This window comes from Phyllostomus hastatus, unplaced genomic scaffold (genome assembly GCF_019186645.2).
Source record: "Phyllostomus hastatus isolate PE091 unplaced genomic scaffold, TTU_PhHast_1.1 phas_contig_40, whole genome shotgun sequence".
NCBI classification, from domain to species: domain Eukaryota; kingdom Metazoa; phylum Chordata; class Mammalia; order Chiroptera; family Phyllostomidae; genus Phyllostomus; species Phyllostomus hastatus.
In genome coordinates, this window is record NW_025333872.1 from 90430473 (window position 1) to 90502561 (window position 72089).

Sequence of the window (72089 nt, forward strand, 5' to 3'; positions counted from 1 at the left end):
CCCCAGCTCTCCCCACCTCCCTCCCCTGTTTCCACCCCCTCTTGTTATTGTCCATGTCCTTTATAATAGTTCCTGTAAACCCTTCAATTCTAATTGGTCAGTTTAGAACTTTACTGTCCAATACAGTAGCTACTAGCTACATGTAGCTATTGAGCATTTGAAATGTGCCTAATCTGAATTAATACATGATTTAAGTATAAAATGCATACTGGCTTTTACAGATAGTCTGCCCAAAAGGATGAGATATTTTTTAATTATTTTTATATTAATTGCATGTTGAAGCAAGAATCTTTTGGATAGAAGTGCTCCTTTCTCTGCTATAATGTGGCTGCTAAAATCTTTAAATGGCAAACACAGCTTACAGTAGGTTTCTATTGGCAGTGTTAGGTTATGGCATTGACATTTGCTGTAAGTATTCATACATTGCTTTAAGTCTGCCGTTTTGTTGTTTGTTTTCTATTTGTTCCTCTTTTATTATATTTCTGCTTAGTAGTTTTCATAATCCTCAAGCTGTTGCTCCTTAGGTGGGGGGTATATTACCAGGATTTTCAGTTGTAATTAGCAGAAGGGATGGGCTGCATTGAACTTACATCCCCATCACAGCACGCGAACCCTCATGGTTACAATTTAAGAAGAGAATATTGCTAGTTTTAAGACTTATTTTAATATATCGAGTTAGCCTTTTTAATATAGCACTCTGCTGTCCTTGTGTAGTGGCTGAATACTGATTTCTCTCCTGCCCCCTTTACCCGCCACCCCCCCTGCAAATATGTCACTGTAACAATGAATCTGACATTTTTTAGAAAAAGGGCTTTTTGCAGATGTACAAATTTAGGATGTGGAGACAAGATCATCCTGGATTATCTGGGCAGGCCCTAAATACAAGGACACGTGTCTGTTTAAAAGGGGAGACGACACAAAAACACAGAGAAGGTGGGTGAAGATGGAACCAGATTGGAGTGATGTATCCATACACCACGCGATACCAAAAATTGCTGGCAGCTCTCAGAAGCCAGTAGAAAGGTATGCAATAGATCCTCCCTCAGAGGTTTCACAGGGAACCAATCCAGCTGACACCTTGACTTTGGACTTCTGGCCCCTACCACTGAGAGAACACTTAGCTCTGTTGTATTAAGACACAGAGTCAATGGCGATTTGTTGCTACAGCCTGAGGAAACTTTTATACCTTACTCACTTTTTCTCATTTGATCTATCGCGGCCTGGGATAGGCTTGCCAGGTCATATTGAAATGTGAAAACTGCTCTTCCCTACTCAGATGTGTGATGCAGGACCCGTCAGGCAACGGAGCAACTCTGTGTTCCTGACAGTCAGTGCCTGTGTTTTGTTGCTTTGCTTGCTGATAAGAGGTGACTATGTGCGAGGAAGGCACAGTACTTACTGTCAGAACGCAACATATTAAAAGAACAAGGGGAAAACAAGATCTTCAAAATATTTTTGAAGCTGATAGCGATGAAAGTGACTTTCTACTGATGTTTGGGACATGACATTTTATTGTGTTTTTTTAATGTTCTTAAATACTACTTAAAGTACTTAATATATCTAAATTCTGCAATCCACTTTTCTCTAACAAGTTGGTTGGTTGGGGAAAATGTGGATTCAGTGGTGGCCTACATTTAACCAGGTTGAGATGCCTAAATGCCCCTGATATAGAATAAGGGGGCCCTTCCCTGAGGCAGTGAGAAATAACATTTACAGGGGGAGCAGCAGCAGCCTTGCAAAGCTGTGGTGGCTGTCCTCTGGTGGGCGACTGGAAGTGATGGTGACACATGGGCTTGTTGATTTCACTGGGGACAGTGGAGTAGCAGAGGCTGTGTCTCCTCCTAATCACCAAAGACAAGGTGGGCACCCTTCCCCTAATGGATGATAGATTTGAAATACCAGCCTATTTTGCCCTGAAGCGACCTTCCCTGGGGTCACCTTGATCCCGGTAACCTTAGGATTGAAATAAACTGACAGCCCAAATCCAAATAACAGAACAAAAGATCCCCAAGTCTGGTTTCCTAGAAGCCAATTACCACCCTCAGAGCCTCTTGAGAAGGTCAGGGTGTTTTGAGAAAAAAATGTCGCACCATCGGTACACGATTACACTTTCAGTCTTCCCTCACATCATTTGCTGGAGTGACACTACTGGGAAAAAGAAACTATTCTGGCTTTTCAGGAATCTGTGGGCATTGGCTCTAAATTGATGCTCATGTCTACAGATTCAAAGTGGGATTTTGTTCCACCCATCAGTGGGACGGCTTACGGCGGTCCGACGACAAATAAGGCTTTGTCCCAGGTTTGAATCACGTGGTCCCACCTGTGGTTAGTTCTCCATTTTTGGAATGCATAACTGGGGGAGACATACACAGCAGCTGAAAGAACCCTGGCCCCCTCCACCCTGAAACCGCAGTAAAGACCCCAAACCCGTCTCCTGTCACTGTGCTCTCATGTCTTCCTTAGACCCGCCAGGGATGCTTGCCTTGCTGTCCCTAGGGAACCTCGTTATGTAAGTAATAAAACCTTCACACCTTCCGTCTTGACGCTTGAACTGCATTGTGAGTGAGGGCCCATCCCGTTTCTGAGACAGAAGACATTTTTACATTAAATTCTCTCTGTTAAAATAACTCGTCGGTTTCTTCCTTTTGACTGGACCCAAACTGATATAAAAAGTAAATTAAAGACTTCCATGCTAACATGTTTCTATTTATTTTTGACAATCTCTTTGACCTATTACTATAGAGATCCGTAATGTATTCTTCAGGCGCAGAAAGAGGCAACTTTTAGAGTCTTTGCTTTTTTCAGGGGTTTAACAGCCACAGGGTCATTTGGAATTAAATGTATGTATTTATTTTTTCAACCACTTTTAGGTTTCTAGGTTTATTATTCTGCTCGAATAGATAGCAAGTTGCTTCTACCTTTTTATAAACGTGGCTGACATTCATAATTTTAAATTATTAGTGCTATACTCACATTAAATAAAACCTATTGAATTAAAAGTGGGCATTTTAATGTTTAGTTGGTTCTTTTAAAAATAGAGCTAGTAACTGAAATATTTTATCTTGAATTTAGAGAGGAAAACCTATTTTGTAGCACTAATGAAGGTTAAAAGTTTGTCTTTTAGGAAAGTTAAAACATACTTGAAAAACATACTTGAAAAATACATCTTCAGGCTAAGAATTCAAATGTAAAAGAAAACTAATTTTGATAGGATAACTTAATTTAATGTTCGTGAATCTTGCTATGTAATTGTTGAAGTTAGAAAAAGGTTATAGAGAGGCAAGGACACACAAAAAACTGTCTTCTGGTCTTTCATGTCGAGGTTTTTATAACAGTGACCTTATTTTAAGCTACCTATAAATCTGACAATGTCTACACTGGGTGGTAATCAAAATATACATAGCACACCTAATGCAAGTCCCTAAAATGAAAAGTGCTTTTGCAATCACAGTAGAGTGTTACAGGCTAACTATGAGCAGTCTCTAATGCGTCAGCTGCAGCCACGGGCATGGCAGAGACAGGGAGCTGTGTATTGCCATCTTCTGGTGGGTTTCACCAGCGCCTTGCAGTCCTTCATCAGATGGGAGCCGGTTTCACAATAGGCTCTTAATGGGGCTGACTTTTCTAAAGTAATGCCTTTAGCAGTACAGATGTACGTGTTTATTAAATTAGCAATGTAAATCATGACAAATAAAATTACCTGATTTTACACATAAAGGTCTGGACTTGTGATTGTTTTGTTTATCTTTGCATCCCCAGTACACAACACTATTTTCGGCACAATGTGGGCATTCAGTATACACATGTTGAGTGATGATAATCGGGTTTCTTACTGTCTTTTTTATGGTCTTGACTTTATTTTTCCGGATCGAATAGAAACTGATTCCTGAGTCTGAAGCTTCTGGGCTGTGTCACAACTTGCTAAGTTCTTCCTTCACCTTATTTCTTGTTCCCTCCGCCGTATCCCTAGGACACCTGGGTGTGGCAAAGCTCCAGTCTTCTGTAAACATGGTGATTTGCTTCCTCTTCCACACATCCTACCTCTTCCCACGTCCAATTAATTTCAGACAAGTGATGTTTTCCCCATGGATACCCAGAAAATGCCTAAGATCCCTCCTAGCTCTGAAATTGTATCTTTTGACTCCTTTATTCTCTATGATGGGAGGTTCGGCCACAGTGACAGGGAATGTGTCATTTTTCACATGGGCTCCCCTGGGAACTGGCCCATGTGTCTTTGCTGGGCGGCCTCTTTCTGATTACTAATCTAGGAGATTTCAAATTTTGGTTGTCAGAGCCCAACCCTTACCGTAAACATTACGTACTGACTCTGGAGGGGTTAAATATCATCTCGTCTCCCCCGTGCATTTTTTTGTATCACAAGGCAGCGGCCCACCACCTCAGAGTGGCTCGCCTAGGTTGTAAAGCCCACCAGGAGTAGATGGCTGTTAGCAGGTTGCTATCTTTGTGCCCTTGACTCTTTGGGACATAGACACCGCTCTTGCACAGGAAAATGAATGCAATGGAAAAGCTGTCTGTCTCCTCACAGTCTCGTCGTGAGACATGATTTTTCCTTTCCAGTTTGATTATGTCACTGTGCTTCATGCTTCTTTCTGCTGTATTTCCAGAAGAGTGCAGATGAAGAGGAACTTCATCTGAGATAAGTTTTTTTTTCCTATCCTCACCTCCTGTATTTTCTCCTTTCTTCTTTTATCAGCTTTCCCTTTCCCCTTCGTACCAGTTTTACTCATTATCCTCTTCCTGCCTCCCTGGTGCTGCTGCGGGTGCACCTTTTCCTGTCCTGACTTGCTCACTTCCTTCCAGTCCAGTGATCGCGATGGTCCCAGACATTTTTGGTGTGAGGCTTCTGACATGAACTGAGGCCTTACAAGATACTTTTTCTAGCAAATAAAGACTCATACTTTGCCCTGGCTGGCGTAGCTCGGTGGATTGAGCTCAGGCTGCGAACCAAAGTGTTGCAGGTTCGATTCCCAGTCAGGGCACATGCCTGGATTGCAGGCCATGACCCCCAGCAACTGCACATTGATGTTTCTCTCTCTCTATCTCCCTCCCTTCCCTCTCTAAAAATCAATAAATAAAATCTTTTTTAAAAAAGACTCATACTTTATTTAAAAGGATGATTTTACATATGACCATTACTGGCTTTACTCTCTTCCCGATCGTTAAGTAGGAAAAACAATAACTACCATTCCTGAACACCTATCATGTGTCAGGCACTCCAGGAAGTGCCTTCCATATATTATTTCTAATATTTATAAACGTCTGAGGTAAGTGTTCTGTTATCTTTTTTTGCAAATAAAAGGACAAAGGCTGAGGAACTAAAAGTGATACGTCTAAGGTCACTCCACAGAGAGGAGCCCTACCATGACCTGAGGCAAATTGCATGTTTCTCATAAGACAATGCAACCTTTTAATGGTAATAGATGCATATTTCTCCTATCCTGTCACTTCTTCGTGAAATATGAATAATCCCCAAGACATTTGAAAATAATCAAGATTTCCATGGATGCTTTTCCAGACCCTGCGGGCAGAGGACAGCGCCACTCAGCAAAGCCCCTGGGGTGACGGTAGTCCACACCCGCAGTGCCCTGTGTGGCTGCATTTAGCTCAAGCACATCATATGTGGCTGGTGTGACTGATACACTGAATTTCTAATGTAATTTAACCTTCTTTTAAGATTTATTTATTTATTTATTGTTAGAGAGGGAAGGGAAGGAGAGAGAGAGAGAGAGAGAAACATCAATGTGCGGTTGCTGGGGGCCATGGCCTGCAACCCAGGCATGTGCCCTGACTGGGAATTGAACCTGCGATGCTTTGGTTCGCAGCCTGCGCTCAATCCACTGAGCTACGCCAGCCAGGGCTTTAATTTAATCTTACTTAATATAAATGTAATTTGAAACAACCAAATGTGGCTACCATATAGGATACTGAGGCTATGCAATATATAAGTTTGGGGGGGTGGGTTTGTTTCCTATTGTCCCAGCTTTATGCCATCACTTGCTCACTTTTAGGTCTTCTGTTCTTTCTGGCTCCTTTAAAATCACTGTGAGAAGGGCAAAAGTGCAATGATTGCACCTTTGATTGTAACCATGGTAGTGGGGTTAGTGGAAATTACTTTTAATTGTTAATTTCTAAGAAAGATGTCATGATATGGCAACATATTCTGGCTCTTCCTTTGCTGTCTTGTCAAAGAATGCAAAACACTTAACACTTACCCTCTAATTGAGACTTAATTAGCTTCAATGTGTAATGTAAAGGTTTCACAGTTTTTTCACTCCTTAGCATCTTTCCTTGCTCTCTGCTTGCTTTGTGCTCATGCATTTAGTGTTCAAGGTGCAAAGAGACTGAAGTTACAACTTCTACACCCCGGAGTATAATTCCTGTTAATAACTCATGTACCTAAATATTTAATGCATAGCAGGTGAACTGTTATTCATGCATATATTTTAAAAAGGTGTTCTTCCCCAAACATATTTGTTTAACAAACTAAAACAGAATGAAATCTGTCTGAAATAAATAAGAAACTTAAAATTATGTAACAATATAATATGGACCCACATAATTCATATCTACTTTGGTTTAAAAATATTTATGATTTGAGTTTTTTAATATGATAAAACATATCACCATTTTACCAAAAATTATTTTCTAAAGGTTCCTTTAATTATAAACTCATTTTTTTAAATTAAAATGAACTTATCATTATCTTTTGAGGAGTAGGTCTATTGCCTATATATGGTACATCTAAAATTATTTTGATAAGAGCCAATTCATGTTACAATAATAAACATACCAGAGCTGTTTCAAGAAAAAGTTTGTCCTTTCGAGTGTACAACACAATCGCAGTTACCAGATGAAAGCGTCAGGGCACTGGGAACTTTGGATGGATGGGCACATGTTTACCCACTAACTGTGATAAAAATAATCAGTCCCAGTAGAATACAATTCCACTGATTATACATAGATTTTCAAGGACATTTTTCTACTGTCTCCTCCCTTGGAATTCTTCTCTTAGGGTGTGAACCAAGTAAGAGGAAATGAGTCTTTAATAAAACTTAAAAAAAAACAACTACACCAGTGCTACCTTGCTGTGTATTTTCAAAATGTTAATGACCTGTAGAAAATAGGAAAAGAGGCCAATAGAAAAAAAATCAGAAGAAAAGAAAATTAGCTAATTAGAACATCATACTTCTCTCAGGTAATAACACTATTTTAAAACCTAGCACTTGATTTATAACCAAAAAGTACATTTGGTAGAGGGTACTACTGAGATTATTTTGTATTTGGACAATTTATTTGAGCTGGTCAGCCATGAGTTGACACGGGTCACATTTATTTCTCTTGAGACAAGAGGTAAGAATGGATATTTTCCCACTAATGGAAGAATACAAGCTATCTCTCTTTTCTATGGTTGAACTACATTTCTTCAAGACAAAATTATTTTAAATTATTCAATATTATAAAATCCTGCCACTGTTACAATGGAAGAAAAAAGAAATTATGTTCAAGATTTATATTCACTGAAAAATATTTTCTACCATTGTTCTTCCATTGTTTGTTTCTACTAGTCAGTTAATGTTCAGCTATTTTATCTAAATATAATTTCTGCTAAAATATGGATTTAGATATTTATTAAATCCATTTTAGTCCTTACTGAAGTCCACTACCACTATTTTATCTTAACTTTATTATCTTCTCAGATTAGTAGCCTGACATTTGGAAAAAAAAAGGAATCCCATATAAATTCACTGTAATTAGGAAATAATCACCATAAAATTAGCTAAAATGATAGCTGGCATAGCTCTCAAGAGATTTTCTAATCCAACTCATTTTGTTAGACATTAACAATAGGGTTTTTAAAGTGAGGCACTATTTACAGTTACCATCAACCGACCTCCGCATGTGCTTTACATGAGTCTTCTCACTAAATCACTTCTCAATTCTGTAGGATGAGTGTTATCATCACCTCTTTTACACATGGAGACACCAGAGTTTAGAGAGGGAATGATAGAGACAAGTGTGAAAGGAATGATAGCAAATCAACGGGCAAACACCATAGTAAAATGCCTGCAACATAGGACAAATGCAATTGCAAATGCAATTTTAATCTGTCATGTTGGAAATGATGACATAGTTAAAAATGAAGCTCTCGTGCTTTCTCAAAGGAGTGTGATTCTGCACAATCCTGTTGGCATTGGACAGCTGATTACCATGTAAAATAAGCTTTTAAGGAAAGCGGAGTGTAGATATACTGGCTGTAGGTTGAATTGTTGGCTCTAATGTTACAGGCTAGAAAAATGCTCATTGTGGCTAAGTGACTTGGCCAAAGTCACAAAGTGACTCTTTTCTTGCCAGAATGTTGACTAGAAAGTCTAGACCAAGGCCTTGAGTCTGGGGGAAATTATGGAAAGGGAAAAGAAAAGGGAATGTTTACCTCCCTCACTCTGTAGAGGACACTCTTCAATGCTGCAAATATTTGAGAGGTGGAATGAGCTTCCTGATTCTATTTTCAACAACTTCCTTGTTGCTGAGGCTGACGACAACAGAAAGAATTTGCCCAGGTGACCTGGCCCGGAGTTCCAGTGGGAGTTGAGACCCTGCGGCGTTTTGTGGCCAAATGAAACCTGACCCTGGGCAGGAGGGGCCGCGCCTCACAGAGGTGCTGCCTCGAGAAGAAACGCCTAACTCACAGAGTTCTGCAATCACCTCCACACCTTCCCTCCCTCCTACCTCCAGTCCTTAGCCTTCCTCTCCATTTCACTCTCTCCTCCTGTGGATGAAAAGGGGGTTCTGCATAAAGTGGCCCCACGGATGGTCTGATCATCAGTTCTGCAAGGGGCAGGTCATGCTGGGCAGTCACACTCCAGGCATATAACTTTTTCATTAGAAGTTGTATTTTTGCTTTAAACAAGCCCTTTCCCTTGTCTTTGTGCATCTAGCTTAATACAGGTTTAAAATGTCAGAAGTAATATCCCTGGAATGTGGTACCACGCTCAGGACAGCACCTAATCTTAACTATTTTGTAATCCAATCCTCAACTTCTTTTCTCCCACCTCCACTTGATCTTCCTAAAGCTCCTTCCTTCACTTCAAATGCATAAAACTGCAAGACTGTCTTTCTCTGAAGAATTTGAGATCATTTTCTGGCAATTGTTATCAATTTTGGCTGAAAAAATTCTTATAAAAATAATTTACAGGTTTGCACCTTTCTGACATTGACACTCCTTAGATTTGTTAAAACATATTAAAAAACATTAAAATCTGTTACAATCAGCAACATAAATGGTTTATTATGAAATAAAAACCAGTAGCATAGTAAAGAAACCCTATGGCATAGAACTCTTTGACTTTCTCTTTACTTCTTTCTTTCTGGTTAAGAATAAAGATCGTTAGATCAGAAAGAAAGAATTGAAGTTCTTAGTGACCAGACAGATTATAAATTAATATGTAGTCATTCTAGGTGAGTAATAACTTTTGGTATGGGCAATTTGAACTTTAGCATAATGAGAATTGAATATCAATTAATTAAATGTAGGTTTATTTTAAAAATCGTGGAGAATAGGAAAGTTTTATTGTTAAAGGGAATGAAATTGGTACCTGAAATTTAAGATAAATTTTGCCATAAATCCTAAAAGGTGTTAGAATGAGTTTTGAGTGAATGACTTGGGGGGTACTTGAGAATGAACACTGACCATTGTAGGAGCCTGCATTCTTGCAATAACAGCAAGTCATGTCACACTAAATTATTATTAAACTATGTCCAGGCTGCAGGACCTTTATTATAAACTGTGATCATATTAACCAGAGTGAACTATTCTTATGGGTGGGATAAAATTAGTGACACACCATTGACTCTTCAGCAGCACGGAATCCTTCAGACCCCACTGAACCCCGCCGGGCTGGTTCTCAATGTAATAGGCATAAATAGATGTGAGTGTGCTGTTCCTGTAAAAATGCTGGTAGGCAGTCCAGGATGTACCGTGCCTCTAACTGCCAGGTACCCAGGCCCTTTCCCTGGGTTCCATCATCCCTCCTCCTACTCCTCCCCCTCCTCCTCCTTCTTTTTTTAAAGGTACAATTGACATATAACATGATGTTAGTTTTATGTGTGTGATATAGTAACTTGGTATTTGTATATATTATGCAATGACAACCACAGTAAGTCTAGCTAACATGCATTACTCTACATAGTTACAAATTTCTCTTTCTTGTAATGAGAACATTTTAGGTCTACTCTTAGTAACTTTCAAATATGCAATGCAGTATTATTAACTATAGTCATTATGTTGTACATTACATCCCTGTGATTTATTTATTTTATTACTGGAGAGCTGTGCATTTCGATACACATCACCAGTTTTGTCTACTTGTACACCCTGCTTCTGGTGACCCACCAATCTGTTCTCTATAAGCTTGGTTTTCTTCCCTTCTTTTCTTTTCTCCTTCTCCTCCTCCTCTTCCTTCTTCTATTCCTCCTCCTCCACTTCTTCCTCCTCCACTTCCTCCCTTCCCTCCTCCTCCTCCTTCTTCTTCTTCTTCTAGATTCCACATACAACTGAAATTATATGATATTTGTCTTTCTTATTTTATTTAGCATAACACTGTCCATTTGTGGCAGATGGAAAGATTTTATTCTTTTTTGGTTCTACCATTCTTGACTGTGGCTTTCATCTCCTGGTCCAAGGTAGTTGCTCCAGCAACTTCCATATCACCTGCTTTGCAGCAAGAAGAACAGGGAAAGTGGGGGGTGGGGGGAAGAGCACTTATCCCTAACTTTAAAGGCAAGGTAAGGAACTGGCCATTCTCACTTCCATTCATGTGTAATTTGGTCAGCACTTAATTGCCTGCACACATCTGGTTACATAGGGCACTGAAACTTCTAGGCTTCAGCCAGGCTATGTCAAGCTAAACATTGTTTTTCTGAGGAAAAAGAGAGAATATTTATTGAAGCAACAACAAACAATTAGACATTATTTAACTAGTGAGTCACATTTTCTCTTTGAAGATAATTACACAAGCTACACATTAAAATCTATTTCTAAAAATTTAAAATATAAAACAAAATAAATGTTCTCCTTAACATTCTATGCTATATTCATTTCCTTATACAAACTTAACCATTGCCAACATTTGATTCTTCCATGCATTTTCATGTAAATTACATGTAAATTATGCATATCTAGCTCTTTTGTTAACCAAATTAAAAATATTATTATTCTTGTTTTGAAGCTTATTTCTTCATCTAATTACATCTCTTAGAATTGTCCTATTTAATTTCACACAGTTTTATCTACATCTAATAAGTGACTACATGGCATTTCATAATGTGGAATTATTTAACTGATCTTGTTACAAGCTTTTAGACTGTTCACAACTCTTTTTGTTAACACAAAAAATTTTTCCACAAAAATGTTACATTTTACGATCACAACCCATGCTGCAGCGGATGGTAGACATATTTCTATGAAATGAATCTTTAAAGAGAAGCTTCTTTATACATTCTTGTACATTCCATGAGAATTTTAGAATCAGCTAATCAAGTGCAATAAATCCTGTTAATATGATCTCTTAAAGTAGATTTTATAAATCAGTCTTTGGTATGCATAGAATATATTTTAAAAAAATGGAATCTCTTTATACTATGTGATCTTTCTATTCCAAGATTTTATAATTTTCTTAATATAGGTATTATATAATTCTTATAAAGTGTATCCTTAAGTATTTTATAGTTTTCTCATTAAGATGACTTAATAAATGTATATTTTGTTACACTTTCTATTGGCTATTTATGCTTTATCAGAAAACCACTGATTTTTAGCATGTTGGCATTTTATTCAGTAACATTACTGCTCTTATTTCTCCTTGGAGTTTAAGAGTTAAACCTCTCAGCTGACATCTGCCATTGGAAAGCCATGATCCTTCTCTTGGTTTTTAGACATGAGCTAGTCTTAGACCCAGAGTCTATCAAGCAAAGCAGAGTTCAGGTCCGCTCGAAGAGGCAGCCTGTGATGCCATGGTAAGTGTGTACAGAAGCAACTCCCTTCTTCCTCCCACCAAGAAACCTATGGCCTTCCATAGGGCCATAGAAGGGAAGAGAAGAAATATTGCGTCTTGTATGGTGCAAATCAGGAATTCATTTTTTTTCTCCCATGTGGGTATTCAGTTGAGTAACAGCATGGTTTTCTGAACAGACCTCCTTTCTCCACAGAGTGGCAACTGTTGCCTGTCACATATCAAGGTCCCATTTGTCCTGGAGCTATCTCTGGATTTTCTATCCTGCGTCATTGGTCTGCTCATCTACCCCCGAGTCAAAAATACACTGCACTGAATACTGCAACGTTCTAAAAAGTCAGGGTATCTCTAGGTCCCCTAAGGTAGGTTTTCTTCTTAAGCGTCTTAGCTATTTTTGGCCCTTTGATCTTCATATGGATTTTAGAGTCCACTAGCCGAACTTCTTAAAGAATCATGTTAGAATATCTTTGTGAATTAAAAAATGTGTATGTTGAAGAGAATGGACATCTTTTCAGCACTGAATGTTCCCATTAATGAAAATATTATTTATGATACTGCTGCATTTTAAGTTTCCTCTCATGTCCTTCAATAAAATTATCATTTTCCACAAGAATCTTATAGGCTTCTGTTATATTTTTCTTATTTGCTGTACTTTGTTGCCATTAATGACTTCTTTCTTTTGTACATTGCATATTGTTTGTGACAATGTAGGCGATTCTACCACCCACAACCAATTATAATTTCACTTTTATCTCTCCAGTGTTTTTATATGGTATTTATTATTTGTCTTTCTCATTGTGCTAGCAAGGCTCTGCAGTCTGATGCTGAATAGACATGCTGAGAGTGGTTGAATGTTTTCTTGTTAAAGGGATTTTTAAAGAAATTAAAAAGGTAATATTTTAACATTTCTTCAATGATTATGATGTTTGACGAGTTGATAAATTTGTTTTTAATTTATAGTCTATTTCAGGTTAAGGGAGTTTTGTTCTTTTCTCCATCTATACATTAATATCTTTATTTCTTTTCTGAATAATTAAAGCACTTGAATCAGCTCATTTTGTACTTTTTACTCATAAGCTTTATTTTCTTATAACCTTTAGTTTTGTCTTGACTTTTTTATCCCAATTAGATTTTATTATTTTATTCATAATATAAACATTTAGATGGATTAATTTTTACCCAGAATTTTCTTTTAGAATAATTTTCCTTTTTTCTGATCTTTATTCTTTAATAATTAACTTACAATAATAAAATAACTCAATTTTTGTTTTTCTCAAAATGTCTCTATTTCACTTTTTTGTGTGTATGTGTGTTTCATTTTTATCTTTGAAAGACAGGTGCACTGTAGACTTGATTGTCTATTTTTTAATTTTTTCTTTCAGTACTTCAAAGATATTATTCGATTGTCTTCTGGTTTCAACTGTTACCATTACAGGAAAGCTTTTAGAGGAATTGAGTTCCCTTTGAAATAATCTGTTTCTGTGGGTCAGAAGTTTGGCTGCAGGATGGTTTAACTAATCTCTCTGCTCCAAGTCTCCTGAGACTGAAATCAACATGTCAGCAGAACTGCATCCTTTACTGGAGATTCTGGGGAAGGATCTGCCTCCAAGCTCATCCGAGCTGTTGCCTGAATTCAGTTCCTGGTGGCTGTGGGACTGAGATTCCTTGTTATCTGTCTGCTGAGGACCTCCCTTGGCCCCTAGTCATGGCACCTACATTCGAAACCAACAAGAGCTTACTAAATCCTCCTTAGGCTAAGATCTCTCTGACATCTTCTGGCTGCCTCTTACCTTTCTCCCACCACATGAAGTCCAGTGCTCTGACCTTGTGCCTCTACCTCTTCTCACTGTCCATCTCACAGTGATCTCCCTGCACTCTGATCATCACTTACCATAGCCTCACTCAGACATTCAAACATGCATTTACTCAGAAAACCACTGCTCCCACTCCAGGACATCGCCTTTATCTCCACTTCAATTTGCAAAATCTTAAACCCTAGCAGTAAGTTTGTCACACACATAACCTGACTTCTGTTTTGGGTCTTTCTTTGTTTGTCATCCTACCAAAGGGAATGAGTTTAAGGAGAAAGTAAAAGACCACTATTTACACCATGTAAATACAAAGAAAAAAAGCATAAATATGTTCAAATGTGTTTACATTTTAATTTATTCTCCAGGTTACTTTTTAAAAAATTGGATATTTTCAGGTAGATTTAAAATTTTAATTTTTGGAGGTAATTCTTACATGTGCTGATAGTACTCTCAGTTTAACTAAATTACTTGGATCAATTTAATATGAGGAAGACAAAACCCATGATAGTTTTAAAAGATAAAACTAAAAAATAAAGTTTCTGACATTTTTCTTTTGTATTGTTTGACTCTGGATCAAATAATAAATAATAACTCACACTTTTAAAATGTTGAATGGCTATAAATCAGTAGTAAATTTTTTACTAACCTGATGTACAATATCTAAAATACTTCCATCTTCAGAACCCTTGGAATTATTTTATTTTCTCATTGAGTAAATATTATTAAGAGCCTAATAGTTTATTTATTAGCTATATGTTATTAAAGAAGAACTACATTGGCCACAGGAGACACAGATATGAGCAATATCAGTAGAGTTCCTGTCTTACTAGAACTTAACTCTTTGTGGAAGAGACAAAAAAAGCCAAAATACGTATAGCATAAAGTCAGGGAGTGGTAAGCGCTCTGAAGATAATGATGATGCAGGGTCAGAGGAGGGAGTGGCTAGGTGATAACACTTCAGACAAGGCAGTTATTGAATGCCTGGCGAGGACCGGAGACCTGGATGAAGAGGGGAGTAAGTCCTATGACTATGAGGGAGGAACAAACCTCCAAATGTATTTCATGACCCCCGGAGCATCCAGATCTAAAGACCCAACTTGTGAAATAGTGAAGAGCAGAAAGGCAGACCTAACATTTCTGTAAAGATAAAAACTGGCTTCCTGTTTGGCATAGCAAGCTGTGGGACTCAAAAATCACCTAGACATAAACAGTCTTTGACATGGATCGCTGCCCAAAAACAGGATGCATCCTTACCAAACCAAATTATATACAGAGATGAGAATTAATGTTATCAATGAGCTATTAACAGAAGGGAAAACTATTCCTACATTATCAATTGATAGAAAACATGTTTTCCTCAGAGGTTTGAATGGGTTTTGACCAGCTGCAAAAATGGAAATTTATTGGGAGAAAATCAGGGTAATTAAACGTGAAACAATAAAAGGAAGTCTCGGCCTGTATGCCAGTCCTGAGGTGGAATGAACTCTGTTTCTGCACAGAGGTAGTTTTGACAAAGCCAGACTCATCCATTCTGTCCACCTGGTTTATTGTTCTAGGGCAAATGAACTCTGTATAAATTTTTATAAAAATGTATCCACTTATAAAATTACTATTTATTGAAATTGGTAGTCTATAATACAACCAAATGTGGATTTAAAAAATGCATATAGTAACTGAAGAATCCTACTGTTTCTCAGAGAATTTAAAAGTATTTCAATATAATTTTATCCAGACTATATACTTTTTTAGAAATAAGATAATGGTCTTTTGGTTTTCTACTTTTATAAATTTTGTTCAGAAATATAGAAAACTAAATGTACCTATTAAAATGTGAGCCCTAGACTGCCAGCCAAGATGGAGACATAGGTAGATATACTGTGCTTCCTTGCATAACCCAAATAAGGACAATAACAAATTTAAAAACAAAAAATAACCAGAACTGACAGGAAATCAAACTGTATGGAAGTCCAACAACCAAGGAGTTAAAGAAGAAACATTCATTCAGACATGTAGGAGGGGCGGAGATGGGTACCTGGGGTAGAGAGGACTCATAGCAACGTAGCAGCTGGCAGAGCAGGTGGTCCCACATTTGCATGCAGATAAACTGGGAAAAACAACTGGGGAGGAAGACAGACCACACAACCCAGGGCTCCAGCACAGGGAAATAAAGCCTCAAAGCCTCTGACTGAAAAAACCTGTGGGGGTTGAGGCAGCGGAAGAAACTCTCAGCCTCATAGGAGAGTTCATTAGAGACATCCACAGGGTCCTAGAACATACACAAGCCCACCCACCCAGGAATCAGAACCAGAAGGGCCCAGTTTACTTGTGGGTAGTGGAGGAAGTGACTGAAAACTGGCTGAGAGCTGAGCAAGTGGCACTTTTCCCTCTCATACCCCTTCCCACACACAGCACCACAAGGCAGTGATATGGGGTGCCCCACCCTGGTGAATATCTAAGACTCTGCCCCTTACCATGTAATAGGTGCACCAAGACATATATATATATATATATATATATATATATGTATATATATATATATAGCCCAAATGAAAGAACAGATCAAAGCTCCAGAAAAATCATAACTAAGTGATGAAGAGACAGCCAACCTATCAGATGCACAGTTCAAAATACTGGTAATTGGGATGCTCACAGGAATGGCTGAGTATGGTCACAAAATAGAGGAAAAAATGAAGGCTGTGAAAAATGAAATACAGGAAAATGTATAGGGAACCCACAGCGAAGGAAAGGAAACCAGGACTCAAATCAACGGTTTGGACCAGAAGAAAGAAAGAAACATTCAACCAGAACAGGATGAAGGAATAAGAATTCAAAAATATGAGGAGAGGCTTAGGAACCTCTGGGACAACTTTAAATGTTTCAGCATCTGAATCATAGGGGTGCCAGGAGGAGAAGAAGAAGAACAAGAAATTGAAAACTTATTTGAAAACATAATGAAGCAGAACTTTCCCAATCTGGCAAAAGAAATACACTTCCAGGAAGTCCAGAAAGCTCAGAAAGTCCCAAAGAAGTTGGACCCAAGGAAGCACACACCAAGGCACACAAGGCATATCTTGGGTAATTCCATTACCCAAGATGAAAGAGAAGGAGATAATCTTAAAAGCAGCAAGGGAAATGGAGACAGTTACCTACAAAAGAGTGCCCATAAGACTGTCAGCTGATTTCTCAAAAGAGACCTTGCAGGAAAGAAGGGGCTGGAAAGAGGTATTCTGAGTCATGAAAGGCAAGGACCTACATCCCAGATTGCTGTATCCAACAAAGCTTTCATTTACAATGGAAGGGCAGATAAAGTGCTTCCCAGATAAGGTCAAGTTAAAAGAGTTCATCATCACCAAGACCTTATTATATGAAATATTAAAGGGATTTATCTAAGAAAAGAAAGATAAAAATATGAACAGAAAAATGACAAACAGCTATTAACAACTGAAACTAAAAAAACAAAAACAAAAACAAACTAAGCAAACAACTAGAACAGGAATAGATTCACAGAAATGGAGATCACATGGAGGATTATCAGTGGAGTACTGGGGGAGAATGGGGGAAAGACACAAGGAATAAGAAGCATAAATGGTAGGTAGAAAATAGACAGGGGGAGGTTAAGAATAGTATGGGAAATGGAGAGGCCAAAGAACTTATATGTATGACCCATGGACATGAACTAAGGTGGGGGGATGATGATGGGAGGGGTGGTATAGGGCAGAGAAGAAATAAAGGGGAGAAAAAATGGGACAACTGTAATAGCATAATCAATAAAGTATACTTAAAAAAATAAAATGTGAGCCCTTATTTTGCTTTCTTTGATCATTAGTATAAAGATTTTGTTTTGTTGATTATATGGAAATAAACCTCAACAAGAATACTGTAGACATGAATCTTCATATTTTCTCCAAAAAAAAAATCTCTAAGTAGAAACTATACCTGGCTGGCCTAGCTCAGTGGATTGAGCTCGGGCTGCGAACCAAAGTGTCACAGGTTCGATTCCCAGTGAGGGTACATGCCTGCGTTGCAGGCCATGACCCCCAGCAACCACACATTGATGTTTCTCTCTCTCTCTCTCTCCCTCCCTCCCTTCCCTCCCTATAAATAAATAAATAAATAAATAAATAAATAAATAAATAAATAAATAAATAAAATCTTTTAAAAAACTATAGGCATATAAATTGGAAAACAGGAAGTAAAATTGTCATTATTTGCAGATGATATGATAGTGTACTTAGGAAACCCTATGATATCCACCAAAAAAACCTACTCAACCTAAGAAGCAAATTTGGCAAAATAGCAAGATGCAAAGTCAATATTCAGAAATTGAAGGCATTTTTGTACACCAAAATAAAATTTCAGAAACAGAAACTAGGAAAAACATCCCATTTACTATAGCAACAAGAAAAATAAAGTACCTAGGAATAAACTTACCTAGGAATAAAGTGCATAGGAAGGAGGTAAAAGACTTGTACTTAGAAAACTAAAGAACACTGAAGAAAGAAAATCAAGGAAGATAGAAATAAATGGAAACATATATTGTGTTCATGGATTGGAAGCATTAATATCATTAAAATGTCCATAATACCCAAAGCAATCTATAGACTTAACACAATCCCTACTAAAATACCAATGGTATATTTCACAGATCTAGTGAAGTATTTCACAAATACTTCAAACATTTATATGGAACAAAAAATGACCCTGAATAGCCTCAGCAATCTTGAGAAAGAACAAAGCAGGAGGGATCACAATACCTAGTATCAAACTATACTAAAAGGCTACAAGGCCACTGTAATTAAAACAGTCTGGTACTGGCATAAGAAGAGACACATAGACCAATGAAACAGAATAGAGAGCCCAGAAATATACCCATGTCTCTATGGTCTATTAATATTTGAAAAAGGGGGCAGGGGCACAAAATGGAGTAAAAATAGCCTCTTCAATAAATGGTATTGGAAGATCAGGCTATGTACATGAAAAAAATGAAACTTGACCACCAACGTACACCATACACAAAAATAAACTCAAGGTGGGTAAAGGACTGAAATATAAGTCATGATACCATAAAAGGTCTAGAGGAAAACATAGGTAGTAAAATTTCAGATATCCCATGCAGCAATATTTTCACTGATATACCTTCTAGGGCAAGAGAGCTAAAAGAAAGAATAAACAAATGTGATTACAAGTTTAAAAGCTTCTGCAGGGCTAAAGAAAGTGTCAAAATGAGAAAGGATCCGACCTTATGGGAAAACATTTTTGCCAATGATACTTTGGACAAGGGCTTGATATCCAAAATATATAAAGAACTTATACACTGAACACCAGGAAGACAAACAATCCAGTTAAAAAATGGGCAAAGGACCTGAACAGACACTTCTCCAAGCAGGACATACAGAGGGCCCAGAGACATAGGAGAGGATGCTCAGCATCATTAGCCAACAGAGATGCAAATTAAAACCACAATGAGATACCACTTCACACCGGTCAGAATGGCCATCATAAACAAATCAACAAACAAGTGCTGGTGAGGTTATGGAGAAAAGGGAACCCTAGTGCACTGTTGGTGGGAATACAGACTAGTGCAGCCCCTATGGAAAACAGTATGGAATTTCCTCAGGAAACTAAAACTGGATCTGCCTTGTGACCCAGCAATACCACTGCTGGGATTGTACCCTAAGAACCCTGAAACACAAATTCTGAAGAACCTATTCACCCCAGTGTTCATAGCAGCACAATTTACAATAGCCAAGTGCTAGAAACAGCTTAAGTCTCCATCAGTAAATGACTGGATCAAAAAACTGTGGTACATTTACACAATGGAATACTACACAGCAGAAATAAAGAAGAACTCTTACCTTTTGCAACAGCATGGATGGAACTGGAGAATATCATGCTAAGTGAAATAAATGAGATGGTGAGAGACAAATACCATATGGTCTCACTTATAAGAGGAACGTAATGAAAAAACAAACAAGCGAGCAAAATAGAACCAGAGGCATGGGAACAAAGAACGGACTGACATTGACCAGAGGGGAGGAGGATGGGGATAAAGGGGAAAGCAGGGGAAGGGACTAGTCAAGGAACATGCATGAATGACCCATGACACGCACAACAGGGTGGGATTGACTGTGGGAGCGGGGGGTGGGCTGGGCAGAGGAGGACAAAGGGGCAAAAACTGGGACAACTGTAATAGAACAATAATAAAATATTTTTTAATAAAACAAACTCCAAAAGTTTTATTCTCCTTTCAGTGTCTATATTTTAATTTCCAGTACTTTTACAGTTAGTGTAAAGCTATAAAAATTGAGGAAATAAGCAGAAATGACCTAGTTTTGATAGAATGGGGAGTGTGAAAATGAGTATGAGAAAAACTTTATTCTTTTGGATATTCGTACAGCCACTCAGAAATGTATGACTTCACAAAGATGATTACTGCTTCACACTAAGTCCTGTCTAATGAGCATTCGGGTGAATGCAGGTTCTGCAAGTGTTGGTGCTGGAGTTCACCAAAGCTGGAGGGAACAGGTCACCGAACGCAGTTCAGGGCAGTGGTTAAGTATAACTTGGCACTGTGACTCCACCTCCCAGGGCGCGGAGGGTCTAGACTAAACTAAGAAAGCTGGTAGACAAAGACTTGGAACCCAGCTAACCCACATGTCCTACAGCCCTACCTTCCACACCCTTTTGTCCTACCAAAGGGGTCCCCAGTGGGAACTGTAATAACTCCCCTTTTTTGTTGTTTTTCTACCTTATTACCTGCTCTCTACTTGGTAGAATTATTTCCATACTTTCATACATGATACTGAAGTCTTCACTTCTCCCAGACCTTTCCATGAGGGAAATGTGATTGCGACCGTCCATCACTGTACTCCTCGCTGTAGCGTTTACAGTTCTGTTGCACTTGAGTGTTTGCATGTATGTTTCTCCCACCTGTTTTTCAAAAGTTACCTTCACTATAGAACCTGTTTTCCATATTTAAATACAAATTTTAATTAAGATATATAAATTGCCTGTTAGATAAATACTTGTGAAATAAAAAAATTTTATACCAATTAGGACATATTAAGAATTTCAACAAGTAACTGAGATGTACAAAAAAAGATATTAAGAATTAATTGTACTTGAACAGAATATGGATTTTTGAAATTGTTTCCCTCCATAACTTACTATTTAAGCATACTTTTTAAATGTTGGAAAGCAGTCTCATTCTATGGAAATTTAACCCAAAGGGCTGTAGCTGAGAGTTTGAAACTGTGCTATACATGTCTGTAGGAGATGGGGAAAGGACTAGAAAAACAGTCTCTTATCCCAAAAGCATTTTGGAGGTGGCCAAGAGGTCGGCATTTAGTGTGTCAGCTGAGGAAATGACGAGAAGGAAATTGTTTTGTGTCTCGGGAACCATGTGGAATTCCAAGATAAGAAAAACAGTTGCTAATTTGAGTATAAAAGCAGGAAACATGATACACTTGTTTCCTTTTATGCAAACACAGTATACGAGGGGTTGTGTGAAAATTATTTTTCTCTCGCTGAACCACAAAGACATAGAATCCTGGTGCTTCTTTTGGACACTCTGGCTTTTCTTTCCTTCTGGTTTTCTTTTCTTTCTTCTATTTCTTGTGGATATTATGGCTAATAACACAACAAGTTCAGAGAGTCTATGGCCAGAAAACTTTTGGGGTAAGCTATTTTCTTTACCTGTTTTTAATTGAAAATTAGAGTGCAAAAAAATATACTGCATTAGCCAAGACATTTTGTTTACTGTGAACTGATTGTTTTGATCGATTGATTATAATAGTGGGCATAAAAGTGGGCTATGAGGACCCTTCACCTCAGAAGAATCTATGCAACGGGTATAAATTTGGCTGGTTTTACAAAATATAATTAGAAAGTAATAAGAATAAAGAGGAACAGGGCAGCTGTAACTGCTCTTTGGAAGATGATAATGTGGATTTTGTTAGAAAAGGAAGTTGTATTCGTCTTAAAGTTAGGGATTATGTACTTTATTTAATGAAACCAAGAATTTTTGTAGAGGTTATTTTAACATACATTGTCAATGTTATGCTTTTTAATTCCCAAAGCAAATCTAAATAATAAATCTGTACTTAAGGTGTGCGATAACACAGATAAAGTAAGGAAATTAAAGGGGAAAACTGAAGTAGAATATCACACATAACATTACAAAGGAAGCTTATCACAAGACAAAAAGGCACAACCGAAAGGACTTTGTGTGTTCAGACACGGCTAATGGCAAATAGCAGCAGCAGCAGGGAGGTCAAAATGACCCACCATTCAAGGTTAGATGTACAGGGGAGGACTAAAATGTAAAAATTGACATGTACTCTGGGGTTCAGGGAAACTTTTAAAATAAAGGGGGTAAGCGGAGTTCCATCCAGGAAAAAAAAATTTTTGAAGGAGAAAATGGAGTTTATGGAGAGATCAATGACTTATTCGTCCAGAACAACTCTTTAACCATCTCAGAGGATTATTTCAGAGTCTCTGGTGCCGCTCGAGAGGACCGTGCTGGGAACACGGAGGTGGCGGGTGAGCAGAGCTGGCTGGCTGTCCCCAGCAGCCTCACCTAGCTGTCCACCCTCACAGAAACTGGCACGCAGGGAATTAACTCCTTCTTTTTCCTGTCAACCATTTATGATGGCTTCAAGTTTGAAAAGGAGAGACAATAGGGAACATCCTAAATAATGTATATAATCAAATTAGAAAGAAGAAAATAAATTACATTTGCATATCTTAAAAAGTGGCCTGGTAACTCTAGGTAGACACCAATAGAAAGTAAGCCTTTGGACTGGAGACAACTGATTATACATATTTGTCACCATACGACTGGGCATCCTCGTTTACAGAAAAAGTGCATGTGGGAAGCCTGGGCTGAAAAACAGCTAGAGGGTGTTTTTACACTAAAGTCTTCATTACACATTCATTACTTATTTAAGTAGCTGTATAAATGTATTTAAAAGTAAAGTAACTCTTACTGCAAAAGTTAATTATAAAAAAGCCAAATCTGCTTTTTCCCCACCGTTAAAAGTTAAATGACAGGTTCACTTGAGGAAAAGAAATAATTATTCACTGACTAAAACATGGATGATAATCATAAAATAAACTTTTATCTATAAGAGCAAATTTTTAATTAGAGCCTATTGGCCCATCCTAAAAATGACAGATTTTCTTTCAAAATATAAAAATTTGTGCTTGAGAAGGAAGTCAAACTTACTGTTCCAAAGATAGTTCCTAGTCTTTCTTTGTCTTATGTGAGTACAATGGAAAATAGATTAAAAATTATGAAAACCAGGAAGTGTTATAGTGATAAGCATTAACAAAACTAGGGCAAACACATTGAGCAGATATAATGTTTTTCAGGGAAATATAGAAAAGATCACATTTTTCTGAAGTAAAAAAATATTAAGTCTAAGATGCAAAGATGTAAATGTGAATATGTAATATATAAACATTTCCTAAAACATAAATGTCTATCTTTTTTATTTTCTTTCTTAGGTATACTTAAATGATATCTATTGTGATCCCAGACTCCACATATAACTTTGAAAATTTCATAAAACACTGTGTAAGACATTGTCTATGACTTCCAAAATCAGCTGGCTGCCTCACACTTTGAACTTAGAGAAGTAAACAAAGACTGGCTTAGAAAAACAAAACTTGTGCATTAATCACATCAGTTCCCCAGACTTAACACACTTAAGCTGCATAAAAAGTTGTTTCACAAATATAATTTTCCTGGTTTACTTTACTGAATGCTGAAAAATACAATAACAATAGCAGCTGATTACCAGGCATGACAGCTTGCATTTTCATAGTAATCACCCCCAAATCCTACTAAATGTTGTGTAAATGTGAAAGTAATTAGTGAGAGGGTGGGCAGCAAAATCAGCCTGAGAGTGACAACACAACGGAAGACCCCACCTTGCATTTCTCACTTTTGGTTAAAACTCTTGTTGTAAACATTCCCATGTTTACATGGGGAAGGGGAACGAAGTTTGCAGCACTCTGCCGTAAAGTAGAGAGGTAGCCTTAATCTTGGTTATCCCCTTGGTACTTAGCATCTTGAAGAAGATGTACTCTTGGTTGTACTTCCTGCCTTACCACATGGCTTTTCTCTTTTAGCTGGCATCCTGTGTATTTGGGTAGCATCATTGGTTCAGAAGCTTGCATTTATTCACCTTAATTAACCCTCTCCCGAACTGCAATGGCTGTCCTCAAGAAGATTACCTCTTGGAGTAGATTGTATGTCCATGACATATGCAAATAAATGCTTTTATTGTTTGGAATAATACAAGATAATATATAGTAAAATTGCAATGATTGATAATAGTTATGTTTTAAAAAAAGTGGCAGAAACGATCCCTAAATCTTTCTTAGAAGGAAAGAGACTTCACCTGTTCCTAGAAGGTTAGATAAGATTCAGATAGGGAGATGATTCCAGGAAGTCCTTTTCGGTCATTCATTTTTCCGTCATTCTCTCATCAACTCATTCATTCATGTATTTATCCGTCCAGTGCATTAGTTTACCCAAATGCACTGACTTGTCACTCAACATATGACAGGCAATGCATTACACGTTAGGACAGAAATAGGCATAGCTGAATAATTTAAGGGAGTTCAGGAGCAAGGTTTTCAAACACACACAAGTGTGTGTTAGCAAACAAACAAAAGTAACTACACACGAGTCACATCTGCAGAGAAGTGAATGACTTGAAGCAGATTTGTGGCAAGTTTTGAGGTCAGGGTCAAAGTCTGACCTAGTTTAACATAATAATCCTCAGTGTCACGAGCTCAGGTCTCCCCATTGTCCTCATTGCTAAGGCTTTTCCCTAAGGTTGCTGTCCCACTTAGGGCAGGTGTTCATGGGCCCAACCCAGAGTGTGGAGTGTCCCCCAGAGTCCATCTTCCCGGGCAGCCCTGAACCACCACTTTTGTGTGCCCCGTCTGGTGAGATCACACACAACTCTACCGATGTTCTGCCTCTCTTTAAATTCGCCCCATCAGAGGGGAGGGGGTTTACAGAGCTGGGTGAAAAAATAGGACCTTATAGACATAGATAGTAGTATGGTGATTACCAGAGGGAAAGGGGGGTGGGAGGAGGTGGAAGAGGGTGCAGTGGAGATACACGGTGATGGAAGGAGACTTGACTTGGGCTGGTGAGCACACAATACAATATACAGATGATGTGTTATAGAATGGTACACCTGTAACCTATATACTTTTATTAACCAATGTCACCCAATTAAATTCGATTATGAATTAATTAATTAATTAAATGATCTCCAATTTTGGTAGGTCTCTCAAGACTTCAGATTTTGAAAAACGTTTTTAATGTGTATTTTGTAATTGTTATCAGTGGTTTGATTCAAGTTAGTTCATCATATACAGGAAGAGGTGCGCTATCCCTTTTCTATGTAACTTACCTTCTATTCTAACAATGTTGTTGAATAATCATATTCAGAATATTGCTTATGACTTTTGCCCCTGGCCAAAACTACTGACAGTCTCCCAGCCTTTCGCTCATTTGTTTTTCAAACCCACACAAGAAGACATCTCAAATGTTACTTCTTTCAGGAAGTTTGTTCTGACCATCCTAGAAATAAGTTATTTTATCTTACAAATGGAATGACACTTAGGGCCTGTGATACTCATGCATGTCATTTAGTTTTATTTAAAGAGTCTAAACTAATCGGTCTAGTTTCCATTCATCTGAAAAGGAAAAAGAAGTTCGGGAATTCCCGTAGTAAATCGGGTGGTGAGAGTGGGCCTCAATGACAGGTGGACATCTGAGCCAGAACTAAAATGAACCATTCAGAGGACTGAGGAAAGATCTTCCGGAGCAAGTTACAGCCAGTGCCAGGCTTGAAGTCGGGTGCGTGTCTTGGTGGCAAAGAGGGCCGTGCGGATGCAGTTGAATGAGGCAGAAGAACAGTGGAGATGAGCACAGAACTTAGATACAGATCACGCTGGAACTTCTGTTTATAAAAGGCCATTTTGGGAGTTTGTTTTTACTCAAGAAAAGAAGAATGATGTGATTTGACATTTTTCAAAGGTTCACTCTGGCTTCTCATACCGAGAACAGAGTGTAGCCGGGGAGAATTGGGCAAGGACAGGTGCAGGAAGACCAGATGACAGGCTATCGGGAATATGACAGGTCAGAAAGGATGGTTGCCTGGACCAGGGAGGTGGCAAAGTAGTAATAAGAAGCCTAATTCTGGATATAGAGGTATTATGAAAACAAGCCAGATAGGATTTTTGGCAGATGACACAGAAAAAGCACTTACTCTGTTGAAATTGTACTTAATTGAGTTTTCTGTGCCCTAAATATTATTCTCTCTGAAAAACTTTTGCCAGCATCGTATTGCTTGAATTGTTCACTTGAGGGCACCAAGAACAGCAGAGCCTACGTGGTTAATAGCTAGGCTTAGGATTCTTATAATTGCAAAGAACTTTGTGACTAGATCGGTGTGCTATTCTGTTGTCAAAGACAAGATCGCTTTTCAGATACTGGAACGGTTCAACTCAAGACCACTAGATGGTAGCCTCTACTAGATTTTAACACTAATGGACAGCAGTTGAAGTATTTGATTAGATTTACTAAAACCAGGTTTGATATTAGAATGTTAGAATTGGAAGATACTATAGTGACTATTATTATTAGGTCCAAACAGGTAAAATGATTTGGATAAGTTACCTAATCATTATAAACTTAATTATTCATTGAGGACTTACGGGCCAGCCCCTTGCTAGTTGTATAGAGAGACACTACAATTTAGAATAACAATATCTAATTCATATTCCACACCTTACTGATTTTAGAGTTTGTTCTTTTTGCCTTCAAAGGGATCTCTGCATTTTTTAAAGTAATTGTTTTGTCTCATTACTTGCATCACATTATAATTATACGAAGTAAAATTATGGCTCATTTTTCTTCCCCATGATTATTGAGAAATAAAAAAGTGAACTTTCCTCAAAAAAGGAATATCGAGCCAATGTATTTTTCATGTGTGTTTTCCTTTATAATAAGGTTTTTAAAAAAGCTCCCAGAATTTATTGTCAGAAACCTGCCAGAAATGAATTAAATATTTATCATTTTAAAGCTGTATTGCCGATAGATTCTTTTATTACTTTTTTTGTAGATTCTACAGTTTGGGCCACAAAAATCATTCATTATAAACAAAAAGAATCCTTATGGGAAACCACTCTGTTACAATTAGGACCCTTGCTATTTCTCTGTTATTGCTTTTCTGCATTTCACACTTGTTCTTGCAGTTTGCATTCAGGGAGCTTAGCAAGATGGATTAGCTATTTCAGCAAGTCTTAGAGAGTCTTATGTCATTACTATTACTTTCAAGTATTAAAAATTCTGCACGTATAGCAAGGACATTAGAATTAATGAAATAATTTGTAAAAGAAATGTTTGACTGACTCTGTGGGGAAGGAAACCATTTTCAGGGTACATGCACTCAACCGAGCAGCAGAAATTGGGGACATCCATAGCCAGTGCAGCGTGAATTTTGTGCATCAGTTTTATAATTTCTGTAGCTCCACCTTATTGTATTTTATATTCCTTCAAGGTTTGAATAGTTTATTACTAAGATGTATATATCATTCTAATGTACATTTAAAATTCATTATTTAATCCTTTTCAGATATATATATATATAACCATAGTCTTTAATTTATAATAAGAATACATTTTGAATCATAATGATTCCTTTCATTTCCTCCCTGTCATTTCCCAAAATTTTGGCCACAGACTCATTTAAAATAGGTTTATTGTCAAATTGCTCTTGTGGGGATATTATTCTACTTTTAGTGCCACCAAAAATAATCTTTTCACTGGCAAAACTGAAATTTGTCATTGAAGAAGATTGTAGTAGTTGAAAATATGCTTTAACAATGTTCTCATGTACTATAACAGTATTCTCATATACTGGAATCTGTATATGGCTCTTACTTTCTTATATCAGAACAATAATATATTTTGGAAATTAAAGTCACCTGACATATAAATATATCTCTCACTCCACCTATGTTGGCTTGCTTTGCTCATTTTCTCAATCACTTGAATAAGAAGACATTATTTTTCCCTGATGCTACATTTTTGAAGTTTTTGATTTTTTTAATGAAATGGAACCCGGTGCTGTTTTTCACTGCAGATAAACTGTCAGAAACACGTTGTCTGTCAGAAGACACGGTGGTAGAGAGGCTGAGAGGGTAGAGATGGACTGAAGTCACACACAGGGACGCCTTTAACCTTCAGTCACTTTTACCGGGTAACCTACTCTGTTTCCAGATCTTAGTTTTGTCTCCATTTAGTTGAAATAAAGTGCATATATTTCTTTGCTCTCACCTATTATGCCTGTGTATATCCTGCTTGATATGTTTAGGGTCCTCAATCAGACCCTGGCGGTTGCATGAGCTTATATACAAAAGCAACAACATTTATCTTACAAACTTGAAGATTTGTCTTCTTGTTTTATGTCATACATGAGTGAGAGTAATAGTTCCCTGACAAGTTGTCAATATTCAATTATTAAAATAATTTGTGTTAGTTCCCACATAAGCCTTAGACTCTTTCTTTTTTTTTTTAAGATTTTATTTACTTATTTTTAGAGAGGGAAGGGGAGGGAGAGAGAGAGAGAGAGAGAGAGAGAGAGAGAGAGAGAGAGAGAGAGAGAGAGAAACACCAATGTGCGGTTGCTGGGGGTCATGGCGTGCAACCCAGGCATGTACCCTGACTGGGAATCGAACCTGTGACACTTTGGTTCACAGCCCGAGCTCAATCCACTGAGCTACGCCCACCAGGGCTAGCCTTTGACTCTTTCAATACCGATAAAATGAGAAGTTGGAGCACAAAGCAGTTTTAAAAGTTTGTTTTAGCTGAAACCCCATATCTCGGTTCCTATATTTGAAGTTGTTAATATTCAAAATTCTCTAATGGAGGTTTTGGTTCAGGGAAATATATATATATAAAATACATAGTATTGATTTACTATAACTTTACCAAGTATTTCTACTCATAACAGACTACAAATCTGGTATCCACTCTCGCCTGTCCACACCAGGATCCTGGGGGTCATTCTAATTCCTCCTTCCCTCAGTATAGCAAAGTTTGGTGTTTTTACTGGTTGACTTTTATTTTCAGAAAGTGAAGGGGGGTAGAGGGGTTATGTGTCCCTTAACGGTTTTTAATTTTCTTTCATTTTAAATGATCCTAAAATTCCCCCTTACTCTTTCTTTTCTCCTTCATTATGTCGGTCCCATAAACCACCTCTCCCTTCCTTTCTTCGTTGTTTTTCCACAGCTTCATTGAGATATAATTCGCCCACAAAGGGCACATTTAAATGGTCTTTATTGTCGTCGAAGAGTTGTGTGACCATCCCCACAATCTAATCTGAGAACATTGTGTCCCTCGGAAAGAAACCTGTTCCCACAGCCGTCACTGCCACTCCCTCCCGTTTCACCCCCAGCCCTGGGCCATCACTCATTCACTTTCTATCCCCATTGTTTGGTCCGTCCTGGGCATTTTAGGTAAATGAAATCACACGAGATACGATCTTCTGGCAGTCTTTCCAAGACCGTCTCCTCACATTCCTGTATGAACTCAAAAGTGTCTTTCCTATAGCATGGTTTTTACAAAATTGCCTTTTCTCTCCACGAAGGCTTGCAGTGGAAGCATGGGAGATAGTTTGGTGGTATCTGTATATTTTTCATTGATCGTTTTCTAGGTAACTTGAAGCTGAATGTTCACCGTCTTCTAATTATACTGAAGGCATGGGTTTTGTACAGTTTTATTTGTTCATTTTGTTGTTCAATTTGTGTTTTTGGAAGAAATGGGAAATCTTGATTTACATTGCTGCTATCCTCTTAGAAACCCTGAATTCCTTCTTTTATAGGTTCCAAATATTTGGGGCATTGATAGTTGGAAGTGAATTTGGAATTTTACTACATTACTAATAAGGCCAATTTTAGGTTCTAGCTTAATTTATTTGCTTTTTTTTTCAGATAAAGCCTAACTTAGAGAAATTCTTATCTCAACAGACTGCATTTTAAGGCCATGACTTAATATTATTTTTGTGACACACACTTTGAAAGAACAATACTGAGTCCAACAGATTTTTCCTAAATTGTCTTATAATTTAAAAGTCATCCGTCTATTATAAAAATTATCATTTAGATTTAATATACCAATTGTCTTCGAGCATTTTTATATTTGTAAAGATAATTGTGAAAGCAAGACATAACAAATATAGTTTTTCTGTAAGATATACATATAATAGTAAAAGGTGGAAAGATACTAAATATATCCTAAAATTAAAGAGCAATAATTATTCCTTATATGTTCATTCATATTGGTTTATTTTATTATTTCTGAATTACAGATTTTCTATACACTGTCATAGAATGCAACAATAAACTGGAAAAAACCTTGGCAATCATGAAATCTAAGTCCATCAAAAATAATGAAATCCATGAGTCTAAACAAATGTCCTGAAAATCATACAACATGTTAGGGAAAGAGCTGAATTTGGAACCCGGTCTCAGCCAGCTTTTGCTGTGTAACAATCCATCCCAAAATTCAGTGGCCAAAAATAATCATTTACTTGACTCATAATTCTGTGGGCTGGCAATCTGGACCCAGGTGAGCTTAATGCATGTTCCGCTGGTCTTTTTTTCATGTATCACACTCAGATGTTGGGTTGACTAGAATCTGAGTTATCTGAACAACGTCATCAGTCTGTTTGGAGTTTGGCAAACTCTTGGTCAGGGCTGTAGAGGTAACTGGGCCACGTGTCTCCATCAAACAGCAGGCCCAGCTGGATGAGTTCATATGTTGGCAACTGCAGGGTTCCTAAGAGCAGGAAGGGTGGAAGCTTACACAGATTCCTTTCCATTGAGTCTTTGTGGTCAAAGCAAGTCATGAAGCCAGATGAGATTCAATGGGTGGGGAAACAGACTCTACCTCTTCATGAAAAGACTTCAAGCGTTTGAAAGTCTCCTTCTTTTGTTTTCCCCATCTCACAACCCCATTTAGTTAGTTTCCAGTCCATGGGTTTCTCAATACAGAACCGTTAGATAGGCAATTAGATACTATAACTTACACCTCTACTTAAGGTAACTAATTTTGGTTAATGAAATGTAGGCGTCTCTATCCAAAAGACCATACTTGAAATGGAGCTTGAAGACTGAGTTTTCCCGACAGAAATGTAAGAGTTGTATCCAGAGATAAAGAAAAAAATACATGGAAAAGCACAGAGTTTAAAAGAGAGAATGGGAGGCTTTTGGTTAGTGAGAAAGTCAACATGTCTTGAAGGTTTGACCACAGGGTAGAGAGTGGAGAAATGTGGTGAGCGCCAAGGCTGGAGAGGTCTTTTCATACCCAGGGTGTCTTTTCATTCAAAGCGGGGGCTCTGTTACCCAGGTTCATTCGAGAATATGTTTTTAGTTCCCACAAAGAGGCAATAAGGTAGAATTTCTATTTTTGGTAAGGTTTTCTGTCCTCCATTTCCCACCAGAGCAGGAAATCTGAACTAATACCAGTTCTATGAATTGAAGGGTACTGCTGTGTAGTAGAGATTCTATGGAAATTCAGGAGACAGGAATATTATTATCAAACCAGGACATGATGGCAGCACGAACTAGAACTTGGGGACCAAGAAAGAGCCCAGCAGTCTGCATAGGTCCTGTCACCAGTGAGCCATAGATGTAAGTGATGGTCCAGAATTTTAGGAAATATAATATAAATCAGTCCGCCCACAGGTGCTCCTAGCCCAACACTTCCTGTCTCAGAAGGAACACAGGAAGTGAGACACCATGAGGCCTGCAGGTGGGAGGCAAGAGTGGGTTGGTGAGAGCAGAGGAAAAGGCAAAATAAATATGATTCCAGATTTCTTTACCAATTTTTGGCACTTTACTACTTTAGCTCAAATGGAAAAAATCTTTGCAACCCTACGAATTTTTTATGAGCTAAAGACTGCCTTTGAAAGAAAAATGAGACTATTTCTATTACGTATTTTTAAAGATAATAAAATAACATCAGCAACATGGAATGCTATACCTAAAATGTTATTTTATATCCTTTTTGTTTTATATCCTTTTTTCTGTTTAAATGAAAAGAAATGTAACAGCTTGCATTTATTTATATTCATCTAGAACCATTTTCTATTTCTCTCATTCAAAATGTGTTTAATCATATATACTATTCCATGATTACTACTTGTCCTCTGCCCTGTGTTTTACAAATCAAATCACTTATTTGGGTTTTTATTTCTTTGTTTCAGAGGATCTTATAATGTCCTTCACGGTGTCCATGGCTATCGGGCTTGTAATAGGAGGATTCATCTGGGCCCTGTTTGTTTGTTTGTCCCGACGAAGAGCCAGCGCCCGCATCTCCCACTGGAGCTCCAGTCGGCGATCCAGGTCTTCCTACACTCACGGCCTCAACAGGACTGGGTTTTACCGCCACAGCGGCTATGAACGTCGCAGCAACCTCAGCCTGGCCAGTCTCACTTTCCAGCGACAAGCCTCCATGGAGCTAGGAAACTCCTTCCCGAGGAAATCAAGCTTCAGGGCTTCGACTTTCCACCCGTTTCTGCAAAGTCCACCCCTCCCCGTGGAGACTGACAGTCACGTGATGACGCTCCCTTCCTCCAGTACCTCTCCCACCACCAACGCTTCCCACGGCCTGAGCCGCCCTGATTTCCACTGGTCCAGCACCAGTCTCCCGGTGGGCCTTTCACCCCCGCCCCCGCCCACCTACGAGTCCATCATAAAGGCATTCCCAGATTTCTGAGGAAGGGGTTTTGGTGGTTCATGTGTTGCCTTCTTCCCTTGTCTCTTCTTGAAAGAAAATCGTAAATAGACTAAACAATTTTGAGGACACAGCCCGCACAAACAGTGAGTTCCCAAACTGAAAAATGCTCATGCAACTTGGACACTACAACGTACATTTTCTTCTATTGTATTTTTCCTTGTCACTCAAAGAGGTAATAGTTTTCCAAGTAGTTATATACTTACGTGTTTTGCTTTCAATGTCAGGGTAATTAAAGGTAGTGATTCTCATCTGAGAAGCAGCAGTAATACAGTATGTATATTTTAAACTAAAATAAAAACATGATATTTGTGGTTTTAATCCTCACACACTGCCCGATGTGATTACATAAGGAAAAAATATATTGTCAACTTAATTTTTTTTTCTAGCCTAAGGAATTTAATTTCACTTTCTTTAAGATGACAGTGAACCATTTTGTAATCTTAGATTTTTAATGAATTATATGGGCATGAAATGACGGAATATAGAAGATTCTAAAGTGCCTTGATTGCCCTCATTTATGAAAAGTATGGGGATTGAGCAAAGGAAGCTGAATTCTGTGGGTATTATAGGATATTTTAATTGTGACACTGATTTTTGTGCCTTTCCTAAGAATAGTTAACTACATTACTGAGGCACAATCTTTGGATTTACTCACATGATAATTTAACTTTCTCCACTGTTGTAGTTATGTCTTTAGAAAAGCAACAACCCTAAGTCCAATTCATTTAACCTAAAACTTGAACACTGAGCTTACATTTTTTTTAAGGGATGAATTTTATTTTTTAGACTTAAATCTAGCAAGTGAGAAGGTGCTTTATCTATGGACCTTCTCCTGTAACTTCACTGACAAATAAGTAGGGGTCAGTGGGGACAAAGTCTGTCACTGAAATAGAAATTACAGCCACGAAGTATTCTTCTTCCTGGACTGACTCATCAGGTGTTATTACTTGTTTGTGTCTCTATGAATTTCAACCTCAGATTCTGTGAAGGGTTTTTATACATTGATTAAACCATGCCGTAGGTCATTGGTGCAGTTATTTAAGGAGTTCACTTCCACAGGTGGCCACCGTCTTAAAGAAAGGTACAGCCCCAAATGCAGGTACCAGAGAGCTTCAGTGGTCAGTGGCTGTGGCTGCCCTTTTCCATTTAAGGACATGAGCTCACTGGACAATTACTCAGAAGGCCTGGGCTTTATTCCTGAGACAGTGAATATTTAGCTTATGTCGCTGTGTGTTTGTCTCTGTGAACATCGGGATTTGGGGTGAAGAAAAATGTACTCTCGTTTTAGTTTCTGCAGTGCAGCGGTCCCAGCTAATGGTATCTAAATATGGCTCAAGATTGTAATAATTTTTATAAAATGAGATTTTGTGTAGCATTTCTTTATTATTTTGATTTAGCTGATATTTTTTATTGTTCCTTAAGGACAATTATTCTTAATGATGTCTATAGATAGATGCTCTTTAATACAATATACAAGAAAGAAAGAAAGAAGAAAGAAAGAAAGAAAGAAAGAAAGAAAGAAAGAAAGAAAGAAAAGAAAGAAGGAAAAGAAAGGAAGGAAGAAAGGAAGAAAGAAAGAAAAGAAGGAAGGAAGGAAGCTAACTCTCAGGAAAACCAATTTGCTTTCAGTTCTTTTTTAACAAATTTTGCAACCATCATACAGCCATGTACGTTTTTAAGGGATCATTACCTTAGTAACAAAGCTATCTTATTTGTATATTGTCCTTAATGTTTAACATGAGAAGCAAGCAAATGTTATGGTTTCTATCTAGATTTTATATTGGGAGTAAAAACTGTTTTGGCTCTCTCAAATTAGAAAATGAAAGAAATTTCCTGGTGTATTTAACCATCAGGGAGATCATGGGCTCCTCCCTCCCCAAGTTATGAAACAACCAGAATGAGTGTCTTGTAAATATTGTGCAGTGTGTGAAATGTGAAATTAAAGCAAAACCTGGAGACTCTTTAGTTATATTTTTTATGTAAAATGTTTAATTGATTATAAAACAAAATTAAACTGATGTTAATTTTGATTCACAGGTTATTTATGGAATAGCTTGTAAATATCTCACATTTACTTTGGCATTTTAACCCAATATAGAACATTCTCTATTCCTGAGACACAAACATTATTCTATATAAAAATGTATAAAAGAAAAAGGGTGACTTCACCAATAAATGGAACAGGAAGTTTCAATAAATTAATGCGGATGGAAAATAAGTTACTTATTTAAAAACATTAATTTAGATCCTTACCTCATTAGATACACAATTTTAGAATTACTTCATTAAATATTTTAGAGCATAACTTTTTAAAATTGAGATATAACTGACATAAAATCACATTAGTTTCAGGTGTACAAAAACAACAAAAAAGTCGGGCTTGATCAGTAAGCTTCAGCTTAGCTAAGAGCAGACAGCAGGAGGGCCGAAATTTAAATTGTATTAGGGCTGCAGTGAGGACAGAAGGAACTAGGGTTGGCAGCTGGTAACTAATGACCAAAGGACATGGGAATCACAGAGCGAAGGTATTCAGAGCATTATGGAGGTAGCCTAAGATGTCTGTTCAAAGATGAGGGACAAATTAAGACTTAATATTGACAAAATGCATGACAAAGAGTTAATGATCTTTACATAAAGCACTCAGACGCAATGGGAAAAATCATTATAAGAGAGAAATTAGGGAACTCACTGATGAAAGTAAACAAAAAAAAATCAAAATAGAAAAGAAAACTATCCACACTGAAAGTAAGGTAAACTAAAAGCTCCTATTAAGAATCTACAAAGACAAACAAGGAAGCAAGCAAAATATAACCAGCGACACTGAAATAAAGTACAAACGGACAGTAACCAGAAGAGAGGGGGGAGAGGGATAATGGGGGAAATGGGGGACGGTCCATCCAGGAGCATGTATAAAGGACACACGGACAAAGCCGAAGGGGATAGTTTTTGAGGGTGGGAAGCGGGGATGGGTGGGGCTGTGGTGGTGTGAAAATGGAGACAACTGTATTGAACAACAATAGAAAAAAAGAATCTACAAAAAATAGCAACAAGATATAGTAGACTTCTGCTAAGACTGACAAGGGGCACCCAGAACAGCACGTAGTTCCAGCTCGGGGACGCGGTGTGACGCTGTAGCCAATCAGTGAAGTGGAGAAAGCTTTCCCAGCTGATGTGAACACCAAGCACTGGAGACGGGAACGGGGTGCCCACCCTATGTCAATCAGGACTAAACCCACCCTACTTCAGTCACCAATCAACAGCTTTGAGAGTTCAAAGAAGAATGACTTTGCCCATGAGTGTCATTTTTCTCTTCTAACAAGTCTTTTGTCAGATACTGTTGAAGTTCAAAGACAAACTTTCTTTATGCCTTCAGAGAAATAGATATAGAATTTGTCCTGCTACAAAACATCATTCTTCGATGTCAGTTATCTGATAGATAGAATGGGATTAGGAGAAAGTCCTATTCATCCATTTGGGATTTTCCCTAACACATTCATGTCTTCAAACAATCAGGAATAAACTTTCTCAAATTAAAAAAAAAAAAAAGCCCCAGCAACACATAAATGTAAAGTGTGGATTTTGGGGAAACTAATTCTAGTTACTATAAGATTTCATATCATAACTTGGGTGCCTGATGGTGATTAAACCAAAGCCTCCTCTGAATAGACAGCACACAAAACGACCCTCTATCCCCAAACCCAAACCCAGTCACAGCTTCATTGGAGTAAGACAGTGCTTTTGACCTAGAGGTTTTCCAGTCATTTCTTGCCTGATGAGATGAGGCGGGATTTAAACTTATAGTCAGAGGGAGCCAAGTGCAGATTTAAAGTGCTCACTGTACTCACAGTAAAACCTGACAACATCTCTGAACTCTGACATTGGTCATGTTCTGTAAATGTTCATACAGACAAGTCTGGTGATCTTCAACCGGCAGGCACCAAACAGGAATTATAAATGAAAAAACAGGAGGTAGAACCAGAGGTCATGGCGAAATAAAACGTGAAGAGGGTAGTATCCATTTGGCCAGGGTAAATAAACACAGTGGGAGGAGAGAAAGGAAAGCAGATTATCAGAAAGAAAAAAAAAACATTATTGGCCCCGGAAGACGGAGAGGGAATCCCTTGTTTTTCCCACAGCTATCAGGCTCTCTGATTAGTTTTTCTGCTTTTTCTGACTCTGTTCTGCGCTCCTGAGTTTCACTGGCAGGGCACAAATATTTGTTTTGCTTCACCAACACATATTTCCATTTTTGCTCACCTAACATCTTAATTTTCTTAGGGGAGCAATTCTTCCATGTCTCTCAGTCTTGTTGTGACTCTCAAAGTTCCCCCACCCAACTCTATCTTCCCCTTTCTGCTCTTCAAATTGGAGAAAATTTCCCCTTTTAAATCAATACTCCATATTGTGTTTTCAATTCCATTCCCTTCTGGCCTTCCTAATGATTTTATTGCTTCAAATATCCCTTCTTTCTCTGGTAATTATCGCTACTTCTGTCTTAAGTTGGGGGCTTTAAAAACAGATTCTAAAACAGTGATTTGTGTGCAGAAAAAAATCGATGGGGGTGGGGAGCTCTCAGCAATGAACGTCTGTGGAGGAGTGAGAGAACAGGATTGGGCAGAAGAAGAGAGTAAATGGAGTGGCATTTCCAGAAAAGACATCAGCCAATCCTACAGGGAGAGCTAGGATGGCCCTCCAGATTTGTCCCTGATTGAAGCAAAGGACCAGACAGGGATAGGGTAGGGTTAGGGGTGGAGCTGGGGTTAAGGTTAAGGTTAGGGCTGAGTGAGTGCTGAATGAGATAATACAAAAAACACATCCTGTGAATAGGGCTCTTAGCGGGCAGCCAGCCACGTCAAATAACAACCGTCCCCAGGGCATGGCGGCTTTTTTAGAAGCTCTAAAGTGGCAAAGATTCTCTCCTTGACCAAGCTCTACTCTGGCTCCCTTGAACTCCCCTCTCAGATAGGTTCTGACGTTCAAGCCTCCAAGTTCAGCTCCACAGTGCCCGATTTTAGCACACAACCTGCTAAGGTTAACCATCATACTTGCTGTTAACCTTGCTGTCTGGTCACCCTTGATGTCCAGTCAAGTTCCGTACCCTCCACCTTCTTCCCAGGTGATTTCTGATCACCCTGCCCTGTCTGGTAAGAATCCTGTTAGTCCCAATTGAGTCAGAATCCCCACTGACCCCTGGTGAATCCTCTTATTGTCCCTCTGTTGATCCTCACCTGACTCCTTGACTATAAATTCTCACTTTTCCTTAGTGTATTCAGTATTCAACCAGTTTCTACACTGAGGTCTGCTTCCCCTACTGCAATTGCTTTTCCCAATAAATTATGTTTTTACCACTCTAATTACTGTCCAGCTGGGCTTTTTTCCCCCTCAACAAAACCTGTTTTGACTTCTTCAGTGACTGCCAGGCTGTTGGCTTTCACAGATACCGCGTCTGCAAGGCTGCTGATTTCAAGGCTATCATGGAGCTGCCAAGAAGAGGCTGAGAATAGGCAAATTAGTATACACATGACCCACTGCCTTATCAAGAGCCAGTTGTTTTTCTGAAACAAATGTTCCCTGGGTTGCTGCAAGTCTTCAGTTACTTTCCAGAGAACCGAAAATGTTATAATTTTTTTTTTGCCAGTGTCCTCATTGTTTTTATGAAGGGGATAATTTTCAGAGGTCCTTCTTCCATCACCCCAGCAGGGCTACTGCTTGTTGATTTTTGGCGTTTGGACAATCTTGCTGTAAAAATCTATCGGCATAAAGTGCATAGTTCATGACAGTGAGAGTCAGAGCCCAGCAGTTCTTCACCAGAATACTGCAGTGGTCTCCCCTGGTTCTGCTTCCCTTGTGATGTGAAATGAACAGCGGGAGTCCAGACCCCCTTCGGAAGGAGTTACTGATTTTAGTGCCCGTCCCCAGCCCTGCACCCCTGTGAGGACAGAATGCACCGTGTCCCCTGACGGTTAACACACTGCCGCACTATCCCTCAATTTAAAAATCTGGATCATATACTCCAGGGCTTTCAGTCCTCAAACTCCCCTAAATAAATCTCCTACTTCATTAACTCGATTTCTTCTGGACAAGTGTCGTCTATTGTCCACATCCCTTCCCAAAAGGTCTGGGAGTGGGGAGGTGCTCCTGTGTGATAAATAGGGAGATTCAACGTGTTGCTTGACATACTTTCGGTCCTTATTTAGACACGTCCATTCACCTGGATGGTAGAAATGGATCCTGTGTGTAGAGTCGTATTTGTCCCCTGCCTTACCCCTAAGTACAAGGTTTTCCGTAGGTTTATTCCTCACTGAGATTTTCATTAGATGAGACACTTTAGTAACATTTCCCACATGCTTGGACATTTTTTTTGGAAACAAAGTTTCATTCCATTAGGTCAGTCCCTCCTCAAGGTACCTGCGTAAGTGGTGTGGGTCTGGCCTTTGACGTTACCTTCCTGAATGATCCCTGATGGCTCACTCAGACGGACTGTAGACGCGCGGTCTCACGGAATCTTGTGCTATCTTTCCCAAATCAAATCTGCAAAGTTCACTTGCAATTTAACGTATTCTTTTTTGAGTCATCTTGACATTTTGACTTCGTAAGTGTAAACTGAAAACTGGATTTGCTGGAAATTTGTTTTTAAAAATAAAACAACATTTGCCAGATCCCTGATCTACAGATGCTTTATAAAATTAGGCAATGGTTATGAAGTAATGCAGCTGAAAAGTTTTTTTAAAGAAATGTATCTCTAATATGTCTAAAACATTATAAAAGAAAGAGTAAGACTATGTTCAATAGGAACACAGAGAATTATACAAAGAATAGTGTAAATTGTTAGCATTAACATCAAATCCAATTTTTTAAAAGGGAGGCAGAGAACATAATCGAATGCTAAAAAAGTAACAATGTTTAGCATTTTGAAAGAACTGGAAGAGAAGCTTTTCTTTATTTCACAGGTATAAATATGCAAATAAGTAAGCTTTGGGTACAGTGAGCCTATATTTAAAAAAACAATGCATATTGTGTTTAATTAATAGAACCTTTGAATATTTCCATGATAAATGGCATCTTATTTTATGGAAACATTGAAAGTTGAAACTTTCATAGAGGATAATTTTTTATTAATGCGTTAAATAGTTCACAGTTAACTCTTGCAACTGAATGGGATCACAATATGATACATTTCATCACTTTGTTTTTACTGTTTAGCTGTACCCATGCCCGCTGGCATTGAGAGGTAAACGAAATGGCTAAATAGACGTGCAGATGACCTCTGAGTATGTTTACCTCACACGTGCTAAGGTCAAGACGTTTTGACAGTTACAAAAAGTATTTTGGAGAGGGGTAGGTTAGCTGGGAAATTTTAAGGTAGACTAGGTATCAAATAGTAAGAGAGTATTATGAATTTTATTAGATGTGAAAAATGTTATCGTGATTATGTAAAAACAGGCATTTGCTTTTCAGAGACGTATCCGAAAATACACAGAGGGGAGATATTATAGTTTCTGAAGGGAGTGGAAAAGCAACCAGTGTGGCAAAGTTGCTTCTGAGAGGAGCCCAAGGTGGCTAGTTCCAATGACTTCAAGCTGAACCAGGCACCAAAAGATGTCATCTCTTCAGTGAAGTCCAGCTCCAACACCAGTGCCTGCTGGCTTCTCCTGGGACACATCCTTGCATTTCCACGGGGTCCCAGCTGGCTCCATGTGGCTCGAGGACCAGCACACCAGCAGTGCCTGGACGGTGCAGTGTGTACCAGAACACAGGCCTAGAGTGGGGGATTACAGCCTCAGCTGAACGTTCGTGGTTGAACATGAATCAAGAATCTGTGGGGCTGGGTGGAAAGGGCAACGGAATTAAGAAAATAAAAACTCACAGACACAGACAACAGTATGGTGCTCACCAGAGGGAAAGTGGGGCAGGGAAAAGGAAGAAAAGGATAAAGTGGGGATAAATGGTAACAGAAAGAGGACTTGATTTTGGGTGAACATGCAATGCCATGTACAGAGGATGATGTCTTATAGAATTGTAAGATTAATACCTATATAACTTTATTAACCAATGTTACCCCAATACATTTTTCTTAAAACATCTTGTTGAAACCCATGGAGCCCTTCTCAGATGTGCTGAACAGAGTTCAGAAGTACATGTGATGGTTACTGGGAGTTGGGATCAGACAACTAAATAAATTGTGGGTTCTCCAAACTCCTTGTAAGACTGAGATCTTATCCCAGCCTGAAAAGCTACAGAGTGCCCTCTCTGTGTCTGGCAGGCTGCAGTCTTAATGCGGGAGTTGGAAAACATGGGCTACCAGCAGCAGCAGAGGTGGGGGGGTGGGGGGGCGGGGCACAGAGAGCCCAGGCTGAAGGCCCAGACTGGCTGCGTATGAGCATTTCCAAACACGGAGGGTGTGGGTTAAGCTCTTCTGAAGGCCAGCTGGCATTTGAATGCTTGGGCCCAAGCCCAGAGGTACAGAAGGAGAAGTATGCTTTCCAAAAGAAAATCAAGCAAAATAATGAGCAGATTTAAAAGGAAATAATGTGATTTACCCAGTCGATGCCATTTCCTTTCACTACATCCACAGTACACTCGCCATAGGTGGTTCTGAAGGATTTGTAAGTATCTGGGATCTGTGTAACAAAAAGCAACTGCGCCAGTTCCATGGGTACCTCACAAGCATCATGTTACTTGCCGGCAGCAGGGATGGGACTACATTGCAATGGGACTACATCCCACGTGTGTGAAATGGGTGACACGGAACATCCTGAAGATGGTCCTTTCATTCACCCAGTGACAGATGCAGAAACAAAACCGAAGCCCATTGAATCATCCCATGAAAGTGGTTTCTCCTTGGAAAGATTTGTTTTGCCCCCTACAAATGCACACTTTCCCCCCGAGGCTCGTGTTATAGTCCTGGTGAATACCTTACTTAGTACATGCATTTCTCTCTTGTCTGTCTTACAAAAACTTGCCTATGCGCCCTCTTATACTGCCTTTGTATGGAGTGAGGAGTATTTGTGTGTTACTCCAAAATACTTCAACAGCAGAAAACTGGAAGAAGCAAATATGGCAAAATATTAACCATTTTAAAATCTAGGTGATGGGTTTATGAGTATTCATAACACCATTTTCTTTTCTACATACTTGAAAGTTTCAATGATAAACAATTTAAAAATGTCTTGTAGCTAAAAAACAATGTTTTGGCAATTGAGATTTTGAAATCACCAGTGGAACACATAGATTAACAAAATAATTACTTTTACTTTTACCAGGTTTATTTGGGATTTTTAAAGACTTTAAAATGTAAGTTAGAGTTAAATATTTAATTTTGTGTTTTGAAAAAACTGAATGGAAAGGAATATAACTAAAAAACCTTTTTTTCTCCTTGTATTTCTTTATTCATCTTTTCATCCCTCCTTGCTTTTTATACAGTATTTGTAAGAGGGCTCCTAATTGAGACAACACAAGTAAGAAGATGATAAAGTTACAGCCAAGAGGAAGTACTGTGGAGACAGTAATGAGGTTAGTGCTCAAAAAACAGAGTCTTACATGCTAAACACTCACCAGCAAAGGGCCACAGATTCATCTCTTAGTGTTCTAACTGCAAATTTAAAGAAAGGGACGTGGAGAGATGGATTGTTCAAGTGCTCATAAAATAAAGGCAAATCATTTATCCGGGAGAATCACAGTCACTTCCAATTTGAAGTTTATACTACACAGGATCCTGCGTGATGTAATGAGCGGAACACTAAACAGTGGGCTTAGGATAATTAAAGCAAGGAGTTTTATGGGGATTTAGTGTCATCATCAAAAAATAATCAGTGGAAATAATCCTATTAGGGAAAATGGCACCTTATTGTTGAGGTTAGCAGAACCTCAGCGACTTTGGGAGATTTTTTTGGAATATCTTGAACGACGCTTCGTAACCAGTTTCAAGAACCCAAATGGAGTTGATGAACTTTGAAAGACGACTTCTAGGAATCCTTTAAATCATGTACATTAGTGGACATGTATGGGTCTTTTCTTGAGGACGTGGTTCGTAACTTGTATTGGAAGGACCTTTGATGCAGAAAGTATTGAGAACCATTGATTTGTAGAAATAAAGAGGTTGTGCATCCATTACGAATAACTTTGTCTTCATGAGCGTTTCAAAAACATGTGAGATGAGTTTTGGGATTGTACTCTCCGCCCACTTCTCCAAATGCACAACCTGCCTGTCCGCCGGAGAAAGGAAACGCATGCTCCGTGTGTCAGCTCGCGCAGGGCAGGCGCGATCCTCTGGTGAAAGCAGAAGCGCTGATCTAGGAATAATTGGTAGGGAAACCTATTCTGTATAAGCTTGCAGGCAAGCCCAGGGAGGATTTCGGGAAAGATAAAGATTTTTATGAGAAAACATTTTGAATGTATTCCAAACAAAGTAAAATAAAAATTTGATGTGCTGTGTTAATTAGTTTAACATGAGTTTGTTTTTAAGGCAGGTGTGATCCAAAATTTATTTTAAACATTAAAAAAGAAAAGTCAAACAAACCACCCATGTTAAGTTTGTTCAATGTAGTTTGAACAAACTGCAATGTAGTTTGCTAAGATAAGTGACTTGCAAAATGTATTCCTCTGCAACTGAATGAGATGGTTTGCTGAGTGCAGCTGGATAAAATAACCAAAGTAAAGGTTTTCTTTCTGGCACTTGTCAGGTCAGAAGTTTCTTAAGGTCTTGGCTAGGTCACAGTTGTAAGATGTATTATGTATCTTGTGTATATGTGTATGTATATATATGTAATTTAATATTCTATATATTGAGAAAAATCACCTTTGAAAGGGAACAGATTTCAGACCATTGATGAGATTTAGGAAAAAATGAAGGGGCAGCTGACAGCTATTGAGAGAACTCTCTGAGGTCCCAAGGTGTTGACTTTGAAGGGGACTGAAGTGTCATTGTCCTGTGTACAGTGTTTCTTGTATCTTGTGTCTTCTTCAGTAAATGTCTCTATTTTTTATACTACAAGGCTGGATACCTTCTGGACAGACCTCGTATACCTAAGTATATTGTATACATATTAAATTCTAAATGTATTTTTCTTAATACCAAAAATATGGAATATTGATTTATGAATGCATACACATATACATATATATGCATGTGTACCCTATATGTTCATATTTATATAAAATATATACATATATATTCTGTAAAGATTGAATAACTTGCTCCAGGTCTTACACTGTGCACACACAGTGGAGCTGGGGTTCAGACCAAGGCAGTGTAGCTCCAGAGCGTACATTTTAGCCACTAAGTGAGGCTCCCTCTATGTGCAATGACACAATCACACTATGTGCTTGTATACAATATTGCCTTTCCATTACCTGTGTCCAGTAAAGAAGCGATGCATCTATTTCACTAAAAATACTACTTAGTCATTAAAAACCAAGTTAATATGAAAGAAACAGTATCTATTACTGTTACTGAAGATCAAGCACATTTGGAGAGTGAACATTTTATTTAAGTTCTTACAACTGAGAGAAGTCTAGAGCAGCCAATATAACAGCTTAGACACTTGCAGCCAGCTACTTTCTAAGTGTAGGAAGAGTTATTCCATTTGCAAGTCATTAAGAGAGTGTACTTAAGTGGCTTATTTGTCTTCACTCTCAAATTCCAGCCAGGCTTATGACTGTTTATAGTAGAATTGATGCGGCAATTTTATTCAAAGACTTGATACCAATGAAATTATTAAGGAAAGCAATAAAGCTACATTCATGAATATACACGGTATATCTGTATTTGTAATAGAATGTGATAAAACATTATGGAGAAAAAACCAAGAGGTCTTATATCAAGGGCGATAAAGACAGCTATATCAACACAATGAAATATAAAAATATTATAAATAATTATAAAAATTCTGGAAAATCATGTTAAATGTCTAAGTGTCAGGAAAGAATAGCAACATCCTAATTTATAAACATACATTTAAAACCTTTTAAAATTTCAACAATTAAAAATACATACTTGTAAAAGGAAATGTGAAAAAAATGAAGTTATACTATCATGGAATCATAAGCATTTTGTTATCTATCTTTAATCTTGTAATTTTTATCTTTCCAAGGAGTATTTGAAAATTCTTTGGCAAGTTTCTGGATTTTCATTAGAGGTTTTTAGGGTTTCATTAGCCATTAGTGGACTTCAAACCAGAGCCTCTACTCACCAATAGGATAATATTCTACCAATCAATTAAGTCTTTTATATTTCACTTTTTTCTTTGCTTCAACCTTAGAAATAGAGGAAATGCAACAATGAGATTACATAATACCAGATAAAAAATTAAGACCCTTTCCATTTTTCTCATTTAAATTATTAACTTCATTCTGATCAGCAAGCATTTGGAGACACTTATAATGTACTGGGTAATGCATAAGATTCAGTTAAATTACATGAAATCAGTCGGTCATTGGAACACAGAGTGGAAACTGCTGTGAAAGGAAAATACGGACACAATGCTGCAAAGCACGTCAAGAGAGTGAGAGAAGATGTTCCAAAGGAGCAACGGACCACTCGCTTTTTAGAAAATATTTCCCTTTCTTTGTAAAACGTATATTATTTTTGTAAGAACCTTACTTGCTTGAATCAATGTTCATGCAGGAAGTTATCAATATACTAATCAAACATTAACCAGAAGACTGCTGTAGATTGGCTTTATGGAAAAAGAAAAAAAAACAACCTATTCATTAGTAAGTTTTAGCTCTAGAGAAAATCAATATGTCTAAGAAGATTTTAAAAAGACAAAAAAGGGAAGGTTTGGGCAAAATGCATCCTGTAGTAAGACTTAGGTTGGATATTGAGGCTAGAAAAGAAGTATCGATCATTGGGCCATGAACCAAATAAATAAATAAATAAATAAATAAAAGATTTTAAGTCCAAACCAAATAAAGTTGAGACGGGGACAACCTCAATCTCATCCTTCCACTTGCTATGTAGAACAGCCCCTGAGCACCTGTTACGTGTCAGGCACGGTGCTTACACACATTATGACTGAGGAGGTGTGAGATGTGATGTGTTATAGTAACCCAGTGTGCACAGTACTACGCTCAGAAAAATGGGGAGCCCAAAGCATGGCATGGAGGCCAGATTTAATGAGAGAATGTTTAGAGAACTTTCTGGAAAAGTGTCCAGTCACATGACATGTGAAAGGAAAGGAGAGATGGGAATGGGTCCTCCTGGCAGGAGGAAATGGTGTGTGTGACAACCAAAGGCAGCAGAGAATGTGCTGCTTCTGAGGAACTGACAGTTGTTTCTCATGGCTTGAGACAGGCTGTGGTGGGAAGGGGTGGGGTGAGTGAGCAGCCATTGGTGAGAGCAGCGTGGACCAGCCTTGAAAGCCTGAGGCTGGGTCAGGACTTCAGTTTACGAGCAATGAGGAAACTGAGGAAGGTTTGCAAGGAGGAAGTGAGATGATCAGAGATAATGTTCAGGAAAGATCAGTCTGGCAGGACGTGAAAACCAGATTGGAAGGAGAAGGCTGCAGGCAGTGGGACCATGTGGAGACTGCTGAGGTAGTTCAGAGGAGGGAGAACAGAGAGTCCTCAGGGAGTGCTTCAGGGAGTCCTCAGTGTGTCCTCCAAAGGACTTGAACTCCCCCATTTCCTTTTCTTTACTCAGATGATAGAAACTCCCATGTGCATATCTATAAACATAATTGTCAGAGTTACTGGGATGTGTGCCTCAACACACAGATACGTCCAAAAGTGTCTAATTCTGATTCCCTCCCCTCACCCCCAAAATGCCAGAACAGCCCTTCCTGTGATTGGAGAGAAGAAAGACGCTTTTGTCTTCTCTGTGCTTCTTTATCCAAATCTTAAACTGTGAACTGTTGTGATAAAGGAACCGGCAGGGATTGGGTTTTGCTCCATCTCTGTCTGGTGTTTCTTTGAGGCAATCTGAGATGTTAAGAACCAATGGGGTGGCAGAGGACCCATGGAGCCATAAAGAGACTAGAGTGGACCTAGAAGCCATTCACTGTCCTGGTCCCACTCAACACAGTTTCATCTGATTATTATTGGGGGTGAAAACTATTTCCAAACAAATATAGATCATTGCACTTAATTGCCTGTTAATATCATCAGTGCACATCAATCTAGTGCTTGTGTGAAACCCACAGGACCACAGCAGAAAGCCAAATGGACCTTCTTCCCCTTTCTTTGTCACTTTGATTACACACCACATTCTCCATTCTGTGGGTCGAAAATTTGCTGCCTTCACAATCCACCAAAAAGTCAGTGAACTTGGAGAGAGAAAGAAGGGTCCAAGTCCAAGTTCTGCCCTCATTCGAAGTCAGTTCACTCATTTGGATATTGAATTGTTGTAATTTCTCAAAACAAAGTAGCAGGACTAAATTTTCTTACAGGCTTTCTAGCTAAAAGTCATGGTTTAATGAGTCAGATAAAACATCAGACTCCCAGACTGGGAAGGGCAGTGAAATGAGTACAGATGCAGGATATTAGAATAATAATTAAGAAAAACCAGAGCTTATCAAGCAGCCACATCTCCTGCTTCCTAGACAGTGAGGTGTTCTTTCCTGAGGACCAGGCGCCAGGAGCCCTGGGGAGGTGGAGGCTGCATTTGCCTCAGACCTTCTCCCCCCAGGGCTTTCTGCTACTCCCACAAAGACCAATTAGGGTTTCATGTTGGCTTCTGCCAGCCCACTGACCTTTCCTCCTGACTTGTAAGTGTTGGAATCAGCCTCTATTCCTGGAAGAACTTGAGTAGTATGAAGGTCCTAGACGTACTTCCAGTTTGTGTTTCAATCACGATCTTCAAAAACCAATGCCCTCCAATCTGATAGACCAGCTCCAGGCTGGAGAGACCTTCCTGCAAGTTCCCACCTTGATCATTGCAAGGAGTCTCCCAACCTGAATTGAAAATATTGAAATTTTAAAAATGTTCAGCCCTTCTCAAGCTATTGAATCTTAAAATTAAATCTCTCCATATATTCTTAGAGGTGAGATTTGGGTGAAGAATGAGAGCACACAAGGTAGGGGTCCAGGACACAGGTATTCAGGGGTCCTGAATACCTGACTCTGCAGGCTCATGGAAGAGTTACAAAAGATGCTAAGAACCAATGGGGTGGCAGAAGACCCATGGATCAGCCTCAGCAGGAAGGGGTTGATACCTCTAGGGCCATGATACAGAAGCCACCTACAGAATCTGGTTCTTGGGGGAGGACTGTAGCCTCTTTCAAACCATGATCTGTGGGGATTAAACATCAGAACTCTCTTTCCTCTAATCTTTGGTCTCTTTCATTTCCTATCTCTGCCTTCCTTTGGCTAATCCCAAACACAAGCTGGAGGACCTCAGGACATGGATGGATTTGGAGGTCAGCATCTAGGGAGCATAAAGCAGAGTGAAGAAGAGCAGAGAGCACATGGAAATGGGCAACTGGGGAATGCCCAAGTGAGCAGGGCACCTGGGTTTACAACCCGTGGGATCACATCTCTCTCCTGAGCAGGTCAAAACTCAGGTGTACTGGGAAGTTACACACAACTAAAGCAAAAGGAAAGAAATAGTCTGAGAGCTCAAAGGCCAAGAAGTGGGCTGGATGAGCCTAAGGAGAGAACCAGATGCCAGATCTGGGGACCAGGTCATAGGACAGAAGGAAAAAGGAGTTGGAGGAGACAAAAGGGTAGGCCTCATGGTTCTTGGCTGGGTCTGCACATCACCAGGCTTCTGTGTCACAGTCCCTTATTGAATCCTCCTAGACAAAGCATGTTCCTACAAAAACTCAAGGTCATGTGTAAAACAAAAGCAAGGCCCAGTTTTCATAGGCCACATTGTATAATATATACATTTTTAGTTTTAAAATCTTCTTTAACTCAAGGTTTATTTGAATCTTCCATTCCACAGAAAATGCAATCTTAGTCATTTCTGGGTAAACACAGACATTTTAATATTTAAAATTCATTCTGTTCAGGGTTTGCTGTGTCCCTCTTTATCCTCAGAGCAGCACGTAAGTTTCTGAAAGTGTACACACCAACATGGAATCTGAGAATTTGCCTCTGGGTTCTGGGCGGAGCTATCATCCAGTGAGGAGTGCAGTTGACTCTGCCTCCAGTTAGGATTTGGCTCTTGGTTAAAGATTGGTAGGCTTTTTCCATTCTTGACCCCTGGAGAGGATTTAGGTTTTTACTAAGCAAGGGGCAAACAGATTTTTTGTCCTACAGGTTTATTACTTCCTCCTGTACCATCGCAAAGAGTGTTTCTTCATGGTTTGCTGTGGCACTCAATGAATATTCTTGTCAAGTTGTTTATTCTAATATCTAGACTGCAGCAGTCTTAATGTTAATAACTAAGAATTTGACATCACTTTTTGCATTTTCTCCACTGGTGACCTCTCTGCCTCCTCATTGACCCAATGTATTCTGACCCTCAAGTAGAGGACATCATTGAATTAAAGGCTGGGAAGATGCAATGTGTGTATGGTGAGGGGAGCACATACATGACAGATGACATTGTGAAACAGGAAATTTGTCCTTTATGAAGTAGTAACAGAAGCTGAGAGACATGAAACACACTGACAGCTTCTGGAAAGGAGTTGTGGGGAGGGGCGGGATGAGAGGTGGTGAAGGGCTGACCAAAGAGCATTTATGCTCCATCCCTGGACATGGACAGCAGTGCTGGGTTAATTTAGGGAGGGGAGAGGGTGGGGCTGGTTGGAGGTGGGGAAAGAGAGAAAAAGTGGAAACAACTTTAATAGCATAAACAGTAAAAATAAATACATTTCTGTGAGAATGGCCATCATAAACAAATCAACAAACAAGTAGTATTAGAGAGGATGTAGAGGAAAGGGAACCCTGGTGCACTGTTGGTGGGAATGCAGACTGGCGCAGCCACTACGGAAACAGTATGGAATTTCCTCAGAAAACTAAAAATGAAACTGCCTTTTGACCCAGCAATTCCACTGCTGGGACTGTACGCCAAGAACCCTGAAACACCAGTCCAAAAGAACCTATGCTCCCCATTGACGCGTACTCACCAGCCGGCGGTGAGCGCAGAACTCTGCGGATGGCTCAAAACACGAGAAAGACATGCACAGAGACAACCAGGTCCTGTGGGGAGGTAGGAACAGAACGGCCACTCTCTCTGGTGGGGAGAGCGCCCCTTCCCCCTGCCGGGGCGGCTTTTTATTGGTTCCATTTGTATAAGAATTCAGGTAAAGCTCATTACTCATTGCCAGGAAGTAAGGATCAAACAATAGATAAGGAAGTCTGAGGACCTATTTTGAGTCAGGGTCAAAGAGCTGTAAAACTTTAAGGAACAAACTTACTTCTTCCTTGGACCCTTACCACTCAACTGAGAGCATTCTAAACAAAGCAGGTTTCACAGGATTTTACATGTTCTTTCTTAGGCCTGATCACCCGGGGAACTGCCCTTTTCAGCAGAGCTGCACCACCCTATCATTGTTTCAGGCTTAGGTGGAGCAAGGGAACTAAGGCAACTAAGAGATAAGGAGATTTTCTCACAGACAATGAAGACTCAGGCTTTGCCAAAGACAAGGGATGAGGGTCCATCACCCCCTTTTGCTGTTTCCCCCGTAGTCCTTTTGCTATATTTTGCTGTAGCCCCCGTTGTCCTTCCTTGGGGGTCTCCCACGTGATCATGTCTGTCTTAGATCATTCCCCCCTTGGGGAATCTTACTGTCATTGGCTAACCAACCAAGCATTGGGGACCAGGCAGGGTGAAGTAAAAGGAGCAGAAGTGGTGCTCCTGCCAGGGAGATAAGCTTTTGTCTCCTTGCTGGCTTATGGTCCAAGGTCATTCCCTCAGCCTTAGCCTTGGCAGAGGTTACAGCTTCTGATACCAGGCAGGGTGGTTCCCAACACCCCAATGTTCATAGCAGCACAATTTATGATAGCCAAGTGCTGGAAGCAACCTAGGTGCCCATCAGTAAATGAGTGGATCAAAGAACTGTGGTATATTTATACAATGGAATACTATGCTGCAGAAAGAAAGAAGGAACCCCTACATTTTGGGACAGCGTGGATGGAACTGGAGAGCATTATGCTAAGTGAAATAAGCCAGGTGTTAAAAACCAAATACCATATGATCTCACCTTTAACTGGAACCTAATCAACAAAATAAACAAGCAAGCAAAATATAACCAGAGACACTGAAATTAAGAACAATCTGACAGTAACCAGAGGGGAGGTGGAAGGGGATAATGGAGGGAAGTGCTTTCAGGAAAAACTATAAAGGACACATAAACAAAATCAAGGGGGAGGTCGAAGCAAGGGAGGGAGTTGAGGATGGCTGTGGTGGGGGGAAGTGGGGGAGGTAAATGAAGACAACTATAACTGAACAACAATAAAATAATTTTTAAAATAGAAAAGAAACTTGTTCTTAAATCTTTAACACTTTATTTTAAATTTCTGTATAACAGAATTTTGTGATCTTGCGGTTTCTCTATAGCCTTCCTTCCAAAATCTACTTTCATAGTTATCTGATAAATGCAACATTTAATACATCATCCTCTCTACATGTATTTTGTTATAAACAAAAGAATTTTGAAAGTAAGAAATGATTTTTATTAAATTTACTATCAGTAAATGAGATAGATGATGAGGTTCTAGAACTAAGGGAGGAGCCATTCTCTGGGATACCATTTAATCATTGTGTATCCAATTGCTTAATACTCATAAACTTCTTTTAGCATCCAGAATGAACTGCAATAGGTAACTTTAAAGGAAAAGCTGACCTCTGTCATAACATTATTTTTATCAAGTCATTGATTTGAAAATAGAAGAATTTAACTTCTGGCCAAAATGGAGGTATAGGTAGACACTCTGTACCTCCTTGCACAACCAAAAGAAGGACAACAACAATTAAAAAAAAAAACAATCAGTATGGACAGAAAATTGAACTGTATCAAAGTCCGACAACCAAGGAGTTAAAGTAGACACATTCATCCAGACTGGTAGGACGGGCAGAGTCAGGGAGCCAGGATGCAGAGGGCTCGCAGCAGGGCAGCTGGCAGACCCTGGCACACAGCTTGCAGTGGGTGGACCCAGCAAGGTGGAGGGGTGCAGAGCACAAGGCATCCACTGGGACAGACTGCACAACCCAGGGCTCCAGTGTGGGGAAATAAAGCCTCAAAACACCAATTGAAAACACCTGTGGGGATTAAGATGCCAGGAGAAACCCCCAGCCTCACAGAAGAGTTCATCAGAGAGACCTTCAGGGTCCTAGAATGCACACAAACCCACCCACCTGGGAAGTAGCACCAGAAGGGCCCAGTTTGCTTGCGGGAACCGGGGGAAGTGATTGAAAACCGCCAGAGAGCAGTGCAAGAGCCATTGTTCCCTCTCTGACCCCTCCCCCACATATACCACCACAACACAGTAAGTGGGTTGCCCCACCTCGTGAACACCTAAGTCTCCACCTCTTACTACGTAAAAGGCTCACCGAGACAAAACAAAAATGACCAAAATGAAAGAACAGATCAAAGCTCCAGAAAAAATACAACTAAGCATCAAAGAGATAGCCAACCTATCAGATGCACAGTTCAAAACACCATTAATGGGGTGCTCACAGAATTGGTTGAATTTGGTCATAAATTAGATGAAAAAATGAAGACTACGCTAAGTAAAATAAAGGAAAATGTACAGGGAACCAATAGTGATGAGAAGGAAACTGGGACTCAGATCAATGGAGTGGACCAGAAGGGCAAAAGAAACATCCAATCAGAAAAGAATGAAGAAATGAATTCAAAAAAATGAGGAGGGGCTTAGGAACCTCCAGGACATCTTTAAACATTTCAACATCTGAATTATAGGGATACCAGAAGGAGAAGAGGAAGAGCAACAAATGGAAAAGTTATTTGAAACGATAATAAAGGAGAACTTCCCCATTCTGACTAAGGAAATAGACTTCCAAGAAGTCCAGGAAGCTCAGAGAGTCCCAAAGAAGTTGGACTCAAGGAGGAACACACCAAGGCACATCATAATTACATTACCCAAGGTAAAAATGAAGGAGAGAATCATAGAAGCAGCAAGAGATAAGGGGACAGTAACCTACAAAAGAGTGCCCATAAAACCGTCAGCTGATTTCTCAAAAGAGATCTTACAGGCAAGAAGGGGCTGGAAAGAAGTATTCCAAGTCATGAAAGGCAAGGACCTAAATGGATGTTGGATGTAGATCCAACATTGCTCTATCAAGCAAAGCTTTCATTTAGCATGGAAGGGCAGATAAAGTGCTCCTCAGATAAGATCAATTTAAAGTAGTTCATCATCACTAAGCCCTTATTATATGAAATATTAAAGGGACTTATCTAGGAAAAAGAAGATAAAAAACATGTACAGTAAAATGACAGCAAGCTCACAATAATTAACCACCACACCTAAAACAAAACCAAAAACAAACTAAGCAAACAACTAGAACAGGAACAGAACCACAGAAATGGAGATCACATGGAGGGTTAGCAACAGGGAAGTGGGAGGAGGAGAGAGGGGGAAAAGGTACAGAGAATAAGTAGCATAGATGGTAGGTAGAAAAGAGACAGGGGGAGGGTAAGAATAGTATGGGAAATGTAGAAGCCAAGAACTTATAAGTATGACACATGGACATGAACTAAAGGGGGGGAATGTGGGTGGGAGAGGGTGTACAGGGTGGAGGGGAGTGAAGGGGGAAAATGGAACAACTGTAATAGCATAATCAATAAAATATATTTAAGAAAAGAAAATACAATAATTTTGGAACAAAATCCAAATATTCTAAGTTGAAGGGATTAAAAGTGTGTATATATATATATTTTAAATTAATTAATTAGTAGTATATACAAATATTATATACACAGGCATCTGTATACATATACTCTCAATGTTAAAAGTATACAATTATGTATATATTATGTTATTATTGTACAAGTTATTATAAGCATGTACATACATCTTATTATTTACACATCATGTTTATTAAAAGTACATGTATATGTATAGATTTCCTGATACATCTTTTGCAATTTATGGGACTTAAGAATATTAAGGTAAATATGATTTCTTAAATACCTTCCCAAATGGATGTTGACAAAGTTTTCTCTGAAGGTCTAGTCTTAGACTTTGCAGGCTACAGACTTTGTCACAACGACTAAACTTGGCCATTGTAAAACAACAGCTGCCATAGACAATACCTGTATGATAAGCATGTCCATGTCTATCTAGTATGAATGTATTTATGGATGATTAAATTTGGCTTCCATATAATATTCATGTCACAAAATATTATTTGTATTTTAATTTTTTAGTCTTAAAAATATAAACATCATTCATAACTTGAGAGATGTAAACACCAGAGAGCTGAGCCCTATGCGGCTCACACCCAGCAGTTTGCAGACGTCTGGTCTGGACCCAGCCCCACAGGATAACCCCGAGAGAGCAGGTGGATCCAGGCTGAGTGTGTTGTTAGGGTGAGTTAGGCAGACAAAGCTGTCACTCAAAGAGGCCACAGAGCACCTCTGAGGAATGTCACCTGTGATAACAATAAGTGTCCTCTATGAACTCTTTGCATGGAGGAAGAAAGGGTGGATCTAGGTTTCTGCCTGCCTCCTGAGCTTGCAAACCCCTTATATCACATTTCTCTATATTCACTATGTTTTAGTTTAGAGTGCCAGTGCTATTTCTCTGCCTTCCATCTTGTTGGTAGGAAAGGGAGAAGGGAGATGGCAATACTTTTATACATTGTTTTCCTAACCCGACCTACTAGCATCAACAATGGTGATAACAGGTGCGGAAAATGACAAGTTCTTAACAGAAAGAAGGCTAAATGAAGATCAGAAGATCTACTTTTCTATCCCAGTTTGTAATTAACCACCATTGTGAGCTTGCAAACATTGCTTAAAGTTTCTGAACATAGGTTTACTTATCTGTACAAGAAGAATCTTGGAGATTTGTTCTAACAGAATGAACAAATGATAGTTCTTCTTATAAACCTCACTTTACTGAGTAGCCTTAAGGTAGAGAGTAAGTATGAAAATTATAGAAATGTATGTTAAAGTTGGGGGGAAATTAAACTGTAAATTCATATTTGCATTTTCATATTTAGTGAGTTTCACAGTAAATTATTTTAAACATTGAACTACATACTTTTTCTTATGTTTAGCTTTCTGGAAGCATCCATAGTGTATCTAGTTAAGGGATCTCTAACCCTGGCTGTGCTGGGAACCAACCAACAGCCAACCCTTGACACAGTTGGGACGGATGAGACACATCTGCACAGCAGAGGTGACTGTGGCTGGATCTCCTGTCTGTCTCCTCCTGTATGCCTGTCCCTGCTAGCAATAGGTGGTGGCATTTTTAGATATCTGTGCTTTATAACCAAAAATCTGCATGATGCCTCTGGTTCTGCATGAAATGACTTGCTGACCACAGAACAAAAATTCCTAACAACCCTAATGCTGCCTACTTCCCCCACCTGGGAAGTTAAGGACAAAATTAAACTATGGGCAGACCAACTGCCAGAACGCTGAAGAAAACTTCCTGGGAATGTTCCTTAAGGAGTCACCACTTAAAAGCTCAAGATTTATTAGAGCCACTACCCTTCCCATACCCTGGACAGGAGTGTAAAGAAGCAAGGAGTTCTAGTTGAATATAATAATCTTAATACATGGAAATGAATACAAAACATGGCTCCCCCAAGATATATAAATCAAAAGACCTAGGCAAGAAAGAAACCAGTTACCTAACCTAGACAAATTAACCTCAACAGACAATAGCTAATTTCTATATAACCTATAAATCACCCCTTGCACCCTTCTAACTTAGACCAATCCCTAGACTCTTAGTAGACACCTAGTTACTCATTGACACCTGAAAGTTTGTGCCTGAATAGCTCCGCTGGCCATCTGATTGATAACCCTCTTGGTCAAAGTAACCTTTGTTTAACATGATTGATCTGTAAAACCTCCTGCACTTTTCAAAGTTATTTCTATGGTAACTGTTTCTGTTTTAATAATCACACTATGCACCTGCTCCATTGAGTGCCGTATAACCTCCCCTACAAAAATAAAGATGGATTCTTCTCGGAGAGTCCGTCAGGACTAAAGAGCCTGGCTGTTCCCTGGCCCCCACCGGGTGTCTCACTCCATTCACTTCCCCTGAGCTGTTCCTCCTTCGGGGACCTTGAGACCCGCTGAGGCTGGACCCCTGCATGGCCCATGGCCGGGTAGCTCAGTTGACTAGAGTGTCATCCGGATACCCCAAGGTCGCTGGTTCAATCCATGCCAGGGCACATAAAAGGAGCAACCAATGTATGCTTAAATAAGTGGAACGACAAGGCAATGTTTCTCTCTCTCTCTCTCTCTCTCTCTCGCTATTTCCCTCTCTCTCAAATCAGTAAATAATTTTTTTAAATGTTTAAAAAGGATCACTGGTTTGCATCTTTTTCTTTGAATAAAAAGAGAAGAAACACATTTTTTAAAAAATCTGTAGATTAAGCCTTTGAACCTGCAGATGGTGCTATAATCCCATTTTAAAATTCAATTTTGCTTTGTAGTTTAAATTCACAGGAAAAATATAGGTCTTTAGTTTCTTTTTATCCAGAGGTAAATAATAATAATTGAATTATTTCTCTTTACTTTTGTGCTTTATGATTATAATAGGAGAAACTATTTTTACCATTAGAATAAAAACGACTGCAATTACTTTTTGTTAACGTTAAATGCTTCTTTTGATGAAATAATCACTTTTATGTTTTTTTCCTTTATATTGTTCTGCTTACCCTTCAGCATCAGTTTTTCTGTGACCCTCAACCAACTTACTTTGCTGTTGCTGTTCTTAATAAAATTGCTTCACTGGGAATTGGATGACGAAGAGATAAGGATAAAAAAATTCCATATGAGAATCATTTCAAACTCTCGTTTGTAATAATCAGATCAAAAAAGATTTCCTGGAATTAAGCCACAGGAACTCTGGCTTAAATCAGAGCTGTCAACTGGAAAACAAATTTCCAGACATTTTGAAATTTAATTTATTTAATTTTCCTTGTAACTGAATTAGAAGTATGATTAAGCATAGCAGGATTTTCTTTTACTGGATCAGTCTGACTCTGAATAAAGCAAATAGATACTAAAGTCTTAAAGTAGAAATAAAGAGGCTTTCAAGTTGTTCTCCCTCGAGGAACTTAAGAACAAAAATGAATTAAGACTTTATACATTTAAAACATTTAGTACTTTATACATGTAAAACCAAAAAAGAACATATGCAGTGGAAATTTTAAAAAGTAAAAATAGCATTTTACTTTCTTGTCCATGGAGTTGCTCACTTGGCTGTATTTTCATCTCAAACTCTGGTTAAATGTGTGCTGAGCTACACCGAGTTAAAGACTCACAAATAGGACTTGGGCCCATCAAAGCACAGCGCACCATCCATGCTTTCCAACTCGTTCTTTGCAGCCACCTGTCAAGTGACTGAGTTGAAAATGTTCCAAAGCCAGTACGGTTGTAGGTGTGTGTTCAGGGATAAGGGAGAAACAGTAATTCTGTGTAACAAAATTTTAGAAAAGTGATTACTACAACTGTTAAAAATAAAAAATATTAAGCCCATTGACAGACTGATAATATAGTTTTGGAGCTGTTTGATATTATGTATGCGAAAGGGCACTGGGAATAACTGTATCCCATGCAAATGGAAAATAGTAGTGCTACTACCACATTTAACAACAGTGTGCATATTATACTGGGTAGGAGCCTTTTGAAACTTTTATGCTAGGATTACTTTCAACATAAAGAAATTATAATAACAGAAGAATTTAAAAAATTGCTTCTAGAAGCTTTTAAAGTTAGAATAGATCTCAAAAAAATCACATAAATTAGGATGTACATGAATAGCATAAAAAAATAAATAAAGACCTTAGGAGAATTGATGCTTTGTAGTAAAAGAGAATTATACATTTGGAAGCATAGTACACATAAGTGTCTGTTGCTTTTTTAAATCCATTGTTGCCCATAAAATTTCTGAAGGAACCTCAGTGGCCCTGGCTATAATGCAAATTCATTTGCTTATATCAGTACTGATAAGTAAAGATTAAAATACTTCCCATTAAACTTGGTAGCTGTTTTTTTTTAAAAAGCAAATTTCCTATATTTTGTGTCTTGAGGTTACTCACTATGTATAAATCAGAAATAATGACAATTAAGCAAGTACCTCCAGTCCTATTCACCCAGTGGGAGTACAGCTGTGACGTCTTTCAGAGCTTTGTGATTGCTCAGCCCGAAGTACAAGCCCTATAAAACGATGGGCTTTGAAATGCTGGCCAGGGTAGAGCGAAAAGCAGCTGCTGGTGACAATACCCAACCCTGAACCAGTATCAAGTTCTGGTTCAGCTCTAAGGACAGAGAACTTGTGGAGACACTCCGGGCCTCACAGGACTTCAGCACCTGAGACAGCTCCAGCATTCTGAAGAACAGAAGGCTCACGGGGAGCACTCCCAGGCAAGGTAAGTGCAAACGTGGGCTTTTTTTCTGTTTAGCTCTCTCTGCCTCTGCAACTTTTCTCAGGGCATGTTGCATTTTTCCCTCTCTGGGAAAAAAATTTACAGTGTTATTTCTTTATAAAAACAAAAAGACAAGTTTCTCAGTCACCTGGTAAGCATAGAAGTGCCTCAAAATCTCACATATGAATGAGTTTTGTGAGTTTTTTTTTCAGCTGGAAATGTCTTCCCTTCTTGCTCTCTTCCTTAATACTGTTTTAAAATGATGTATTCAAGTGGGATTTTTTTTTGCTTATATATACATTTTTGACTGAAGTGTTCAGTGGGTACATTTTTTGAAGCTTTCAACTTGTTTTTTAAGTACTGTTCTTTCTATGTCATAGGTTGATTACATGAAACTAGAAAGCATTACTTTTCTCCTTATTTTAGATTTAATCCCATAATTTTTATAGACAGCAAGGGAACAGACCTTGAAGTCATAAGTTTCCATCTACAAAGTATCTAAAGTACAAATGTGTAAGTAGATCAAATGCTTTTAAAAAACAGCTTTTAATATATTTTTCTTCTGTGGCAATTATAGTGTCAATGGTGATTTATAATTCAATGACTTTTGGTATTAATTTTTAGCATTTATTGCATTAAGTTGTTCAAACTCAGGCTTAGGAAAGTATGTTGCCAGTACCATCTACAATGAAAACAGGAAACATATCCATATAGAAAATAATTGTATACTGTTAGATATATACATTTTTAGGTACATGTACATTATTAAGTATACAATAACCTATTATATATTAATCAGATGCAGAAATTTAAGTCTAAGAGTCAGGCATTTTGCTGAAGTTGTTTCCTCTAGTTAGAAAAGATACTAAAACTGCATGCTGCTCCTTTGTCATAGAAAATGGTGGCAGGGTTATTTCCAGCACTGTGAGGGCATGCCATTCCTATGTACTCAGGCTAATATGTTCTGTGCCTCTGAGAGAGAGGCAGCAGTTGAAAAGGATCCTCATTTTTATTCCAGCACCTGTCCATAAAATCAAGAGAAATCTTCTTCATTTTAAAAGTAATAATATTGCAGTTTAACTGTTTCTATAAGATGAACATTACTTTTCCCAAACTCTCTGCAAGAGCTTTCAGAATTTGTTAGACACTCAGGGCTACCTGGGTGGTGATGCCCGTGGTTGGAAAGGCTGATGTGACTGTCTCCCTTTCAATGTACAGAGATGGAAACCAAGAGGAACCACCAGCTCCTCCTGCTCCTGACCCTTTGCAGCATGCTCTTCTCACAAACAGTGGCGTGGCTTCCTTTGGGAGACCCTTCTGCTGTAGGGTAGGTTCTCTTCCAATTCAGACAGTTGAATGGTCCTTCTACATCAAAACGTGAATTTTATATCTGTTATTTTGGACAACTTAATTTTAAAAAATTATGTACCCTTTATTAAACATTTGGTTGATATATTAAAGAAGCTTTTCCAACATCAGCAAGCTTTTCCAACATCATGCAAGTTTTTGCATGATTTTTTGCTTCCTGAAATTGCCTCTGAGGGCATGACAGACAGTGTCAGTGACCAGTTTTATGGACAGGATAGTTCACCTTTCCAAACAAGGTGGAAGGAAAATTTGACTTTCTACTCATTCAAAGCCAGTTTTAGATAAGCAATGAGCTTCTATGCAGTGTCATTTCAGTTTAGATCAGTATCTGATAGAAAAATAGGTATTTAGTTGCCTGTCCCATTTAGTTTCTTTTAAGATCAGTTGGTAAATAATCATAAGTTTAGTGTGTGTGTGTGTATATACATATGTACATAGATACATATACATACACACACATATATATATATATATTCATGTTGGAGAGAACTATCTATGCAGAATTAATTTGCTGGAAATAAGAATTGCGAATAATTGGTCTACTGAGACACCTTTGCCCAGTGAGTGAATTTTAATGTATATGGTTTTGACCATAAACCCTCAAGTTTTACTGTTCTCTATGTGGTGTTTCATATTTCAAATTCATAGAATATAATGCAACTCATTTAAAGCTTTATCTGAAATAAAATAAATTTATATTTAAAGAAATACATAGTAAATGAAAACTACAATAGTTTGATCTTTCATTCCAGTTTATCGGTTTATAGGCATCACTATATCTAAAGGCAAAATTGTCATTTTGTTTTTGCTTAGTTTTTTCATTCTTTCATTCAGTTCTTTGCTGAATGTAGATTTATGCTCAGTAGAGTGAATAATCTCCTAACTCTTGATGTTCTTCATGAAGTCCGCTTAAAGCCAGATCTATGTAGCTTTGATACTAAACAGAATGATTCTGGCTGAATGATTATGTCACTACAGATGAGCAATCACAAGAATGCTGAAGTTTGCACCCATTGCTAGGCTTCATATTCAAAGAGGACTGCTTGTTCCTGACTACCAACCACCATATCACCAAAGATACACAAGTGCCCAGAAGCCAACACATTCCTAGGGGTTTACCCTACCAGAGAAAATATGCATAGACATAATTTTCATAGTGTGCTGGTGTTCAAAATGTGTATGCATTTATAAACACTGTCATATTCCATATATAGGCAACACTATACTTAGACTTTCAAGTGAAGCATTGCACATCATTTAGTAAAACACATTAACACATTATCACATCAGAGTAGAAGTCAGAGACCCCACAAAATTCATGGAATTGGACTAACTACTCAGAGATGGATGCTTTGGACTTGATCAATACAGAGGAATGTATCACAATAAATGATACTAAACATCAACAAACATACAAATTGGTCCCAGTGTTCACGTTGAATAGTAAAATTTTCCAAAGTGCCTAATTGTATTAAATTCTTCTACTTGTGAAATTGAACTTTGCAACATGTAGATATTATGGAGGAAGTGTACTTTGTTTAGTGCTGTGATAGTATTGAACTGAGTAGCTTTCATACTTGATGCATACAGGTTATAAAAGTTACATTGTGTCTGTTTTGGGCATAAATTAAAAATTATTATTTACACTCTCAAAAACCATAGAATCCAGTAAATCAGGTATAATACATACAGTGAATAGGTGATACTCCCCAAGATTCTGAGCATCTTGTTTAAAATGACTGTGAAAACATGAGCACAACCTTCTGAGAAAAGAATGTATTGTATTTCACTGTACTTTTTTTCTAATATGTTGTGGGACAGAATACCCTATGAAGGAGCAAATGAACCTGATCAAGTTTCATTAAAATCAGACACTGACATCTTGGAAAACGCATTAGCTGAAAATGACACACCTTATTATGATGCATCCAGGTGAGTTCATTTTTATGGTATAGTATTTTGAAAACACATTCTTGAAATAAATGTTTTATTTTTATGTCTCCATGAAGCCGTTTCTACAGTATAACTGTACAAGTTTCCACATGTCACAGTTTCACCCAGCCTGATTTATTGCTGCTTGTACAGCTGGTCACCAGCTCCATGTAGAGAGGTTGTAACAAGCCAGGATGAACTAATCATCCTCTTGCATTCTGTTGCACAAAATGTCAACAGGAAAAGTTGCACCAATTCTAATAAAACATTAGTATTTAGGGTTCTAGCATAGAGAAAGTTCTAGGGACGTTTCTAGAGGAAGTTTCATGTCTAGGTACAGAAGAGATGTCTAATAATAAAAGCTATTAGTCACAGAGAGATTTGTCAAGAGCAATATTTGAGTGTAGACAGAGTAGCTCTCCACTGAAGACAAAATACAAAAGCTTTTTTATTTGGAAAGAATAGTTGGTTGGTAAGCCCCAAGGTCCTCTCTATTCTAAGAGATTTTGTTTCTAATATTTTGGCAGAAGAAATAGCAGAAGGATAATAGGTTTTCTTCCCCTACAAATCAGGATTGTTTCCCTTTATATCTATCTTTGTTAAAGATAGTAGTAATAAAGCACCATGAATAAATAGAGAGTAATTTGTTATATTTCTCCCACCAATATTTTTAAGAGAAGAATTAGTTTTATAGACTTTATCAGACAGCATTATTTAATGTTAAGACATACTTCTACAAAAGCTAATTTCTTTAAGTTTTATGAAATTTGAGGTTGAAAATATAGGATATATTTTTATATAAATGAGAAGAAAATACATTTTATGAAATTACTAGGAAATCTCCTTTGAAACTTAAATTTTTATGAAAAGATTTCATAAACTTTTTTTCTTTTGTATGCTTGACATTTATTTCTTCAAAATACATTCTTTTTTAATTTTGTATTATTGTCGAAGTACTGTTGTCTCCATTTTCTGCCCTCCACCCCACCCATCTCACCCATCCCTGCCTCCTACCCTCTATCCTACCACTTTGGGCTTTGTCCATATGCCCTTCATACATGTTCCTAGATGGCCCTTTCCCCTCCCCCCCCATTATTCCTCTAACTCCTCCTCTTTGTTTACTGTCAGTTTGTTCTTTATTTCAGTGTCTCCAGTTATATTTTACTTGCTTGTTTGTTTTGTTGATTAGGTTCCTCTTATAGGTGAGATCATATGATATTTGTCTTTCACTACCTGGCTTATTTCACTTAGCACGATGCTTATGACTTTCTCTCTTAATGACAGAGTCAAAATAATACTTTAGAAAACCATTTTCAAAATAATGGCTATCCTTTCTTCTCTGTTTTAGGAATGCCAGACATGCTGATGCAGTTTTCACCAATGACTATAGTAGACTCTTGGGTCAAATTTCTGCCAAAAAATACCTTGAGTCTCTTATTGGAAAACGATTTCGGTAAAGAGGATTTATTATTTTTATTAAACACAATAGGATTATTTAATCTGAGAATTATACTTACATTGTTACTAATTTACTGATTTTGTTGCAAATGTATATATAACTTTTACAATGTTCAATTTAATTAAAAATAATTTATATTCTTCAATAAAACATACCAATACCATGGATTAAGGAAATAAACCTTTCTGTTAATAAAATTCTCACTGGTTTCTGATATACTTAATTTTTTTAGTAGCAATCATTTGTAAATCTGCAATTAAATTGCAGTAGACACAAGAAAAAATAAATAAGATACAGTTTAAACTAAAGCAAATTTTAGTGTTAACCACAGTACTTGTTTTCTAGCTTCCTGCTCAAACCGAGCATTGGAAGATTCTTTCCTGAAATGGTGAAAGTGTGAATAGTTAGATGGCACCCTTCAGGTGGCATAGCATCTAAAGAAGCATTCATGTATAAAGAACTTCTCCTCCCAGAATGCAACTTCAAATATCCCCCTACTTTTTGACAAATTATTTGCTCAGTAAATACAGAATATGTCTTAAGACGCTCCCAGTAAGTGCCAAAATATGTTGGATTGTTTTTCACTCTCTTATCCTTAGACTCAGGTATATTTTTCAGTGCATTTTTTGTGACAGAAAGTGAGTTGGGTGTTAAAATTAATTTTTGTACGACTATGAGAATATTGGAACTTTGGTGTATTTATCCTTTCTTGTTAGAACCCTTTGATTTTATTTTTCTCCCATTTCTTAGCAATGACATCTTGGAAGACCAGGTGCCAATCAAACGCCACTCGGATGCGGTCTTCACTGACAACTACACCCGCCTTCGAAAACAAATGGCGGTGAAGAAATATTTGAACTCAATTCTCAATGGGAAGAGAAGGTAAAGATACAGAAGAATTGCTGAAATGAGCAATTATAAACTATTTTAAGAACAGCAGCTACACAATGGAGACTTAGCTATCTGTCTATCTTTCTATCAATCTATACTCACAAGCGTATTTCTCAACCTTGGCTGCCGTTAGACGACCCAGAACTTGTTGCTGGGAAGTTAGTGCCTGTGTGGATATGGCTCTCGCCATTGGTTTTTCCCAAGAGCTCCCTGGTTGACTCGGTTGTGCCTCCAGGGTTAGACATGAAGACTCTGGAGGCATCTAGTTGAATCTAGAGACAAGTTGTATCAAAAATGCTAATATGCAAAGCATGTAAAGTGCAGTCAGTCAGCAATTTGGTATCACATGGAACTCCCTCTACATGCATTCAATTCTTATTTACCAAATTAAGCAATAGGTTCTTTTGTCTTCTCAGATTCTATAAATCTGTGACTCTCTGGGTTATGTGGATTTGGGAGCACAATAAATAGAAAGTGGGCTGCTGTCTCTTTTAGTTTGATTATTTTTGCTTAGATGGTGAGTACTAAGGCCTAAATATAGTGGTTGGTATGGGTCATACAAGATGACTCTCTTTGCCCACCAGATTTAGAATGTGTAAGGATAATTTTAAACCCTTTAAAATGGAAGAATCATTTATAGGTAAGAACTAACCTAGACAATAATTATTTAGCCCTCCAGAGCACTTTACAAGGCACAGAAAATAGCCTAGATCACACAGTATCATTTCTTTAAATGCTTTTTCATCTAACAGCCTTAACATGCACTTTTTTTTTTTACAGCACTGAGGGAGAATTGCCTGACTTTCTTGAGGAGCTAGAAAAATGATGAAAAGGGTCTTTGAGGAAAGCTGGCAACAACTTCCCAGTGGTGGGTATATCTGTGCATTCTTTACATGTTTTTATAGGAACCATCTAGTTACTTGAGTAAGTAAGAGTCACTTGTTAGGAAATATCTTAGACTTTTCACAATGAGGCCTCATGTAAGAGGGACACTTCTACCTGTAGTGAACTGCAACCCAGTAAAGAGCTTAAAATGATTCATGCAGAGTTCTGACTGCTTAAAAGAGAAAATCACAATGAGTAAACAGATCTGTATGTCCTAGTTTATTCAGACATATTCTTATCCCTCTGTCAGGATATCAAATGGAGAAGACTGACTCATACTAATGAGAAAACCTGGCTGTCTGAGAATCAACCTAGGTTGCTTTTATTAAGGTTTTGTTCCACGATCGACTGCTAGCATCTCATTTAATTTAAGTATAGGGAAATGCCACCAAATCATGGTAAGGCTTGTTATTATCAAAATACAGGGCACTCTGGGTCTAAGTGTGATCCCTGAAACCTAGCAAGCATCATGCAGCAAAAGTGAAATTTACCTTTTTCTTTACCTATAGAGTGAGTGTAGGTACTATGACTCCAATACTATTCACTGTAAAATACTTTTTTGAGTAGAGAAAACATGAATAGGTTTTTCATTTGTTAAGTCATCAGCTTGCTACCACAATTGCTTTTATGTGTATAAGTCATATTTTTCCTGAGTGCAGTAATGCATACATTAGCTCATAAAAATGTACTTCTGATACTTGGCCAGTGCTTAAAGAAATTTCACATCTTAACTACCTGAGGTTAGCTAAATTTTTCTTAAAGGCTATGGAGTAAATATTCTTGGTTTTGCAGTCTCTGTGGTTTCTGTTAAAAATATCTCTGCTACTGTAGTGGGAATTTGTCACAAAAATATGTAAAATGAATGGGAGTAGCTGTGTTACTATAAAACTTTCTTCATAAGCCTATCACATGTAGATAGGCTTGACTACAACCCTGAAAAAGTGCAGAAGATTGAACTAGACCCAAGCTCAGACTGAGTGTATATAATTCATTGCCTTGCTTCACTTCCTGGTTTTCACAAGAGTCCTCGCTTGTGGACAGGGTGTCTGGGGAGACACCTGCACAGCTGGTCACTTGTGTCCACTGATCACCCTTCACTCCTAAGAGGCACACGTGGTCAGCGGCGCTGCACATGCCCACCCATGGTCACAGATGGGCATTTCAGAGAAATGAGTCTCTTTGCTAAAAAAAGAACAGTAATCTCACATAGCTTCTTGAAAAAAATACTTAGAATAAGAAGGCTTCTCTGATAAATTACATAGTGCAGCTGGCACCAAAACTTAATAGAGGTTTAATCATTCTGTCTTTTCCAAATTAGAAGATTATTTATGAGGTTCTTCCCTTTATTCTTTTCTTTTTTTGAATGGGTATCTTTGGACAAATTCTTTTAACATGAAATCTTGTGGGTCAACCATTTGTGAAAGTTACAAATGGGTAATTATTAATAAATAACTGCTTGGGGAGTCCCTTCACATCCCAGTTCTCTTTCTGACAACTGGGCCCCTGGAAGATGCCCTCCTGGTATCACACGACATGATCTCCTGTCACAGGCTGCTGGCAAGGGCCACAGAGAAGTAGCTGTTTATCCAATAAGTGTATAAGTGAATGAACTTACGATGCTGTAAATAAAAATATTTTATGCTTATATACTATTTTTTTCTTTTCCAGAATTCTTGAAGCAAAATGATAAATGGAGCAATTATGTTTTGAGTTCTACATAAGTAATTCAAGCAAACATCTTCAATATCAAAACCAAATAAAGTGCTGTGTTGTGAAAGTTGTGATTTATTTTAAGCTAATGTAATAACTGTGTTGCTTACGTTACAAATATTATTTGAGAGATCTTAAACTTGTCTTTAACTCGTGAAAATCCTGTAATTTCATATGCTGTATATCCTTTATAACACAAATATATTTAATGATAAGAAAATACTAGGCTAATTCTAATTATGTGAGGCTTTTTGGAAGGGTGGTAATAGAGCAAATTGATGTGTTTATTTATAGAGCTTCTTTAAATATTCAGAAGAGTGGAACAGATGATCAGTGTGTCCAAATTTGAACGTTAAGCGGATAGAATGCTGTGTTAAATAAACCTCATAATGTCTAAGAGAATACTAACCAAGATAAAAAGTCATTCTTCAAAAAACAGATTTTTTAAAATGTTATGTGATTCCACATGTTTAGGCAGCCTTCATTTTGAATGGGATTAAAAACCTCACAAGTTTGTCTCTCTAACTGCCTGAGGCTCTCTTCTGACCTATTGTTTCAATGAAGGAGAAGGGTCTCTCCTTTGGACATTGGACCTGGGCTTTATGCTTGTGGAAAGTATGTGTAGAATGTAAACTGAGGGGAACATTTGTTTTTCAGAGATAGATATTTTTTCCATAATCATTCAAATAATGCTTTGGTCACACCAGCTTCTATCAGTGCGAGTACATTTGGAGACACCACTATTTTTCCAAAATGGTTGTAAAAAATTAAATGGAAAATAAAGATGTTTGATTATCATTGCACACAATTTCTGTTGTTTTGATTCTTAAGGGGACACAATAGTAGCTAATTTTAGCTCTAAAATTCTAGGCACTAGACAGTTTTTTGTCATGTTCAAAGTAGAGTTATGTTTGATTTTATGTGAGATATAAAAGAGAAAAGGCTGGAATATTTCCAAAGTAAATCACCTGAGCAACTTGAAGGATAGTGTTGCTATAAACTGTGATGAAAAAGATGGGGAAAAAGTCTGCAGAGCAAGATGAGTTTAGATTTGGACATTTTAAAGGTGATTTTGAACAGAGTTGAAGATATACACAAGGAGTTTTGAGGAGATGCTGGGCTGGAGGTAAACAGTTGGTAGATTTCAGTATGTAGACAAGATTCAAAGGCACAAGTCATGAGAATATTAAGGGACAGGATGTTGCTAGAAAAATATGTCAACACCTGACCCCTGAGTGTGTTCACTTACTCGGGCTACCATAACAACATACAACAAACTCAGTGACTTAAACAACACAAATTCATCGTCTCACAGTCTGGAGGTAGATGTCTGAGACCAAGGTGTCTGCGGGGATTGTTCCTTCTGAAGACCGTGAAGGGGTATCTGACCTCTCCGATTTCTGGTAGTTCCCCGGCAATCTTTGGCTTAGAGAGGAATTGCCTTGATTTCTGTTTTAACTTTCACACGATGTTGTTCTTGCTTGTGTATGTGTGTGTGTCTCTGTGTACATCTTCAAATATCTTCTTTTTAGATAAACACTAGCCAAATTGCATTAAGGCTCATGCTAATAACCTCATTCTAATTTCATTACCTCTGTAAGACTATATCTCTAAACAAAGTCACATTTTGAGGTATCAGGGGTTAGGGCTAACATATAAAATTTGGGGAATCAAAATTCAACCCATAACTCTAAGGCACTCCAACATTAATGACCTGGGGTGTTGAGGAACAACTAGGGTAAAAAGGAATTAAAGAACCAGCTTGTGAAATGGGAGAAAATTAGGGAAATGTGTAGCTCCAGAGAAGCAGTAAAGGAAGCCTTTCAAAGAAGAGGGCATGTTTAACAGATTTATAAGCTGCTGCTACATAACATAACGTTTACTCATTGGTTTCTTAAACTAGTATTTCTAAGGAACCTGCTCTGTGACCAGTACTGTTCTTGGTTCTGATGATACAATAGTGAACAAAACAGACACAAATTCTGCTCATTGGAGCTTACATTCTATTGAGAGAAACAGATGATAAAATACTTAAGGGAAAATACATGTTGTGTTTGAAAGTAAGACGCTCTAAGAAGAAAGATTAATGCAGGGAAAGGTGATATTAAGAGTTCAAACAAAAGGTTGAAATTTCACATGAGGTTCCTAGAGAAAAAGCTCACAAGAAAGTGAATTTGAATAAAGCCCAGAAAGAAATCAGTTGTGAGTCTCTATATAAAGATCATTCTAGACAGAAGGAATTCCACACGCAAAAAGCCCTCAGGCTGGGGCATACTTCATATCTGGAGGAGCAGAGAGGAGGCCACTTTGGCTCAGGTGCAGAGAATGGTTAAGATATAATATCAGAGGCCAAGCCAGAGAGCTTGTGAAGAATCAGAGCACATGCAGCATTATAGGTCCCATTCTGCCTGGCTCCTCTCAATAGTCAAATTTTCCCTACCTCTTGGCTTTCAGAAATCTAGCCCTGAGCCACAGCCAGTGCTGAGATTTCTTGCACTATTGTACTGACCCTTTCCCGGAGCTGCCTTATACTTTTCCTCACCTTGTCTGTGAACATGGCCTTTGCCTCTGTGGACCCTGAGAAAAAAGATATCTACCCAAAGGGCTCCTGATGGATTAACTGGGCTCAAATTTAAGGAAGGAAGGAAGGAAGGAAGGAAGGAAGGAAGGAAGGAAGGAAGGAAGGAAGGAAGGAAGGAAGGAAGGAAGGAAGGAAGGGAAAGAAAGAAAGAGAGAAAGAGAGGGAGGGAAAGAAGGATGGAGGGAGGGATGGAGGAAAGAAGGAAGGAAGGAAGGAAGGAAGGAAGGAAGGAAGGAAGGAAGGAAGGAAGGAAGGAAGGAAGGAAGGAAGAGTCTAGTAGTCACTTCTACACAGAGGCCTCTCATGCAAACTATAAAACTACATTTCAGGTAGAAGCTTGCCCTGAACTACCTGCCTCTGCACTGAAATGCCTGCCTGCTCTGTGTTCCTGCTATCTAAGCCAGCCAATTATGGAGGAGTTTCTGGAGTTCTATTTCTATTTTCAATTGCATAAGTGCAGTTATAGCTGCATCAGCATCTTCACTGGCCAATTAGAGCAACTCCCATATGACCAATCAGGACAGTATCTTTTGAACCAATCAAGCTGTGAGTATTTCGAGTCCTCATTTGCATGAGGATGGACTCATCAGGAACCAGAAGCAGGGACTTCTAGCTATTTAAGCCAGCTCCCCTCTATCAGAAGAAGCACATTTTTTTTCTTTCCACGAAAGACTGAAGATTGCATTTCCAAGGTCAAAGCTGAAACATCAAAGACGAAACACCAAAGATGAAACACCAAAGATATCTTGCAGGAACAGCTCAGAGCAGAGCAGAGCTGTGTAGCATGAGAGGGGTGTGGTCCCAGGGCCTTGCTCTTTTCGCAGTCCTGCACCATCACCTTTGAGCTATTTGCACTAAGTTTTCCTACTTCACTGCACCCCAAATTGCGGATTCCTGTTGGCATTGAATTGACACCAAAGACCATCTGCTGAAACCCTTCTTTTCCCTTCAGTGTTCAGATCTCTCTTTGGAACCTGAGCTCTGTCTGGGACTGGACAGAATTTGCTAAGGGTAAGAAAGACTGCATTGTGATTGCTGGTCCCATTCTGAGCAGACCATGCTATTTCCTTCCCTTATGACAATCTCATTTCCCAATGTTCCCTCCCTTCAATTTGTTCTCCCTTTTTTCCCTGAAAGGTCTTTGCAGTTGCAACCTAATTCTTTCTCATGAGTTACAAAAAGTGGAAATTTCTGAGGGGGTGGAGGGTGGTTTTTGCTACGAGAATACCTACCATTTAACAGATCAGGATATTGTGCCTGAAACAAAGCAAGCAGCTTCTTGAGCAATAATTTCTTTTTTTATTTTAATTGTTGTTCAAGTACAGTTTTCTGCCTTTTACCCCCATCTCAGCCCACCCCCCCAGGGGTGGGCCTTAGCAATAATTTCTAAAGTGAGAATCTTTAAAGGTACTCCTTGATTCATGAATGACTTAGATCTTGGTTTAATGTATTATAATATATTACTCCAAGTTTATTATTATTATTAATTATAATAAGTATTATAATATACTTAGTATAATTTAATATAATTAAATATATTATAATATAATGTTATAATTAATTATAATGATCATTATTATTATTGCATAATACTCCAAGGTTAATGTATTGTACTATAATACAATATTCATCTCAGTGTTTGATCCTTGAGTGGAGTATTTTCTGGGGCTTTGACACTTCTGACTGACTCTGGAAAAGAAGAACTTTTATTTTTAATGTGGCTTACATTTGCAAATTAATATCTAATATTCAATTACCAACACAATTTCTCATAATGTTATTTTAAGCAGCCAGCAGTACATTAGTACATTTTTGGTTCACCCTGTAAGAAAACTACATATGTGACTATTAATATTACCATATACTACCTTAATGTTAAACTAGTGCACACATACCACGGTTTCTGGGTTGCAGGCACAGACTCCATTCTACAGGCTATCTCAATACAAGAAACTGGGGATTCCCCAGTAATATCTATAAATAACTAAGAGCCATTGGGGATGAACATTTTAAGAGACCTAGGTTTTAGAAAAAGACACTCTAATTATTTATTTTGCCTATATTTGTTTGGTGCTCCACACTCTCTGGTGAACTGATAGTGGCTGCAATTGTCTGAAAGGAGAGACGGGAAGAGACACATTAAAAGCATCTGCTTTTCACAATCCTGTGTTGACAGCTTTCTCTCCCTGACTATTGGGAGAAAACAAGCATTTGGTCCTACTCTTTTGCCTCCTGTAATTGTAAGTCTCCTGCAAGATGCGTCTACTTTCATACTTTGACTTTTCTCATTTGTCCCCCTATGCAATTGTGCTCTTTCTTTTTTTCTTCCTTGGAAACTCGCCCTGGTTTCATAATTTTGCTTCTTTCTCTTTGGCTCTTCTGTTCTCAACAGAATTGTGGCTTCATCCACTTGGGCCTCTTGCTCTGCTTCTGGTCTTACCCACAACTTAACCTCATTTATTCCAGTGATTGAATGAAAATATAAATATGAATATGAATATAAATATATCCCAAGATTTTTTTTGTCTCTTAGGTTTTCTTTCTATGAGGCCTTAGGCACACAGATGATGCTTGCAAAGTTATAGTTCCTAAATTACATGGTATTGATAGAAATTGCATTACATAAAGTTTACATTTTACCATGAGGAAATAACTATGCCATTATTCTTAGTTTCTATTCCAAAGACATTTTCTCCTTACCTTGATACTTATGCAGATGAAGAAACTTTAGCATCCCCTTGTTGAGTTGGGTATAGCTCATTTATCCTTAATGAGATAAAGGTTTAGAGCAGCAGGTGGGTGCCAACAAAGAGAATTTATTATAAAAGGGAAAATCTGCAATTGTGTACAGGTAGTAGAGATAAGACTAAGGGAATAGAACTGAGAAAATTTCCATGTGAAGTTCTCAGCTGTTGTTAAGTAGTTGATCAGAGGGGTGTGGGCCTGAAAATATACCTGCAAAATGCTAAATAATAGGTAATGTCAAAGTGTAGTTCCATGTAGGGGCTGTTACAGCAATGTTGTTGTGAAATACTGTGAAGAAACTATATAATAATTTTTAAGTGAAATATAAATAGTATTTTATTTCCCAAACTGAACATTATTTACCAAGTTATGGAACATAACTGCTAA

At 38.3% G+C, this 72089-nt stretch overlaps 2 protein-coding genes and 1 pseudogene across 2 annotated transcripts; all 3 read left to right on the forward strand.

Moving 5' to 3' along the window:
* Positions 1-14752: 14752 nt before the first annotated feature.
* On the forward strand, positions 14753-34643 carry MYCT1 (MYC target 1). Its single transcript, XM_045843579.1, is given in 4 exon segments — positions 14753-14855; positions 21331-21428; positions 21430-21517; positions 32140-34643. Coding segments are annotated over 4 exon segments (801 nt in total). The 3' UTR covers positions 32652-34643.
* Positions 34644-40755: 6112 nt separating this feature from the next.
* On the forward strand, positions 40756-41744 carry LOC123821881 (annotated as a pseudogene).
* A 16217-nt stretch (positions 41745-57961) lies between these two features.
* Positions 57962-67184, forward strand: LOC123821902 (VIP peptides-like). The gene is made up of 7 exons (XM_045843603.1): positions 57962-58134; positions 59350-59458; positions 61321-61431; positions 62780-62884; positions 63641-63772; positions 64562-64649; positions 66335-67184. The coding sequence occupies exons 2-6, from the start codon at positions 59352-59354 to the stop codon at positions 64605-64607; spliced, it is 501 nt and encodes a 166-aa protein (XP_045699559.1). The 5' UTR covers positions 57962-58134; positions 59350-59351; the 3' UTR covers positions 64608-64649; positions 66335-67184.
* The last annotated feature ends 4905 nt before the right edge of the window (positions 67185-72089 follow it).

Bases quoted from the DNA above. Each gene is read 5' to 3' on its own strand.
- LOC123821902 (XM_045843603.1), top strand. From the start codon at position 59,352: ATGGAAACCAAGAGGAACCACCAGCTCCTCCTGCTCCTGACCCTTTGC. The intron at 59,459-61,320 runs GTAGGTTCTCTT...GTTGTGGGACAG, and splicing joins GGAGACCCTTCTGCTGTAGG to AATACCCTATGAAGGAGCAA. The intron at 63,773-64,561 runs GTAAAGATACAG...TTTTTTTTACAG, and splicing joins ATTCTCAATGGGAAGAGAAG to CACTGAGGGAGAATTGCCTG.